Genomic DNA, 68,297 nt, shown 5'->3' on the forward strand with positions numbered 1-68,297 from the left:
ATTTATAATGCCCATTTAAAGCTGATAGCCCCCTCTGCTGGCCTCTCGCAATGACCTCAACCTCAAGAGCCTCTTACGCTCAGTGGGTTCCACTAGTGGTTTAACAAGCCCTTCCTCAGGGGGATCCCTGCTGCCGTTTTAAATACTGTCAATGTAAAGTCAAGAGGGAAATCTTTTTATAATTGAATACTTTGAAGGCAATATTGTCTGTCATATTATTCCTCATTAAGTTTCATGTTGATAGGATGAAATTATCAATGGAGCCTCACCTTAAACTGTGTGTAAATACAAGTGTTCAGAGCGACTAGATGTGCCATATTTGTCTGCTGTAGTTAGTGTTGGCGAGTATGGACGGTGGACCAGGCCAGGGTAGAGGTTAGTGTTGATTACTCACTTGCACCGCCCTCTTTTCATGGAGAGCACATCTGAAATTCCAACGTTGACATGTGAAATACAGACAGCAACTCCTATGGACTCACAGCAGTGCACAGGGTGCTGCTCCTCCCAGCCCTAAACATAGACCAGCTTCAGGAGCTACGCTACCACCCACCGGTTTTACTTTCACATGATCATTTTGGTTTATTACATAACATAACATTGTAATAACATAACATGTAGAGTGATTTAATCACTTAGGTTGTGTGGGGAAACCCATTGCTTAGAGAGAGTGGCGTTTACTGGTCACTGACGGTTTCTATACAGAGATATGTGATTTCATTTTTAAGTTTGTTGCTATGTATCCTAGTAAAATACAGAAATGTAGCTTTTCTTTTGTCCGAATGAGAGTAGAGTATTTGTTTTGAAGATCAAAGTTACAAACTAACATGCAGTTAGGCTTCAGGAAGATTTGTGTGTGATTGTATATATGTGTGTGTGTGTGTGTGTGTGTAAGAGAGTGAAGTGGCTGTGCGTATGTAGACAATATACAGTATGCATTTTGTAATAATCCCCTTCTCCAGCCCAGTCACAAGCCAAGTATGAAGTGCTACTGCCTGGTAGCACAAAGCACAATGTGAAGCTCATGTGACTGTATTAACCTTTCAGACCTAATCTCCTGCAGTCACGAATGAGAGAAAATGAGAGAGAGAGAGAGAGAGAGAGAGAGAGAGAGAGAGAGAGAGAGAGAGATCAGAAAATTGGAAGTTAAGAGAGATTCAAAAGAATGCAACAAAGTAAGCAGAGACGGGAAACAATTCAGATATGTTTTGTTTCCCCTCAAGTCTCAGTTTCTATCTATGGTTTGTTTTGAGACAGAGAACAGAGACTCTTGATATGCAAAAGTGCAGATTTGGCACTGAATTGTCAAGTAAATCGAATTGAAGCAGAGATCACTGTGCACCACCCCCCCTGGCTTCAAAAGCAACACAAAGACCACAGAGGATAACACTGACATGCTCTTATACAAACACTGACAGCAGACAACAAGTCTCTATTATTTCCGTATTTAGTTTTATAGCTCCGAGCAGACTGTCAGTGTTCCTCCTGAGGAGCCAGCTAGATGATGAATCTAGTGGGTCAAGGAGTCTCATTGGTTCCATGACACAGGTTTATAGTTTTGTCACGTTGGTCTTTTGGCATTTGGTCTTTGGTCAGGATCAGCTGATTTCATTGAAAGGCGAGCTACATTAAAGATTCCCAGAAGGGCCACTATTATTGGGCAGATCACAGGGCAACAATGTATGACCTAACAAAGGCATATTATTTTTCTCACAGGGGAGGGACAACAATGTAGGGCAGACATATGTCTGGACAGAATTGAGATCTTTACCTGGGGGGAGAAGATGAGAATTTCACATTTCAAATTGGTTTTCTTGCAACATTTAATTTCTTTGACACATTTGCTCCTTTTAAACTCGACCACTTAAGCTCAATCCTTATTCTTCACTGAGGCAGCCATCATTGAATAGAGCTAGGTTTGTTAAGTATAAATGGCTATATTCATGTTGCCGCAGTTGATGGTACAGCGCTTTTAGTGAGACAATAAATTATCGTAATCGAATTAAGTAGCTGAATATAAAGGGTAAAGATGGACGGTGCAACATTTATCACATTATGACTCGATTTCTCATTGACTTGGCTGTAGCAATATTTATTAGACATGTCTGATCAACTAGTATAATAAACTGGTTCAACAACCCAGATTTCTCTTTACTCAAGAGTTGTGCCCAATTTTAAATGTTGTTGTCTCTATATGTAACAGTTTTGACAAATGACACAGGACAAGACTGAACAGCCATGCTAACATGCTTTGAGCTAAATGTAACGTCTGCATGCTAACATGCTCATAAGAACAATGCCAACATGCTGATGTTTGGCAAGTAAAATGTTTACCACGTTCACCATCGTAGTTTAGTGTGTTAGCATGCTAACATTTGCTAATTAGCACTGAACACAAAGTAAAACTGAAGCTGATGGGAATGTTTTGCTGGTATTTGGTCATGAACCAAAGTGCTGGACAAATTAAATCAATCGAACACTGTAGTTGAGATATTACACTCAAAGCCATGAAAAGTCACCAAAACAATTAGGATTCATTGGCTGGGAATCATGAATGTCTGTACAAAATTCTATGGCAATCCATCCAAGATCAGATCAGTCTGGACAAATGTGGTGGACAGACAGACTGACAGACAGACTGACATTGCCTTCCCTAGAGCCACAAAGCTAGCGTGACCAAAAAAAAAAAAAGGTCCCTTATAACCTCCACTGGATGTACACAGCACTAAGTTTGCTTGGTCACTTCGGTCTTTCATTCCTGAATTTATAGCATGGATCTGGATTTCATCATATTTTCCAATGTTCGTGGACAACTTTGTGATTGCAAAACACAGATGCTCAATCTCATACCTGGCTGCATCCACAGAGAAAATTTAAACACTTCAGTCCAAGTGCTTGTTGTGTACGCTTGGGATGTCTCAAAGATGCTAACCTTGATATGAATATAAATAAACTGCGGCACAAAAACTCAACTGGGGATTTTTCATTGCCTCTAGCAATACACTGTGGTTGACACTGTACATTTTCAGATAGATCCCAATTAATGTAACACCTACATCCAATTTCCGTGTATTCCCACGCTAACCATGCCATTGTGAGACTGAACAGTTACACGCTAGACATCCATGTAACATAAACATCCTTTGTATTACATAACATGATAGACATGGATGTCTTTGTTAGATAACCTAACGGTTGGAAACCATGAGGCATCACCGTGCCGTTCTAATCCTAGCTATGCGCACAAGACTGCTGACATAGAAGGATAGTGTGTAGTGTCGTAGTAGAAAGAAATGCCATATAACATGATTAATAAAAACACCTCTAACACACATACAAGGGAAGCCATTTCACGTATTCTGTGTGAAACACCAACTCAAGAGAATACTACTTTTTGTCAGGTGCATGATATTATGAGCTTTTGCTTTCAGTATTTTTGTGCGACATTCAGGTCTACTTTCTCTAGCTCTATGTCAAGCCCTAATGGTAGCGTCACTCACGCCCCAAACTCACAGCCCACCTATAATTGCTCCTCCAGAGTTCATTGTGTGTGTGACATGCCGCCCAAGCTTCACCACAGCCCATGTAAGGGTCTCAAAAGTATTTAACACTGTAGTGCTACTTTACCAGCCCCCCCACCCAACTCCCATAGAGACACCTGGTGGTACAAAGACACCTCAGGGTGGCAATACTTAACATGGCGATGTTCGTTTTTTCACCCTCCCTCCTTTCCAGCGTCACCTGCTAACATTACCCTCCCTGCCTGGGCCCAATTTACTGTCCAACCATCCTGAGTCTACACACTCAGTGTATGTCTTGTGGTGGTGTGCACACTCACACTTGACATTTGAGAAAGACTGAAGGAACAAAAGGAAGTAAAGACTGTTTACCTTGGAGAGACTGGGATTGTTTTGGAGTACATTTTTTATGTTTTCTCTGACAACATGGAGTACTGCTTTTTGAAAGAATTCCTGGTGGTTTTGTTGATACAACACTGCACGTTTGAAGGTAGGGTGGCATTATGCAAATAGGTCTGATTATCTATGTGATGATATCTTTGTGTTTTGATGAAAAGAGTAACACCTGCACACTGACCTCAAATGTATTGGATAATTTCCAATAGAATAGTATCTATGTGATGTGTAAAACGATGCTCTTTCTGTCGTGTTTTGAATTAACAAAAAAATGAGTGAATAAATGCATGACTGAATGAAGGAACAAAGGAACAAATAAGAATGACATAAATGAATGAATGCATTAATGACATTATAAATCAATAAATGGTAAGTATACAGAATGTTGCTACATTTTTCATGGAGTGATTTGCAGTGATTATGGCGCCACATATGGCACTATAATCAAACTTGCCATAACCATAATCCTTGGACCTGTTCCTTGAGTGGTCAATATTCCTTCATCATCAGTATCAATATAATACACAACACCATTGATTATATATTCCAAGTTTGTCTAGTTTTTACAGCTGCTGCAAAACACCAACAAATATTTGATACTATCTCCTTAGGTCTGTCTACCTCCATCCAATCCTCCACAGTGGTCACCCTCCAAGATGCCCAGGCCTTACCCCAGGAACCAGAGCTACCCCCCGCAGAGGTTGTACCCGTGGTGGCCCCTCCTAGCCTGAAGGAGGTGCAGCAGGCTGTGCAGGAGGCCTCAGAGAAGGTGGAGGGTCGTGGGGCAGAGGAAGTGCTGAAGGAGCTGCTGGAGAGGGTGGTGGAGGCAGCTCTGGGGCAGGTGGAAGGAGGAGATGAAGCAAAAGCAGATGAGGCAGCAGAGCAGGAAACGGTTGAAGAGGATGCGCTGGGAGTTGAAAGAGGAGAGACTGAAAGTAACACAGAGGCAGAGGTGTTGGAGCAGGCAGTGGAGGAGGAGGTGAAGGGTGAAGACATGGGCGCCATGGGGGGAGATACTGGTGTCGGAGAGGAGCAGGAGGTAGCAGAGGTGGATGCATTTCAAGATGTAGCTGAAGAGGGAAAAGGAGTCGTCGTGGGGGAGGTTGAGACTGCAGCTGGATCTGTGGAGGAGAACACAGCAGGTGTAGAAACTGGAGGCAGAGAAGCAGAGAGAGTGGAGGTTATCGATGAGCCTCTAGACACTGAAGTCAGCCAGGAGGTTGTAGAGGAAACTGTAGAAGAGACAGGAGGGTATTTAGCAGCAGAGGAGGCAGGGGTGGAGGAGAACAAGGAGCAGGCTGTGTTGTCGGAAGAAGGAGCAGCTGAAACAGAGACACAGGAGGTAGAGGAAACTCCTGTTGTGGAGGTGGCAGTGGGTGGAGAGCAGGAGACTGCGGTAGAGTCTGACCCTAGCCTGGCGGTGGCTGATGTGGAGCAGATAGAGGATGTATGGGGAAAGGATAAAGCTCTGGAGGAAGAAACTCAGGTAGATGAAATTGAAGGTGAGGTGATGGTGCCGCCTTCTGATAATTACGAGATGGAGACAACACAAACTGTAGTAGGAGAGCCAGTAGAGGAGGAGGAGGAGGAGGAGGAGGAGGAGGAAGAGGTAAACATAGTGAAGAATGCTGAGGGACCAGAAGTAGAGGTTGAACAAGGCCATTTAGTGGTGGAGGGAGGAGCTGCTGAAGAGGTAGAAGCAGGGGGTACAAAGGTGGGGGAGGCAGAAGGAGGTGAAAGACATGGAGAGAGTGTAATCAAGGAGGAATCAGTGGCATTGGTAAATGAGGGGGGCGACCAACAAGCAGAAGAAGAGGAGCAGATTGCTTTGGAGACCTCACATGGCAGTGAAAAAGAGGATCAAGGTGAGAAATAAGAAAGAAAAAAGCTGAAATGACAGACAGTTTGTGCAATGGAATTGAAAGCTGGCACAAAGAAATCAGGCTTCAGTGTAGTGGTCTGAAACTGGCACAGAGCCCCAACAAACAGCATCTGAAACCTCAAGCTCCCAATGATTCCAAATCTTCTCATCCACTTACATCCTAGTTTATTAATGAGCGCCATACTTTAGCTGGCCCATTCACGTTATTTCCAGTATATCCTTATCTATAAACTATATGAAACGATGAATATGTGAAAACCTGTTCATAATTTGGGTCACAAAAATCTAAAACCTGCAGTGGTATTTATCTTTAAACATTAAGTTGCATTAGACTCAGCAGCTTTGGTTAAGCTTGCATTGTTTGCATCTTAACCTACTTTAAGAGAGGAAAGCTCTTAAATGAAGATTATAAGCCCCTTTAATACACTATACAATAATATTGGTTACCAGCCTATGTCCTGAAAGACTAAGGTAAACACATTCAACATTAGCTGATCTGGTGTGTTAGCTGTGCAGTTTGGTTGGGAAATGAGCAAGGATTTGAAAGATTTTCAACAAGCTTTTGGTAGAAAGCACATGAGAAAATGTTTACTCAGAATATCTTGACGTGAACATTAATCATTTATCAGTCGAAACTTCTAAAATTCTAAAAAGCCCAATCACTATTATGACACATGCAAAGACTGATATGCTAAATACACATTCTGCACCACAGAGATACTGCGATACTATGAGTTAAAATGCACACAAATCGTGACCCACCTGCTACTCTCAGCTGCAGCACATCTATGCATTATTCTACATTCCATAGGTCCACTCGACAAACCCTAAACCTTGGCCTCTTGGCTTCATTTTCATGTGTGTGTCACATACCAAACCTCTCTTCTAGAAGTGCTGGTGATCTCTGCATCAGGGCCCGAAGATAGCGCTGATGCCTCCATAGAGCAGAGCCCTGAGAACCAGGCTCCCACCCCAAGCCCATCCCTAGGTGAGGTAGAGACCGGGGAAAATACCCTTGGTGATGAGAAATCTAACTATGACAACGAGATCATCACCCCTACCGATGACCTTTTGCCACGTGACCCTGTTGTGGCCCAACCCACACTGGATAATTTTGTGAAGGATGTTCTAGCTGAACCCCCTCAGGCAGAAGGGGAAGAGCCAGGGGAGGCCAGGGAGCTGGTGGAAGATATAGCTGGAACCACAGGTAAAAATTATATATATAAAAATAGGATACTACAATATTATATTACAGTTGACTCCTTGGGGCCCATATGCACTCTTCTGGATTTGATCAAATGATTTCTTAATGTCTCATTAAAGAAAAGTTTGAGTGGAATTGAACTTTAAAAGAAAAATAATATATACCGTAGTTCTCAAGTGCAGTTTCAGAACTGCGTATCCGGCTATAAATGGCTTTGGGTATATACTACAGCAGATTTTCGTCAGCTTAAAACTTGGGTAAAATAAAAGAAGAGGAAAGCAGATCATCATCGTGAGTCTGCCAAGAAAATATGCAGATGGCCAAGTTGATTTTCCATTTGAATAAGCAGTGGAGCAGGCTAACTACATACTCTGACTGGTAGGGGAAGACCAGAAAGTTGGGACCATCCTGTCACAATATAGTATGCTATTTTCTGCCTCAGTAAAACGGATGAGAAGCATTTACTTCATACTCTTTCCATGCCCCTATGCATCACACGCATGCCTCTTTGAGTTAGTGTAATTTAAAAACAGCTGGACAGTAGATCATGTAAAAATGAAATGTGAGTAGAAAAAAAACAAAACTGTAACGTGATAGTGTACAATAGGTGGGATGTCAGAGTACAGTTTCCTTAATGTGTATCTTGTTTTTGATGGGTAAATTACGTCTCTCTCTCTCTCTCTCTCTCAATGTATCTGTTTAGAGACAAGCGAGCTGGGCCTGGAGGCATGGAAGATCGGGGCTATTTCAGCTGCGGTCTTCCTGGTTTTGGAGACCGTTGTTATCATTATCTATATTCTCAAATGTCGTAACAAAAACAGGTAGGTGGCACCGGTTTCTGTGAACTTTACAGGAATTTCCAGGAATATATATTTTAAAAAGTTTTCTTGGAACCCAAACTTTTCTGGTGGACTTCAAAGTACAGTCCAAATCAAATGTACTTTACTTAATACTATTCAACTTCTAGCCAATATTATTTCCTGTAGCCTGCCATCCATTGACATAATTTGGGAAGGAAGAGCTACATTATACATCCAACAGCCTGATACAAAAATAGATTTCCATTACAACTCTAATCTTACCATACTGTAGAATGATTTTTTCTTCTCTTTATGAATGGGAATCAAAATAATACTTAGTCTGCATCCACACTAGTACCCAACCATATCTCCCAGTGTTTCTTCTCTAATAGCCGAAATAAGCCATCTGATTGCTAGCTGTAGTACCAACAGCGCAATCACAGATGGGACTTAGAGCAGTGCTGGTACATGATTGCTTCTGATGTTGCCGAAGCTGCTGCTAACGTTTCCACACTGATAGGCGATGGCATGAGAAGACTGTGCTCAGTATTGGTTCAGTATTTCTCTCAGAAAGAGATAATGGTCTTTCATCAGTAATATGCTGTACTAGTTTTTCAATATTTTTCCATATGGCCCAATGCAACATGTAGTTAATTTGTAGACGGGAAACAGTCAGCAACAGCAGTAATACCTGAGATGTTGTGTGTTTGTTTGTGTATATGTGTGTGTGCAGTACCCTGGCCCTACAGCGGGCATGTGAGGAAGGGTGTGTTGAACCAGAGGCGGCGACAGGTGGCGACTGCAGTGACGACACACTTCCTGCGGGCAATGGGGACACTCAACAGTATGTTCACATAAAAACATCTATCTAACATCTACAGTGGTTACATAGATCATTTATAACCCATCTGTATGAATCTAAGGGGAGAAAAAACAAACAGGTCTTTTGGGCCACCACAAGCTGCCTTCAGTGCTCCTTCTTTGGAGCTCAACTGGAGTCATGAACGCCATTCTTCCAAAAGATTTTTCCTCATTTGCTGTTCTGATGGTGGTGGCATTGTCTTAACACATCAGTCTAAAATCTCTCATAGGTGTTGAGTTGGTTTGAGATCTGGCTGTACAGTGGCAAACCATTCAGTGACCCCTTGTGCATGGAAGAACTTTTTTGTTTCCATTTAGAGGTGCTGTATATAAGATTGTATAAAAATTTAAGGTCGATGTCAGACAAAACATCTGCATGCTGTTCTTCTAGCTCACAATAAATGTAATAAAGCACAGACAAGGCTCTTATTGTCAGCCTTCATTACAGATTGAACATAAGGACAAAGATCTCTAAAGACTGCTATGTTAGATTTATTGGGAGCTATAAATACAGCAACATGATCTCACTGAGCTCTGAGAGTACCTCTCTGCTAGTATCTTCACTTTCTCTCTCGCTCTCTCCCTACTAGAGTCTGATTTTCTGCTACCAACCAAACTGACTTCTACAGTCTCCTTGTCACTAACACTAGCCAGATGTCAGACTTGTCCATTGTCAGCCGACTAAATGTGGCGCACTGACCCGAAAACTTGTGGTTCATAGGAACCACCAGTTGTGTGCTTCTCAGCTGATTCCCTCCTGGCTGTTTTGTAAGCTATGCGCTCAGGAGGCTGCTCACTGGGTCACATGAGAGTGTGAGTCCCGTGAACCCAAAGCATTACTGGGTAATGCCACTATTTTTCCTAATCAGACTAGCAGGCTTGGATCAATAATAAGCCAAAGGGGTATGAATGTGTGTGTGTGTGTGTGGGAAGTGACCATGCAAAAACATGGGTCGAGGATGTGTGTAAAAAAAAAAGAAGAAGAGAAAAAACAAGACAGAGATTGAGACAGAAACAAAACTCATGTGCACACTTGAGTTTTGTGATCCTATGAGTGCATGACTGTTGCTTGTGCAAGTGAAAGTGTGCAAGACACAAAGAGAAATCTGAGTCGTGCCTAGCTCAGACAATAACAAAGCAACACTGAATTATTAAACAGTCGACAGAGTCATCTTGAAATGTGTCCTTGTTAAGAGACTTTATAGCAGCAGTGACAATCCAGTTGTCATTGGAAGAGGGAATCACTAAAAACACTCCCAAACAAACCAGAAGTCACTTTTAGAATACTATCTAAATGTCACATCTTTAGCAGCAGCATCATCTCAATGGCAAAAGGCATAAAGTGCTGCTCCTTGCACATGCAGGGATGCAAACAGCCGCGGTGCAATGCAAACAAATCCAGGGAATGTAGATGAACTGTGGAAGCCCTGAGAAAAGCCTTATGGAGATCATGTACACTTTAAAACCTACAATGTTTGTCTTTAGCTCTATGTTTTTCTAACAAGATATGCATTTTGATATCAAAGACATAAGTATTCACACACTCAGTATTTTACTTAGAATTATATTGAACATGGTAAACAGGATTTGCAAGGGCAAAATGATGGGTTTGAAATCACAAGGCATCTGACTTTGACTGCTCTACAATCCTGACGCAGACTAACTGAACCTGTACTCCACCAGCTGTTAAACAGGCCTTCCTTTATTTCCCCTTGGAAGGTGGTAATATTTCACACCATGCATCATGCACATAGCCACTTGGAAAGCAGGAAGGCAGTGTCTGCATGGGACCAAATGGGAATGGAAAGTACTGCCCATTAAGCAGGACTAATAATTGAAAATAAAGTTCATTTAACAGGAAAGTCTAAATATCCTAAAATAAGTTATTATACAAAAGGCTTTACATAACAAAACAGCCCCAACCCAACCCAGAAAACCAGGGACCCCGTGAGGTTAGGGGAAGGGTAACAGAACTATATTGTGTATTGTGCACCATGGCAGATTATAGCAGAGGAAGTAATGAATGACCACAATGCATTCTGGGTAACAGGCAGCCCTTCAGCAAACATGCGTTATACATCGGGAATGACACTTAAGATGGTGGTTTGGATACCCTTGAGGCTACATCAACTGAAGCACGTTAAAACGCACGCAGCACTTTTAGAAATTCTTTCATCCAGGACACCGTCACCTGCAATTAGTCAGTAATGTCAAGTGATCTATTTTTATCTGGGTGTGTCATTACCTCCCAGCGTATCTCCCTCCACCACAGTTTGTAAGAGTCTCCATCTGGCGTGGAAGTCATTAAATAAACAGACCTTGAAGTGAAAATATTCACATTTGCTCGCAGCACCATATTCAACAGCGGTTCATCAGCCATTATGAACACATCAAATAAAGTTGAATTTTACTGGTACCCTAAGTGTCCCATCAGAATGCCTTTGTTTTCATGTAAAGCAAAGCAGGTTTGATCTTCACTGTCGGTGATTATTCCTGCTATCAAAACAGTCCTGTCGCTTTCCCTTTCTGCAATTTATCCATTACAACTGTTCAATGGCTGCCAACTGTCCTCTCTACCAGGATAGCAGTGCTTGACCCATCTGATGTGGCTTCAACCCTGGCCCAAAACAAAGAGCAGCACGAAGAGGAGCATGCGATAGCCATGTCTGACCTCCCGCCCAGCTCCACAGAGGAGTCGGCCAACACTGGACCAGGACCAGACTCCTCACAAGACCTTAGGACTTCCATTCTCTAGGGGGGTCCAACTGTTTTTTTCTGTTCCTACTGTATCTAAATAAAACCCAAAAAGCCACTCTTCATCCCCGCACCCAATTTACCCAGACACCTGAATTACCCTAAATTCTTCAAACCCTAACCAACACAACACAGACTGCCTTGGATTGTAATAACTACTGTATATGTAACACATTTGTATTTGGTGTTTATGTCTGTCTGTGGGAACATGTGTGTGTAAATTGAAAGAAAGGGATACTGTAACACGTTTGGCACGTGTGAATGAAGTAGGAGTGTGCATTAACAGGTGAAGCACACTTGAGTGAATGAGTGAACAGGCAGAGCATGTTCTACCCGGAGCATGTATGCGAGTGTGTTTGTGTGTGTGAATGTGATAAAAATGTTCTGAATCTAGTTTGATGTCTGTGAGCTCTTTAGGCTAGAATGAAATTGTTAAGACATGTTTTGCATACTGACCACATCAGTCATGCTGTACAAAGCTGTTGAACACACTGTAAAAAGGAGCAGTGGGTATGAACAATTTCCCCGTTTTATCAGCAATTCAGTGCGATTTATTCACAAAGTGCTTTGGCGGTACCATAGAGTATCATGTCTGCATGGTCTCATTAAAATGTACAACACTAGCCTACAAGAAAAACAGTGATTTTTCATTATTGAGGTGAAGTTTAAAACTTGATTTGATTTTTAATCTGCATAACTCCTGACCTTTGTATCATCATTTGTGATTTGAGAAGAACCAAATTAAAATGATACTGTTGACTTGTGCTTTCGTTCTTGCCTCGCAGTATGGATTGTTCTGTAGTCACTCCGCAGGGCCCCGTTTGAAAATTTTGATAATTTGAGCACACAAATTAAGTAATTGCAGGGAACAAATGACTAATTTGTGCGCACAAATTATCAAGAATTTTTCCCCAGACACCTGACTGCCCGCACAGATAACAAACCATTACCAAGTTGTTACTTGGCTGAAAGTGACTAAATTTACACGAGTATGACTTAAGCATGAATGCTATCTCAGTCTTTTATTGTGCGAGTGACCACACAGACTGGCGTCATTTGTGTGACGATCACAAGGCATATGAATGAGTGTTTGAGAGAGCATTTGAACCCTCAAGTGTATGCATGTGTACTGTGTGTCTACTGTGTGTCTACTGTGTGTCTACTGTGTGTGTGCGTGTGTGCGCTTACACAAGCTCCACAAAAGGTCTGGTCATGCGCTCAATAGCTATTTAAGCCAGGAGAGGGGAATGGGCCGACTCTTGGGGGGCTACAGTTCTGCAGACAGAGTGGAGCAGCATGCACAGTCAGAGGTAGGTGAAGCACATTACACTGATGCTCTTACACATAATGAGCTGCAGAGTGCAATAAGTCTCACAACAGGGTGAATAATAGCGTCAGCACCGTTTACAAACTGAAAGTAGACATGAGACTAATGTACAATTCAGCTAATGGCAAATTTAAAGAAGGAAAATCAACTTTTCTATCAGATGAGAATATACAAAAGATTGCCACATAGCAGCCCATGTTGCACTGGCTGGGAATAGTGTTTGAGTTGTGCTTTCAATCATTCATAATATGCAGAATCTCTGAATCAGAATCTCACTTTTTTTCCATTTCCCCTTTTTTTTTTTTTTTTGTTAAATTGGTAACTTCTTGGATGGTTGTTAACACTGTTTTGTTGTAAAATAATTGCTCCCACCAAATTATTAGTCACTCCTTCATTCATTCCTAATCAACAAGCTTCAAAAGACAAGCAAATCTAACTCCAAAAAAAAAAAAAAGGTTGAAGAAATTCATCTCTTGCCGTCTATTGTTGAAAGCATTTCTGAACTTGTAAGAGTTGAAAGCTAATGGCTTTGTGAATTATGAATAATGACTCGCACTGCCTGCAGGGGCGTATAAGATGTGAAGTTTCTGAATAATGTTAAGACAATTGGCTTTAACAAGAGAACACAAGACGAGTGAGTTGTTCTTGAGCTTAATTGAAGTGTATGTCTGCAGTGTATTGAATGTTTTGTCTTCATCTTACCAAACGTGTGCTGGGATAGACTGCGGCCCCTTACAACCCTGAACATTAAGTGGTTTAGAGACGGATGGATGGATGTTAAACAATTCTCAACATGTAAAATGTGTCTACTTTCTCCTTGTGTTTCTGGAATTCCTACCCTACTTTATCCTAACTCACCTCATGTACCTAAAATACTCCCCCTTTTTTCACATTCCTTCTCTCTGCACTTTGGCAGCATGTGGAGAGTGGGTCTCCTGATGGTCACCCTGTGTGCCACCCTAACGCTGGCCCAGTTTCCCCGCGAGTGCGTCACCCCTGAGGGGCTGCGAAGCGGCCAGTGCTGCCCGTCTCCTACAGGGGCGGCAGGGGACGAGTGCGGATCCAGCACAGGAAGGGGGCAGTGTGTGGCCATCGTGGCGGACAACCGGCGCCACGGACCCCAGTACCCTTATGCTGGGCGTGATGACAGAGAGAGGTGGCCGCTGAGATTTTTCAACCGTACTTGCCAGTGTAATGGGAATTTTAGTGGCTACAACTGTGGCCGATGCCGACACGGGCTAACTGGACCAAACTGTGATCAGAGGATCTCTGTGGGTAAGAGAATGAATGCTGTCTAAACTCGGCTTTGGCAACCTAAAAATTCAGTGTGTTACTGTACCCTTTAAGATCTCAGTGGGCCTCAAAGACACAGGAAAAAAACATCAGTCAAGGGAATGAAGGCAGCATTTACTGTTAGGGAAAGGAAATGTCTGTTAATTTTTAATAACATTCTTCTTTCCTCCTCTCCCTTCGTTCCTCCTACACCTTAAAAACCTCTTATTCTCTCTCGTCCTGCCCTACTGTCTTCCTCCACCCCATTAACCTCGCTAGTAAGGAGGAATATCATGCAGATGAACACAGCTGAGAAGCAGGCATTTGTGAACGCCTTGGACCAAGCTAAGAGGACCGTCCATCCTGACCTGGTCATCTGTACACGACGGTACATACATAAGCACTCATATTACATTATTCCAATCATTCTGTATGGGCTTGATAATTATAGAAGTAACGCTAAAATTATTTAGCTGATTTAATGAAGTCATTTCAAAGGATTGCCCAAGGACCTGCAGGTTCAGTCTAGCCGAGTCTGGTAGTTCAAAGCTCAGTAATATAGCTATGGGTGAACCCATGCTGTGTTTTGAAAATTATCAGTAAAATCATACATTTTCTCATGGCAGCTTTCTGTTCAAGCTGCAGGTAGAAGAGAAAATTATCAGTTTAGAGAGTTCAGAGTAAAGGGATTTATAATCTTCTAAGTAACAGTACATAAATCTGTGAATAACCTCCTTCCAAGTCAGCTGAGGATTATAGTGGATTCATTTTTGAAGCAATGCTCAGCTGCAGGTAAAAGAACCCTTTTAACCTCCTAATAAAAAAATGTATTATTATTATTTTATTTCTTTATTAATGGCCGTGCTCAGGATCTTAGCTACAGGCCTCATATTTGCACCCCTAGGCAGTTACACACAGAAATGAAATGTAAACACAGTGTCTACCAATTTGTAGTTCTACCAAAAACATATACACATCAAATCAACAAACATGAGTTTGGAGACATTTGAAAAAACGAGACGATAAACAGGTTATCTGAGAGCAGTGTGCAGGAAAAAACACAAGGTGACATTTACCCTCATCTGTAGGTACCAGGAGGTGTTTGGGCCCGATGGCAACACCCCGCAGTTCGAGAACATCACCGTTTACAACTACTTTGTCTGGAGCCACTACTACTCTGTCAGTAAAACCTACCTCGGGCCGGGCCAGACCAGCTTTGGAGGCGTAGACTTCTCCCATGAGGGCCCAGGGTTTGTCACCTGGCACCGTTTTCATCTGCTGCAACTGGAGAGAGACATGCAGGTGAGTAGAGGGAAGGGATGGAGGGAGGGAGAAAGAAATAAGGGAGATAGTGAAAGGAAAAGGGGAAGCAGAGGAGGCGTTTCGGCTGATGGAGTAATGAAGGAAGTGAGAATGGGAGAAGGGATGATAAGAGGAGGAAGGAAAGAGTGTAGGGATTTGAAGAGACGGAGACAGAGCGGAAAACTATCCTGCAGGAGAAAGGGGGAGCAGGGAGGGAGGAGGACAAGCAGAGGTAAAAGAGAAATATACCAGAGTGGGAAATGGTAAGAAAATGAGGGGAATGGTGAGAAGAAAATGAGGGATTGAAAGTGCAAACTGAAGAAACCGCATCATTTCATGAAACAATAATATATACAGTATATAATAATAATTTTCCACATGCATGCATCTATTGATTCATCCATGAACACGCCTCCTTCCTTTATTCCATCTACTGTGTGCAGGACATGCTGGGCGACCCCACCTTCGCCCTGCCCTACTGGAACTTTGCCATCGGAGGCAGCGAGTGCGACATCTGCACCGACGACCTGCTGGGAGCCAGGAGCTCCTTCGACATGAGCTCCATCAGCCCCAACTCCGTGTTTTCACAGTGGAGGGTCATCTGTGAGGGTGTTGAGGATTATGACACTCTGGGCACCGTGTGCAACAGTAAGGACAGTCGCGGAAACACACACTATACCGCACTGTGCAACAGAGCGGCGTTGATATACAGCGTAGTCTCAGCTGCATCGGAGAAAAGAGGGCAAAGAGCTCGTAAAGAGAGCATGTAGAACATAAGCTGCTATAAATAATACCTCACAGCTGTTGTGCTGCATTCGATATTGCTCGCTATTACTACAGTTTTGTTTGAAACTACTTGACTTGTTAAACAACTTCTGAGTTGCTGTGTGCATCCAAAGTACTGTTTCTTAAAACACTGGATTTTGAAACATTTTTTTTTTTATTAATTTCTCTATAGCAGACATCAGAACACACAGTAGGTTTTCAAGTGCTAATTCCCAGTGGATCAAGCAGTTTATACTAGAATAAGGCAACTCTGTGTAACACTGTAATATGCTGGACTTTCTGTGATCAGATTTGCAGGGATTGGATCTCCTTCCACACTGGCACCAGATTACAACCCTAAATCACTGCTTTTGCTCCAGTTTTCAAATTCACACAATATTTCTTTTTCATCCGGTACTGTGAAATATTAGAAGAATGTCAATCCTCTTTTACTGTAGGGTACAAACACATCAATTGGGAGTCCTTTTTGAACAATTACATATACATAAGAAAAAAGACGAGGTACTTTGGTTACAGGTAGGACATGTGAGTGGCCAACGTGTGAGTGATCTGTCTCATTAATCCCCTTAGAGAGTCATGACAGGCCTGGTATTTCCTGCGTCAACAAGCAGCATCTCCTTAAATGGGTTAGGATGTGGGGGGTGTGTGGGGTGTGTGGGGGGTTGCCTCATTTGTGCATGTGCTTGCTGAAGACAGGAATCTAGCAGTCTTCGGGTTCCTTTGATCTGAGGGAATAATCTTCAAACAGACAGACAACGCAGTTATGTAGCCTTCTGTTTATGTGCTCGTGTGTGTTTGTGTATATGTGGGAGAGAAAGCCCAAAAAAAAAAAAAAAAAAGGGAGAAAGAATGAGATCATGCGTGCAGGAGGGAGGAAAAAAAACAAAAACTTCTGTTCTGTCACAGAGCTCCCACTCACTACTGTTGACTTTTAGTGAATAATTCAAAAAGAAAACTGCCATCCTGTCATGTTTAAGACTGATCAAACTAGTCTAGACTCCCACATAGGATTAGGAAGTAGTTAAATAATACAACACTTCTAATCAGCTTTCTTTCCATTTCTGTGGGGCCCAGTTATTGTTCAAGTTATCTTTTGTCTGAGTGTAGAGGTAATTACGTTTCACTTGAGTTAGGTAACATCTCTGACCTTGGGTTGTGTCCTCATCACACAGACACAGAGACCAGTCCCATCAGGAGGAACCCAGCGGGCAACGTGGCTCGGCCCATGGTGCAGAGGCTGCCGGAGCCCCAGGACGTGTTGGACTGTCTGCAGCTCAACGCCTTCGACACTCCACCTTATTACTCCACCTCCTCCGAGAGCTTCAGGAACACCATTGAAGGTGCGCAGTCTGGGGTCAGAATCAGAACCAAAGCAGCACTTAAGATTTAACATCCTCCCATCAACCAAAGGGGGACATTCAGGTTCAGTGGGATTCAGCTCAGACTACAGAGCTGCTGAAGCACTGTGTGACAGCACAGATACGAACACAAAGCCAGAAACACACAGACTCACATTAGACCCTCCGCCCACAGGCACATATGGTTAGCTCAATCACAGAATTTGTTGTTCCTAATTTTGGTAAATCTGAGCTTTCATTTAATGGCTTTGTTGTTGTGTATTTTCTAGGCTACAGCGCCCCCCAGGGGATGTACGACCCGGTGATCCGCAGCCTCCACAACTTGGCCCACCTCTTCCTCAATGGGACGGGCGGACAGACTCACCTCTCGCCCAACGATCCCATCTTCGTCCTGCTGCACACATTCACCGACGCAATCTTCGACGAGTGGCTCAGCAGGCACCAGCCAGGTACACACACGCACACACACACACACACACACACACAGGCTGAAATAGATGCAGAAGCAGAACCATAACTCACACAGGAGGATGAACGCATGGATAAACCCATTTGTCTCATCCTGTAGGTGAAGTAGTCTACCCTGAGGAGAATGCTCCTATTGGGCACAACCGAAGATTCAACATGGTTCCTTTTTGGCCTCCTGTCGCCAACGCTGAGATGTTCGTCTCTGCCCCAGAAAACCTGGGATACTCCTATGAAGTCCAGTGGCCAGGTGAGTCGTAGCAAATGCGCGCGCACACACACACACACACACACACACACACATCCACAAAAAAAAAACCATTGACCCCTGACAACCTTCCTTTCTTCCCCCGTAGTTCGTGCCTACACCCTGTCTGAGATCATCACCATAGCCATTGTGGCGGCGGTGCTGGTGGTGGCAGTGGTGGGCGGCGTCATCGCCTGCGCAGTGCGCGCCCGGTCCTACCGCTCAGCTGAGGCCCTGGAGCCACTGCTGGGAGAGACCTTCCGACGCTACTCAGAGGATGAGCGGAGATTGGACAAATCGCAGTCCGTTGTCTAAATCCATGCCTTTCTAGACAGGCCTTAACATTTTCATGCATTTGTTTTGCTTTTTTTATTCCCCTACTTCTTCTAATAAAGTTGAACTGGTTTTGAGCCCAGAGTCTGTGCGTCTGTGTGTCGGTGTATTTGCTATAAATTAGGTAGGGCTGGCAGAGTGTGGCAGTTCCTTTGTGCGGCTCAAACAGCAGGAGAGATCAGACTGCAGCCAACAGGTCAAGACTGTCCGGAGCAGCTCAGCTTATAATGAACGGGCAAATCGCTATTGGGAGACTTATACGCTATAGGGAACTATTTCTCCCCTATACGCAGACAAAGCGTGGCGTTTGTGTCCCTATTCCTTTTATTCTGCATTTAATCTAGGCCCATTACTGTGCGAATAATGTGCTGCGTGGTATGAACCGACCACAGTCTTCATACTAGCAGCCTTTTGCTGCAGGCACAAATTTGCTTGTCTGAAGCCTGAGGCTAACAAGCAAACCAAACCACTTAGATTTAATGTTGCTTCTCAACTATGAGTCAGATCAGGTCCATGCAAATGTCTCTGTCCTCATAACAGCACACACACCGCCCTCATGTGGACAGAACAAATTACTGCGACAGCAGGAGACGATTCAATTAACAAGTCATGTTCTTTTTCTCCCCACAATCACTGGCCATATATTGAACTGATATGTCATAAAGTAAGGCCAGAATATCGCGCTGGATGTACGGAATAACACGTCTTTGGTGTCAAGGCCACGATTGACAAGTCTACATGAATTTGTCTCAATTTGACCTTTTTATATGTTTATTCACCAAAGCCGATGCAAACTACAGCTGAAAGACAATAAAGGTATAAATACCTTTTCATCTGCAAGGAAAGTCCACGTTGAGCATTTGAATCCAAGTCTCGCAGAAATTGACACCACCTGCTCTGCGTAATGACGCACAACAGCAAGCGCGTGCCAGGTATTTATATTCCCATGATGCATTGGTGGAGGCTTCATCCAGGGCTGTAGCTACCACTGAAGGAGGTCTTTTTTCTAAATATGTATTTAAAGTTACATAGTGGTTTTCGAAAAGGCAGACACCATTATTATTATTTTTAGACTCAGTGTCTTAAATTTGACAGATTTTAGGGCAGAAAAAAAAAGAAAGGGTTAACCCTAACCAAATAGATTTATGGCCTCAGTATTTGTACAATCCTGACTATGGTCTTGCCCAAAGCATAGCTGGATGAAGGAATGGATAAAGGAGAGAAAAGTCATAGTAATCTGCATTGAAAAGAGTGAAATCATTTGATCGGCAGATTCTTAAAACAGAGTGGTTTTAAAAGTCATAAAATGAAGCGGCATGTCACGCAGTGCTTCTCTGCTATAACGGCATGACTCTGTCTAATTATTTCTTGCTTCAGGCTATGCCACTGGATAAAACGGCATGACATACGCATGCATGCTTCTCTGCACTAAATGTCCCAAACGTCCAGCTCATTTGCCTGTGACAACCTGGACTCAGTATTGACGTGGAACTGGTGGCATCACAGTTAATAACTATAATTTAACTACCGTGGACCTACAATCTGCACAGTGGCTACAGCAAATATCCCTGTTGGGTTATTTTTAGAGATAGATTTTTTTTAAGAGAAAGATTTTAAGACTCAGCACTGGACTGAATTACTCAGGACTGACATTTTTGCAGTGCAAGAATCTCATGGGAATGGATGGAGAAGAAGAAGAAGAGTTTTTTTTGGATCCTCCATCCAGTTGGCTGTTCTCTCTGTACCAGCAGGTTACACTGACAGCAAAAAGACATAATCCTGTGGATTTATTAATATGGATAGATGTGACAGTCACACACAGAGCAATCATTTGGCCACTGCTACCCTCCTGGGAGGGAGGATCATTAGTGCCTTTCATTTCAAGTGTGCTCTCCTGAAAGTCATCTTATTCTCAGCTGCAGAAAGCTGCATTACAGTTTTGCAGCCACAGTAGACAGGCCCCTGTATAGGTTTTAAAAGATGGTGGAAAAGGTCCCATTGCCAGTGGCCTGCTGGCATATTCCTCATAAATGTTTGAGGGAAAGGGAATTTGAGCCTGGTTGCGAAAACCAGCAGATCAGTTTTCTTGCTTAATGATAGAGAAGAAAGGGAGATGTCAATGCATTTGCCCTCTGCTACACCCACAAGAGCTGTATGGAAATCCATTGAAGTTCACATGATAAAAAATATAGCACTGAAAATATGTAGATTTGTTTTTAGGTGCCAAACAAATAGCAGATACAAGAATTTTATTTCTCACAAAAGAAGAACCATTATAATGTAGGAAACATCCTGGTTAAACACACAAAAAGCATTTCGCCATTCCTCCATCTTAAAACCCTCTTCATGCCAGCCTTTAGGCAGGGAAATCGTTCATCTGGAGAAGGATAAACCAGACTGCGATGGCTGGGCTTCAATAAAGCTTGCAATGTGAACAGATGGCTTTGATTAATGCGGAGGCTCCAGACAGGATCTCCCTAGATGCCTCCTTTTTCCTAAATGAGACATTTGTGTGCAAATGTATTGTTTGTCAAGTTGTCACCAGTAACTCCAGTCATTAAAATTAAAGTTCTGTGCATTTACAAAAAAATTATAAAAAAATAGCACAGGTTTGTGCGCCATTGGCGTTTCTCTGAATCAGGCTGAAAACACCTTTGTCCTTATACTAATTTCTTCAGCTTTCTCTACGAGGTTGTACTTCTCTAACTAATCCACCTCTCCTCTCCTCTCCTGTTGTCACTCTAATCCCCTCTCTGTGATTTAGTGCTGCCCTGTCATTCCATGATTTACTGTATGACACACACTTCATCCTGGCTCCTTGACTAAACCTGAGCGATCCTAAACATGCATTCACGTTTGACAAAAGAGCGAGGGAGAGACAAAGAGCATAACCACAGCAATAAAACATCTCCAAGGCAAAATTCAGTTCACTGGTTTGGAAATAGATGCAAAAATATGCAAAAAAAACAAAAAAAAAAACGTATCCTAAAAATGTATCTGCAGGCGCAGACGTCCTTGTTTAACAGTTCAGGAATCTCAGATTTTCCCAAGTACTTCTTTCCGGTCTGCATCTGTGAGCTTTGAAAGTCAAACAATGTGATATGCCCTGGCTTATCCCACTCAGTACTATTCCAGAGAGACACCACAAAGCATCAGATGAGAGGAACGATTTCTGTGCTGTCGTGGTCACTTATTAAAATATGACCATATTTAAGGTGAGTGCTTGTTGTACTTTCTATGCACAAGTTAGGGAGCAGAATAACAGAAGTGAACTATAAAACATTTTTGTGTACAAAACTCTAAGAAATGAACCTTTAATAAGATCGTTTAACAGTACATTCACTTATACAATGTTACATAATGCCAAACACACAGGTGTGTGTGTGTGTTGCAGCTCTGAGGACTAAAGACATTAATGAAAGAAAATAAATTACTGTGAAGAAAACATAAATACCACAGTATAAATAAATTCATATAAAACAGGTATGAGAAGGTTTCTAAATAAAGATTGCACATTACACTATAACAAAACTTATTTGAAGTCCTAAACAGCAAGTGAAGATTATGAAAACAGTAATAAATAATACATCAGTAGATAAATCAGTTACGCACACAGCTGATACTTAAAGTAACCGGTATTAGCAGCCGCTTTTAACAGATGTAACAAAATTCGTTTTTCTCTATTCTACCTGCCTGACATAAGGTGGTTATCATTGCTAATTATCAACATGTCAAGCAATACAATGATTATTCAAAAAAGCATTCGTGACACACTTTTAATTATTAGAATATGAGAATGAAGAATAAAAGTAAAACAGTCGTTCAAAGCAAATGTCCTACAACCTTATTGCCATACAAAAGATTGGCAGAAGCACTTGGCATGTTTTGGGTCTTAGGAGTTTATCACAGTAGTTAAATCTGAATGAGACAGTGGTAAATACACGTGACATTGTTTCTGGAGATGTTTTTTCTATTGCATTCATGTGCACGGTCGGCAGAGTCAGACGTTTGGGGATGACTATGGGATGACTATATTGTAAATACCTTGAACGGGATAACTAAGACACAATATATCATCATCAGCTGGGACACTGAGGTATTGGCTTATTTAATATCTGCTTTTGGTGGTTTCTATGAGCATCGCATTCATGGTCATTTTGAAAACATCCTGTTTGTATGAATACAGAAATATTCATGGTTGGGTTATTAGGATTCATACATAAACATAACACATTAGTTCATATAACACCGTCACAGGAACATGATTTTATATTGAGAATAATGTGTGCATGTAAACACACTCAGGCTGCAGTTAGAGGTAGCTTCTCCAAAGTAAATACAGATACATTTACGCTTAAAGTATCTACTCTGCTGATGATTCGAAACAAAACAATATCACAGTTCTACAGAAGGCAGCTACATTACATTATGGGCTACTTTGCAAAGACATAAAAGACAATTGGACGCAATGGGCCGTGCCTCAGGAGAGTACAGTCAGGACTACAGTTCCCTTGGTCTTCTTCAGGATGTCCACAGCTTCAGCGTGAGTCACACCCTCCATGCAGTGTCCATTCACAGCGATGATCTGATCTCCACGTTTCAGCCTGCCGTCCTCCACGGCCGCTCCCTGCAGAGTACAAGCACTAGCCCATCACCATGTGCAGATCAGAGATCACAAGCTGTTTACACCATTAAAACATTGACAGATGCAGACAAAAGACAACAAAAACTGAAAGGACATGTAACAACTATCGGTCCGACACTGGCCAAAATCACTGGATCGGATAGTAGAGATAATAATCTGATATGATCCATCAGCCTAAACTGTCATGTAAATGCTTAACTAAACTTTGAATGATGTGCCGTAAAGAAAGGTGTAACGAGTAACACCGGTGAGCAGCATGTGTCATGTGAACAGTAGCTGTCATCATGTCATCACTTTAAACTCAAGGAAGAAGAAAGCAAAATAGCAGAGTGCAATTTATGCAATGTGAGTGTTTCAAGGGATGGCAGCAGCGTTGGAAACTTGAACCTGATTAAACACATGTACTTTTACATACAATTCAACCCTAAAGGCTACATGCGAAAGAAACTTTAGAGCTTGCACTGTTTCGACCCTTAGATATACATATCATTTCAATGCAGCTTACTTGATTTCAGGTGAAATAGCCTGGAGTTTCAGTTGTGAGTGCCTTACGATGCCATGTGTACCGTACTGTTCATAGCTGAGTCATGTTGTGGGCTATATATTTCTTCCTTTTGGGGAGTAGAGTTGTTAGTTAGTTGTTTAAGAGAGGGAAAAAGACGGTATCGGATTGGTATTGGCAGACACTCAAGGTTGCAGTATCGGTGTCGGCCATGAAAAAGTGGTATCAAGCCACCTCTAGTTTTTATAAATTACAGCATATCTGTATTATTATTACTCACTCACAATCTGTTAAAAACCTTAATCCTTTTGCAGTTTATAATTCTGGCTTACTACCTTTGCCTTCTCGTCTCTTATACGAACACAGACACTCTGCCAGTATAACTGAGCTCCATGCTGTGCTGAGATTAGATTTCCAAATCCCAGGATCCCCATGAAAGATTTGTCCCCGGAGGACGCTCTCTCACCTTGTTGAAGACGGTTTTGATGTAGATCGGCAGGTCTCCGTGCGGGCTGCCGAAGCCTCCTACGATGCTGAAGCCCAGGCCCGAGGAGCCTCTCTCTAGAGTGATGGTCTTATACATGCGAGTACTGTGGGGATAGGATGCAAAACAATGTGGGTGTGTTGCTGGGCGTGCTAGTGTGCATGCTTTTGAGTGCTGTACTAGCTCCGCACTGAAATAGGCTGTGTGTTTGAGTGTGTGTGTGTGTCTTGTACAAGGAGTCTCTCATCAGACAATAGGTGAGAAGAGAGAGGTGAACGTCTGCTGTATGATTAAATGTGACGAATCCCAGAAGTATTGGGGTTGGGTTGCCTGCTTTGCACAAACTGTTGCAGCAGATTTAATAATGATGTACGGATGTCTCTTGAATGAAAATTGGTCTTTGGTGTTTCAAAGTTAAAAAACCTTTTTAAAAAATTCAAAAAGAAAAACAAATCACAAGAAACACTGCAGCTCATTCTGGCCCAATGCGTCTCACACAGTGGCTGCACTTCCTCATTATTGTCAAGGGAACTGGGGTCTGCCTGTGTCCTTATTCAGTGAATAAGCCAGGAGGGAACCAAAGTGAGATCATAAAGTACAACAGCAGGAGACTGTCAGGAAAATGATTCTTACCGGGGGTTGTTGTGAAGGCAGGGCAGGCTGCTGGGCTGGCCTGGTGACCGAGCATGCACATCATTGTGGTCCTTTGTGCTGCGCCCACCAGATCCTGCTGCCACCTAGACACACACACACACACACACACACAAAGTATTGTTATAAAAGAACGTGTCAATACAAAGATAGACAAACATATTTCCAAAGCTCTTAATGAACTTAGTCATGACCTAGTTGGACAATAGTCTGATATCCTACTGCTGTAATAACATTGCCGTGCCCGTCCTCATGTTAATTCACTGGGAGTAATAAAGATATAAAATCTTTTGATGTTTTGTTTTTACACACAATGTACTTGTCAAGAGCAACTGACATCAAGTTCCTTACAAATACCTCTTTTGATCTCTTACAACAAAAAAAACAAATTTCCAGAGGCTCATCAACATGAAGACAAACAGCGTCAGACACACTATTGTCTTAAAATGACAGTGTAAGTGTTCAAATGCAAAATAGTGATGATGAAGGGACGACTGAAGCTATAAACGATCTCATTTTTATTCCTTGTTAAAGACTTGATGTTTGAGTTGTTTTTATGTGAAATGATGTCTTGGTGAGTTTTATAAAAGTAATAATGTTCTAGAGGAAGCAGGTTAATGTGCATTGCTGCCTTTCACCGAACTAAAACTTGCTGATGTTAGATCGACTGCCGCATGTCTTGCTGTGACATTACCTGCAGACTGATGGCTTTGGTGGCGTTCTTCAGCAGGGCTCCAGCTTGGACATTAGTCATTCCCTCAGTGGACACATCATTGATACTGAGGATCCTGTCTCCTGTCTGATTGACACACACACATACACACACACACACACACACACACATACACACAAACAAACGTGTACTTCTATATTTGCAGGATGTTTTATTGACTTACAGAGAATTACCTGGAGACATAACCTTACTTTAACCAACACAGATACAAAACTGATCCCAACCATTACCCTTTTTCCTTTTTAGGAATTTATAAAGCACTTATTTCTTTTTTGTGGCTTTTAGTAGGCTACGTTTCCTAATCTACAAGTGGGGTAGCCTCTATATAAACACTGTATTTCTTTCTTTCATTTCTGTACTTTACATTTTTTGTTTTGCACAGTATGTCTGTGGTGTTATTTAAGATGCAGTATTTCTATGTAAATCCTAATAGATCAAGTGGGCTCACTTATTCTATTGCAACCCCTAAGTATAACCTCTGGTGTGCCACTTTCAAACCCTGACAAAGACAGCGTTGTTGAAACGTCTTTATTCTAATAAATATGCATCAGAGTGTGCAGCTTCTCCTTTACTTTAATTTAATGCAGTTATAATCAAATCTTAACCCTAAAATCAAGTCAGAACAATGTTAGTCCTCACAAGGTTAACCATTCATTCTGACTGACTTTTTGTCCTCAGACAGGAGGTGAGTTGTGATGACAATAACAGATATCTGTCCCCACAATGTGATGAATACACAATACACACACACACACACACACACACACACACACACACACAGGCACATAGGCACTCCCCACCTGTAATTGCTGTGTTTTGGCAGCCAGTCCATCGGTATCCATGGTAGCAATAAAAAGAGGTACGTTGCCATGGGGACTGCCCACTCCTCCTGCAACACTGATGCCCAGGGAGTCACATGGACCCTGTGGTGATAACACACATGTTAACCGACATTAACTGACATGTTAGACAATACCAGTGAATCACATGGCAGATTCTGCACATGACATAAACACCTCATGTCATGTAAGCTTATCTCTAATTTGAAGTTCGTCATTTGAGATAAAACAACAAAAGCTCTATGCTCTAACTTTCTGAAAATATACATCAAAATATCAAAATAAATACGGATTATCATTTCAATGCTTTTTTTTATGTCTTACCTTTTGTATTATTACTTTTCTGATGTTGGGGTAGTCTTGAAATGCTGTGGGATAGGAGAGAGATATATGTTTGCATAATCAGCTTGAAGAGGTTAACAGCATTCTTTCAACTCAAAGTAAATTGCTGAACATCCAACACACAAGTATATATATATATATATTTGCTTTCAGACAACACTCCTGAACATGAGGGCCACTCACGGTAGCTCCCTGTTTTGTTATCTGTCTCCCTCTGGTGGCCGAGGGAAGCATCACATCCACTTGAGGGGGTCAAGGTGGAACAGTCAGAGTCTTCGCTCTGGATAAAACATAACTTAAAGTACTCCTAGGTTCACAAAGTACTATTGTTAAACAAGTGCAAAGGAGTAATAGTTGCACTACAGACAACATTACAATGATTGAGGTGATTTAAGAAAGTCTGGATGCTCAATTCAACAAAAAAATGTCAATTTAAAACCTGATATCATCATACAATTTTTACATTTTCTGTCATGGATTAGACAGCAAACGAGAGACAGTTTACCTGGCTCCGCTGTGAGTACTGCAGCCCGGCTTTAAAACGAGCCACCTCCAGGTGGACCGCTCCACTGCAACTCTGAGAGCAAATGCAACGCATCTCACATAAGATGACGAATCCATAAAAAAATGTATAACTAATGATTAGATTGTAGACTTGTGTGTGTGAATGTGAATGTGTCAGACCTGTAAAAGCTTCTGTGCATGTTCCTGTGATGCTGCACGGACATCCTCCCCATTGATTGACAGAATCTGGTCACCTAGCAACAACCTGCCATCTGAATCCGCTACGCCTCCTCTGACGATATCCGACACAAAGATGCCCGTGTCATTACTGTTGGAGGAAAACAGAGGTCAGAAACGGTGTCTGTTCCACGCTTAGAATGAATTATGTGACCTGTAAGCCTGCTGTTTTGCATAACGTCACACTTGATTTTGCAAATACATGAAGCTGCATGAAAATTGGCACCTAAACTCTTTAGAAATAACGTGTCCCGTGTCTTCCCTGCAGTGTGGCCCTGTGGCCCGACTCTCTAACCTGTATGATGATTATTGGGCACTGTAAGTGAGTGTGATTTCATTATGTGTCTATCACCTCTTATTTACAGTAATCGCTGTTGCTACAGAGTCCCTGACCTCTAACGGGGTGAAGGCCTCACAGTAAAGTATTGTCGTTATCAAAGACATTCATTCATTATTATTATTACAATTATATTATACACAAGACTTTAGAATTGTTTTTCTCTCTGAAATGGGTCAAATAATAAAAGCGCAGGAATAGCATTACTTTTTCAAAAATAAATGAAAACACTTTATTTAATTTATAAAAGCAAATGATACCATCTGATCCTACATCAAAAAGAAAAATAAATTGTAAATATGAAAAATTCTCTTCTTCTATTTTGGACTTTGTTTGACGTATCAAGTGAGGGGAGATACACCAGGCTTCAAAGTCTTTTTGATATTTTGAAATGACAGAAATTAGTTTCACATTAGGAGGGCCACTGTAGTTAAGTTAAACTCACACATCCAGTCACAAAATGTGGTTTAGGTTGGGATGGACCACAGTAAACCTTGGCTAGATTTTGCATTAGGTGTACATAGAAATTGCATTGTAGGCCACCCGATTAGCCTTAAAACAACTGACAAGTGTTCAAGTGTAAAGCGTTCTTTTTCACTGAACCATCAACATGAACCCTTCTCTCCCTTACGTCTAATTGTTTTTCCACATTCTAGCAACAATTGCATCCTGGAAAAAGGCAAATTTCAACTAACTAACAAAAGTGGATTCTGGTTAAATCTGAGGTAACAAATACATTTGCTTAATCACTTGCTTTTTTAATATAGTGGCATGATTCAGCAAATGCAATGACCTACTTTACTTCTCATCTTCACAAGGTGCAGGAGTTGAAAGGTGCTGAATTTGCACTCAAATTCAAAACACAATGCTGCTTGTTGACATCATCATCAACCTCTTCCATTGTTTGGAGCTTCCTCATTTGTAATAATGAATATACCTCTTCCCCACAGTGGTGAACCCCAGCCCCTCTCCAGGACGAGGCCTTAGCTCCAGGCTGAAGACGTCCCACAGGTCCTCCTCCTTGTAGGCCTCCTGGTGCCTGAAGACGCACAGGTGAACCCGCTGGGTGGTGAGCCGCAGCACGCCAATGGCCTCATCGTGAGTTGCCTGTCGCAGGTCGATACCATTTACCTTTAGGAAGTGAGAGAGATGAGATTACATGACGGGGTTTGGAGAGTTGGGGAGTAACTGTATTTGTATATCACAAACAGCAGATGGATTTTACAACAACTAATGACAAGGAGTACTTAATCATGATTATTGCCTATATTTAGGGCCATAGCATCAATCTACATGCATGTTATTGTTTTGAACCATCCATGATTTGCTGCTTCCTGTTGCTCTGAGTGAGTGTGCACGGATGCACTGTTGCTTTCATCGTCATTTCAGCATCGTTTCGTCTTATGTTACCACTTCATTGGTTTCAGAACATCTTGACAATAATCAAAATGAGCTGCCTGGCTAACACTGCCAGTTGACTATTGTGTGTTGCCCTTATAAATAAAGAAATGAGAAATGAAACAACATTTACAATATCTTTATAAAATAATTAAAAGTTGGAGATACATGGCATTCACTGGTCAGTGATGACCACCAAACTCAAACACTAAAGTTTTATTTTGGTCACGTGCCCACAAAAATAGTTCTCTGTTGCTGGGTTTGGAAAAAAAGCATGAAAACAACAGAGAGCATTACAATCAGAGGTGCATTATATTTATCTAATCACACAGATTTGGATAAACACGAAAAACTGTGAGCGATTCAGTCAAATGAATACATAATGGTGGGTTTGTGTGCTCCCATAATACCTCTAATATCTGGTCCCCAGCCTGCAGCCTTCCATCTCTCTGTGCTGCTCCTCCATCATTTACTTCATGGACTATTACTGCCCCCTGGTGGAGAAATCAGAAAACACTCTTCATATCACAAAGAATCCAATCCAGCTCAGTTTAATCCAAACGCTTTGCACTTCAACATCAAAATGTAACTACTTTTTCCCACTTTTTCACTGACAATGTCTGTGCAGATACATTGTATTGTGAAAAAACATACACAAACCCATGTTGCTTAATTTGGCGCTGTAATTCTTGAATATTTCAAAAATAAATAAATTGATTTCATCTTATTTCCAGGTATTATTTGCAATGCTTTTCAAGAACAAAGATAACAAATGTCCCTTTACCTAATAGCACTAAAGGAAATGTTGATGACAAATATCAATTGGCTGCTCTCACCAGCAGAGTGTCATATCCTCCTACGATGCTGAGGCCCAGGCCCACGTTTCCTTTACAAATCTCTATGGTGGTTTCCTTGCCAGCCATAACTGGGCAGCTCAGGGGTTCAGAAGTTGTGGGAGCTGATCCTAGCCAATCAGACCGCCCCGTGGGAGAGGTCTGCACGGTATTGACGGATGAAGAGCAGGAGGAGGAGGAGGAGGAGGAGGAAGAGGAGACAGGGAGGGTTAGGGAGGAAGCAGGAGAGAGAGAGCAGGGATAGGAAAGAGCTGTTGGGGGAGGTAGAGAAGAGGAGGAGGAGAGACTCTTGGAGCGGCTGATGGAGAGCTTGACAGTGACCTGGTGTTTGAGAATCAAACTGGACACCTGAATACAGAGAAGACAGGTGAGTCATAAATCATTAAATCAGCTTGACCTTGAAGTGCATATTGTGTGTGTGTGTGTGTGTTTGTACCTTGTCCACAGACAGTCCTGCCACAGGTTCATCACCCACTGCTACGATTCTGTCTCCAACCTTTATCCTGCCATCCTGCACACAGACAGAAACATGAATAAAAAATGGACGATGAGCAAAATGTACGGAAGTGTATGTAACAGAAGGATGCAGGGGAAGTGAGACTAAAAATCAAACACACCCTCTGGACAAATATCTGAATAACTGTTGCCTGGGGCCCTACATGAAAGCTTATTAGAACATGACGACATCACTTTAAAACATGGCAACCATCATCTCCAGGTTAATCTGGTTTAGATATTACCAGAAATACCAAGAGACTGGAGCCTTCGCATCACAGTTTACAGCTGCATATATTGTACGGATTATTGATCGCCAAAGTTACAGTCAAGCTAAGGAGGCTCGATAGATGCAAAAATCTGATGAAATCAGGTGTGTGCCAAAATAATTGCGAAGTAATGATTAGGATGATGTCTACTGTCATGACAGATGAAAGATCAGTATTACAAAAAACCCCAAACAATACTATATAGAGTATATAGAGAATAATATTTGAGTTAAAAAAGGGCAGATTATTTCCAAACTTTCGCAGTGGTGGAAGTACATTTAATCAACTACTTGTACTTCACTTGAGTATTCCCATTTTATGCTACTTTACTTCTACTCAACTATATTTCAGAGGCAAACATTGTGCTTTCTACTCCACTACATTTTTTCGACAGATATAGTAATTTTGAAGCTCAAGATTTTACAGATAAAACACACGACCATCTTATAAAATATGATGCATTGTTGTAGATGAAACTATCCAATCACAGATAAGTAGTTGTAGATAAGTACAAGTAGTTTCAATTGGCTCCACTTTAACTGGCTAAAACATTTAAAGCTGCTTACATCTTAATGCATCCGTAATAATAACAATCTGACAGGAGCCACTCTATTGCCTTCAAGTACATTTTAATACTTTAGAACTTCTACTAATGTCTGCATATTTATAATAAACGAACAAGTGATGATTTATACACATTACAGGTAAGAGAGGAACAAGTGACACCAAAGTGGTTGAGGTACAGTAATAGTGTGTAGGCTACGCGAAGGAAGTGAATTTCTTTAAAGAAAACACTTTCACGTAATTGATGAAGGTGCTGATGATGATTATGATGATGCTACTGATGATGTCGCACCTTACTGGCAGTGCCGTGCTGGATCAGGGACCTGACCACCACTCCTTCCTTGGACTCCTCCTCCGCCAGGCAGAGGCCAAGACCTACGTGATCCTGGAGGGAATCGAAAGAAAAGAACTCTAACTTCGAACCAAGAGTTAGTGAAGCTAATAGCAGTGTCGTACATAAATTCTGTATTTGCCATCATATTTATAATGACGTGGGAAGGTCATTAGATTTTCTCTAGTATCGAGGCTGTTTTTGCTACCATGCAGAAGGTTGCGTGAGATGTTAGATACCGTATGTGCAGCTGGAGGCCTGACAATGGTTAATGCCAAGACTTACTGAAGGTACCTGAGGTAGGATGATGTGCTGGATGTCTCTGGATAATCCTCCGCGCTCTGCAGAGTCTGTCTGGGAGTCAACTGCGTCCTCGCACTCTGTTCTGGTTCCCGGAGTCATTTGACCCAGAGCTGCTTTATTCCTTGTAAAACAAAACCAAACCTGGTGTTATACCTGAGCTGGTCATCAGCACCTATATCCTGTTTTGTAGAAGTTTGGTAGAAATGTAACGTAAATGCCACCACAAAAATCACTCTGCATGTTACCTGATGAGGATTATCTTGACTTTAGACGGAGCGTTATTGATGATGGTGGAGGCGTTTTGGTGACTGCGGCCGTACAAGATCTGACCGTTGATCTAGAAGAAAAATCACGTCATGCAATAAGTCCTCACTCGTTTTTTTCCTTCATCCCATCCATCTCCACGTTAACCTTTCTGCCGTCTTCTTCTCACTCCCCTCCCCCTCGCAGCCGTTAGCCGCTCCTCTACCTCGATTTTCCTCACCATCTCTATTACACGGTTGCTCATTGCAAGAATCCAGTCCAGCACCAACCATCCTTCAAATGGTAATTTGTCTGACAAATCTACTGTGCAGGTACTCAACACTCTCCACTCATCCATGCCTCCTACCCACAACCCACTGCTCTCTTTTTTGCTGCTCTCAATTTTGACTCTGATATTTGTCTCTCTCTAGGACTCCAACCCTTCTTGGCCCCTAAAAAAACCCTCCCATCTGTTAATTTCAAACTCTCCTAACTGATTGTCCATGACTGTCCTCCTTACCTCCAGTATCTCATCTCCAACCCATATCCTCCCATCTAAACCAGCAGGTCCTCGAGGGTCTATATCAGCCACATGGACACTCATGCGGGCCCTGGAACCATCCTTATTCCCTGTGAGGCTAATTCCCAGGCCGTGAGCCGCAGGATCCTTCTCCAGCTCAATCATGTGGAGCTTCCCAGACAGGCTGCCATACCGCTGAAGCATCTTTTCTAAGAGAGACAGAGTTAACAAACAGGAGGCTGTTAGGAGGAGGATGTGATGGGTAAGCCAACAAAAAAGTGTGGAATGCTACATGTAATGACTGACACTTCATGTGGAGAGGAAGCATTACACCCTAGAGGAGCTGGTGTGTGAGTGTGTGTTGCTACAATTTGTCTGGAAGGGATGATGTCAGTCATGTTGAGGGAAGGGTGAGGAATGTCTGTGTTTCTGTATAATGCACCTATACACTATGACTGTATGTGGCTTGTGTGTGCATGACTGTGCCAAGAGAAGAGGTGTGTGTGCGTGCATATACTGTATCATATAACATCTATTATGTTATATATGTGTGTGGTTTTCTGAGTGCTTGGTAATTTATCTATGTGTGGCATGGCTATAACCGTGTACATCTACTTGTCCATATGCGCACAAATATTTTCGTGACTCAGAGTTACACGTGTACATAAGCATGGTCACATATACTCCCCTAAAGAGACCCTATGGAGTTTTTGACCACTAGTAGCGCTATGGATCAATATTTTTATGAGTGGGTCCCTATTTTGTTTGTTTGCGCATGTTACACATTCCTGCAAACAGTTTTGCACTGTTTCACTGATCTACAGGAGGCAGGAACGTGCCAACAAACATAACAATACGCCAACAAAGGCAGTGAAGAAGAAGACTGTTAGCTAGCAAACATGGATGTAAACAATGCAGGTTTCACACGTTAAAATATGTTTTATGAGGAAAGAAATGTATTCAACACATTTGTTCGAACTCAAAGATAGCCACAATACATTCTGATGAGCACAACACTGAATGTAAACAGAAACTTTGTTTGTTCACAAGAAAGGTCACTTAATACTGCATGAGCGAACCGAACAATTGATAAAACTATTTTTGCGCCAAAGAAGAGACTGAAAGTCTCAGTTCTCAACTGAAAAACTAAAATCCATTCACACAAATTAAAGTTGGTCTCCCAGGACATACTGAACAGAAAAACAAGTTTTAGGGTTTTGTATTCTTGGCTCATCATGCATTCTCATTAAAGTCTGAGCCTGGCCAGCCGGCTTCACATGAGAGTGGCATGAAAATAATTTGCTCAAATGGCTCACGGTGGCTTTCAAGTAATGGACCTTTGAATGATGTTCGGAATTGTGATAATTCAAAGAGTCATTTCTGAGTGTGTGAGAGACTTATGGCATTTTTGTTGGAGTGTTACAGCTTTTTCTTTAGTAATGGATGCGTACAGCTCAAAGTCTCTCTGGACCAGAGGGTGTCATGTGACCTGCACTGTGTGAAGGTGGCCACCACACTAAAATCACCACACAGCTCCTGTACCCGGGGGCTTTGGAGGATCCCTGTGTATGTCTGTGAGACGTCTTTATGATGCAGACTTACTCCTGCCAGTGTCCTTCTCGTCTTCGGCTGCCGCTGTGATTGGTGTTGTGGCAGTTATGGGGCTTCTCTGATCCATTCTATCTGATGTCGGCGAAGGTACCTTGGGAGAGGTTTTGCATTATTGAACGGGCAGAGTTGGAGATGCCTCAGGGGTCCTTCAGGCATGAGTTGGACTACCCCTGAGGCTTGTTCAATGTGCTTGATGTAGCAGTGGGAAAAACTGACGAATGGGATGAATTAATGAACACAGTTTTAATGTCAGCTAAAAATAACATGAAAGATGACCAGAATCATGCATTATTTTGTTACCAACTTACAAGTGTATGGAAAAATAACTTCAAAAGAATGCACTGTCTATTTAGAGTGTTACGCATCTCCACCAAAGAGAAAAACAAAGGCTTTAAACAAACAAGGTAGTTGCAAGGGACTTTGAACTACAAGGGTTCTATCTACAAATATGCACGTTAATTAAGTTTTTGGAAGTTGGCTTAGCGCAAATGCTAATGCAAGGCTGCTTTTAAGATGCTGCATACCCATGATAACCCCCACACACACACACACACACACACGCACACACACACACAACAATATACCAACCTTAAAGGGGGTGGGAGTGAAGGGGTTCGTAGGGGAGAGACTAAGAAACAGACCACTGAGAGTCTCTGCTTCCTACGATCATGAGGGGAAACACAGATATAGTCCTATACGCATCACCACCGAAACAGCAATCTACCTCTCAAAAAAAACCTTTAAAGCTTCTTCATTCTTTGTGGAATACCATGTAGGTGTTAATGACTCATCACTATATAAATAATATAGTGTATACATAACATTCTCTATACACTACAGGCATATGCAGCCAAACATGACGTGACTGTGTGGGAACAGAAACTGAGAAAAATGATTTCACAGCTCGTCATCTATTCCAATGAAACCTTAAGTAGCGGTCACGACCTTCAAAAAACAAAAAAGTAGCTGCTGCTCTTTGACTTTGTAGGGCAGGTATACAATATATATTTCAGTGCATCTCATTTTCTATACTATACTATCATGTAAATGTAAATGTTACACCACGTTTATCTCTTTGAAATAGAAAACCGCAGTATGAAGCTCAAAGTATCTAGTAGAGCAGTGTTACCTTGCTGCTGTGTGAGTTGGACTGTGGTGTTGGAGTTAGTCTCTCATGGTTGGTAAGCATAGGAGACTGTGGGCGAGACACAAGATGCAGAGTAGGCAGATGAATATCTATACGACAGATGCTTCAAATGGTGCATCCAGTATGTTTTGTTATATGATACTAGATAGGTTTTCAGTCAAAGTTACTTTTGTTCAATATGCTTTGTGTCCAGAGGACATCACGTTGTAATGCTACAAACTCCCACACACAACACTGCTGAAACTTCTGATGGAGTTGTCCAGCAGAATATACACTGCACCTTCTCCTTACATTTGCTGAGTATTGAACATCAGTGTGAAAGAATCAGGAGACTCAAGTGCTACGCAATGTAATGTATGCATACCTGAATATACATTGCACAGTGCACTCTAAGCCAGTAGGAATGTGTTTGTTGGTTTTTTGGCTGTTTTCTCAGATGAAGTACCTGAGATCTTTGTTGTCCGGACTGGACCAGGAAGACCACAGAGTCTCCAGCCCTGCGGATGGCCTCCACCGCCTGCTCATGGCTGGCATCTCTTAGGTCCACACCACACACCTTGGCCAAGTCAACACACACACACACACAGTAGATATTGGACAAAAACATTTTTTTCTCCCCTTTTTTAACTGATACCTGTCATGACATGGCTAATGGGAGTGCAATATGGTCCCACAATCCCACTCCCACATTTTTTTGCATTTCATTGTGCAATCCTATTGTATTACTGCACACGCAACCCCACACAATACAGTGTGTGAACACATGCTCAAACACACACACACACACACAATCCCATTTTACCCATGTTTCAGTCTCTCTGACACTCACAGCCTCTCATACATTATATACAGGTACAAACAAACAATTCTTGTAATAAGTGTGTCTCCTCTTCTGTCTCTGCAATACATATACAGTCAGGCACAAACACACACACACACACACATACCTCTAGTATCCTGTCTCCAGTCCGGAGGGTGCCATTATGTGCTGCCGGACTGTCGGGACTGATGTGCTTGATGAAGACTCCCCTCATCATCTCTCCACTGCTCAGTCTCCGGCCCATGCCTCTGCCTCCCATTATGCTGATGCCCAGGGACTGGCCTGGTGCTCGAGTCAGCCTCACACTGGAGCACAAAGCAGGATACAAGGAACATCCACACATATTGTAGAGCTGAAAATTCTTCTTACAGTGCGGGTACAGTGATGAATGTATGTCTTCTGTATGCCTGATGAGGACCTACTTGGTTTGAAAAATGACTGCAAAAATGCACAAGAAGGAGAATTAATCCAGTGGGTGTGCTTTTTTTTTTTTCTTTCGGTCTCCCTCTATCTGCTGCTTATGGCTGCGGATAGAGTTTCAGAGATTAAGTCAAAACAATAGAATATTATACCTGCCAGGGAGAGACACACAAAAGCTGGTCTTTGCACGCAGTGCAGCTTATGTGATTTATCCAAGCAGGATGCAGTCATAAATGCGATAAATACAGGTTGTGAAAGTAGTCGCTTTCTCAGGGCCTAAGAAATATGAGCGTGTTGAGCCTGCACTGTGCTGCTCTACCCCTCCTGTGAACATAACCTGAGCACACTAGGATTTTACTAAGCCTTCTCTGGCAGAGCGAGGATAAAGGACATCACGGGCAGAGGTTTGAAAAAATCGAAAATCCGAATAAAATCTCATGAAAAAAAAAATGACACTGTTACTTACATCACTGATTCACTAACCTTCTGGGTTGATCCCAAGACACTGCGGTATTAGAATGAAGCTCCTCTTCTCCCTCCTCTTTACCGTCCACGTTTATCTCCACCTCCAGCTTTGGTACTTTCCCATCTACACTGCTGTTGTCCTTTTTCTCCTCCACAATCTCTCCATCTTCTTTTCCTTCCTCTTTCTTCTTGTGAGGGAGAGATTTTGGAATCTGCCAACTGATGGTGAGAAAACAACCATAAATAACATTGAATCCATGTGTGACGTTAAATTGAAAACCTGATGATTATGTACAGCAGTTTTATCATTTACCTCAACAGTTAACTCTCTGGACATAAAAGAGTTTTAATCAGAACAAATTCAGTTCATTCAGTTAATAATACTGTACAGCAACTGATCAAATAGTATTTTGTGTAAAGCTGCTACAATCTCAATTGATAATCATGTTAATTGATTAATTGTTTAACTCAATTAACAAGCAAAAACTGCCAAAAATCCTTTCATTCCAGCATCTCAGATTGTGAGGATTTGCTGCTGTTTTCACTGCAAATTCAATGTATTTGGGTGTTAGACTGTTAGACTGTCGAAAAAAACATTTGAAGACATCACTTGGAGGTCTGTAAAATTGTGAGAAGCACAATTTATTGACATTTTATATAAAAAATAATCTATAGATGAATCCTTAGTGAAAACAATCATTAGTTGCTGCCTTCCCTCTGTGAAGTAAATAGCATTCGACTAGATCCCACTTGCAGAATTGCTATGGATAACAAGGTTCTTGGCGTACTTTGTTATTTTTTCAAGTCCTGCCATACTGTGACACATGGCCAATGGTGACTTATATTGAGAAGATACACTGCTTCAGGTGTGAATAGCCCTGAAAATACACATTTTCTGCCAGCGAGGTCACAGCAAGGTAGTGTCTTTAGTGTGTGTGTGTATATATGTGAGTGTTAACACATATAGAGTATATATGGTATCTCTATATATACACTGTATGTGTGTGTGTGGAAGAAAGAGGTAGAGCAGGAGAGAATTTTTCATGAATATATTTAACGGTGGAGGGCTGTAATAAGCCCATGGAGGTGAGTGATAGTGGTGCTATCTGCGCAGCAGGAGTCTATAGCCAGTTAAGTTACAGAAGAGGGCAGAACAAATGGTTCCACCAGGGCTGAAGAACAGCGGCCAGGAGAGGGGGATAGGACCAAGGCAAGGAGGAGGGAGAAAATGAGGTAAAGAGGAAAAAGACCAGAGCAAGATGACAGAGAGAAAGAGAGAGAGAGAGAGAGAGAGAGAGAGAGAGAGAGAGAGATGGGAGACGGACGTAGACACAAAGAGTCAAGAGAGAAGTCTAGCAGAGAGGGAGACAAAGACAATGTATTGGAAGATAAGAGTGAAGAAAAGGCTGCAGAGAGAAATGGGGGTGAGTGAGGGTGGAGAAAGGCAGAGGCATGAAGATGGAGCGAAAGCAGGGACAGACAGAAGCGAAACAATTCATTTTCGCTGACAGTCAGCACTGAGATCCATAAGCGAACAGCTAAATATAACTCAAGAGATTCAACATTCAGAGAAGCTTTTGCCTTTACCACAGAGAAGAATGAAGAAGAGAAAATACGGACTGGAAGAGACTCACCATGAGCTGGTTACTAAAACACATTGTTTCCTCATGGTTAATTAAAGTGTCAGATAATAACTCAGACCATTAGTATGACTTTAGCTGCTGGGTAACTGAAATGTGTGATGTGTTACTGTAATAAAACCCGGGCTGCTATAAAAATCAAAAGCCCGAGGTTAACATATTAAAGGAGCTCACATCAGGCAGAATGCAACTTCGTCTGAATTCTCTACAGAAAACATATCAACACGTAATAAAGCCGGAGCCTTGAAGTCTAATAAACGTCGAGACAGGTTTATCTTGCACTCTGGGGCCAGAGTAGGGATTAGGTGACCATAAATAACAAGCTGAGATCTCTGGATCTTACATTACCTTGAGTCGGGGGCCGGGGTGATTGTAGCAAGCATGGCTGGACCTCTGAATGGAGTTTTGAATGAAGCAGAGGCTCTGACTACGGCTGGATCTGGAGCTGCAGCTTTGAATTTGACTGAGGCAGAGGGTTTGACGGTGGATGAAGCTGGAGTTGGAGGTGCAGCTCTGGCTGGACCGGGGGATCTGGCCAGGGCCGAGGCAGGTTCTGGAGAAGGGGTTGGTGGGGTGGGTGAGGAAGAGGCGCTGTCTACCGCGATGGATGCCAGAGGGGGTAAACAAAGACGGGTACGGTACTCATCCACCTGATGGGCTGGGACATAGGTTATGCTGAAGGTAGGGGGATGTGAGAAAAGAGGTGTGGGGGGCAGGATGAAAAGATTTGAAATATTAATATAACTGAAGTTTTCCCATCACTCAGCTGCACATTTATTTAACTTTCAGCACCAAACAATGACTAATACGATGACAAAGAACAAGATGAATGGCATGGCACTTAGCGAATGGTTTCTATACAGCACAGATGGATCATTACCTCTGCCAGTGAAGGAGAGAATAAAGGAATGTTATGGTTTAAGTTAATAGACATTTTGTAATGTCTTTTATTCGCTTTCTAATCGAGAGCTAGATGAGAAGATTGATACCACTCTCGTGTCTATACTGTAAATATGAAGCTACAGCCAGCAGCCGAGTAGCATAGCTTAGCATAAAGACTTGGACACAGCTAGCATGCTCTGTCCAAAGTTACAAAAATCTGCCTACCAGCACCTCTAAAGCTCACTTATTAACACATTATATCTTGTTGTTTAATCTGTGCAAAAAAACTGGCAAGATGTGGTTTGTGTGTGGTGACTTCCTGGAGTCTAGAGGATGAGCTTTTGTGAGAGTGGTATCGATCTTCTCAACTAACTCTCTGCAAGAAAGCAAATAACTGTATTTCTCAAAATGTCAAAGCTTTAATACCTATCTGTTTGTTACTTAATATCTAAAAAAAAAGAAGAAACGGGCTGAGGTTAACTTCAGTTAGTCAATGAGGCAGTTTGGTTTTGGTGACAATCTGGATTTCATATTTACATCACTAGACTAGATTAGTGCCACTCCATCAACACTGCTTGTACGGCAGCAAAACATGTGACAAAATGTATATTTTAATGTCACTAAAAGATGCATCTCTGATTCAAGACAGCTCTAAGAAACATAACATTTAGGATAAAAAAATGTGTTTTGCATAAGCCCGGATCTATCTAAGCTATAGCCTAATCTGTGTCATTTAATTTAAGTGTCAAGGACATCATTAAAGCCCCCCCCTCCCTACCCCCACTTCCATTGTGTGTGACGCTACCAGTACACATGCTGTTTGAATCTGCTGAAAGAGCCAATTTCTCTGTTCCACTCTTGGTGGCAGATTGAATATGGAGGTCTTCTACGCTAAGCTGTTGTGACTGAGCCATGTGGACAGCCTGTCTTGTCTCAACAGAGGCAGTTTTGATAGTGACAAGCCCTCACCCTTCTACGTCTTATTCTGATGCTGCCAAAGCAACTCATCTGCCTCCACTCTCTGCTAGTTTGTCTGCAGTGCTGTCAGGAGGAGGCAGTGTGAGCATGAGTGTGCTGGTGAGTGTTTTTTCTTTTTGTGTGTGTGCATGTGTGTGTGTGTGTGTGTTCATCAGTGTGTGTATTGTGTGTGCATCTATGAGAGGCTCTTTAAAATGCTTTTTTATTCAGAAGCGCACTGTTCAAGGTGAGATGAGTGATGAATTATTCAGAGATATTTCCCATCGCAGGAAAAAGGTGTTTTTGGAGGTTAGACCATTGAAAGGCTTTGTATGTGTGTGTGTTGGTGTGTGTGTATGTGTGTTGCCTGTAAAAGCAAGAGGGAGAGGGAGAAAGAGACAGAGGTTGAGAGAGAGTGAGTGGGTGTTTTGCAGGGCAGCAGGGTGGTGGAGGTGGGGCACATCTCCAATCAGCCAAACAAGCATTGTCAATGTGGAGCCATAACTGCTGATGTTAGAGCAAGTAATAATTTACCCAATTTCCCCTCAGGCAATCTTTAAAATTTCATCATCTAATTTAATTTAACATGACTGCAGCGCCTCAGTCAACTACTACTGCAGTGTCAAAAACAAGGTGGTAATGGAGATCCAAAGTGCGACAAGATCATTTAAACGTGATGATGCAGTGAAAGTCATGTTCATGACTGCGGAGAGCACATATTTATATTTATGATGTACATATACTCACTCATTCGAGACACACAGACTGTCAAGATCTGCATGGGTAGATCTAGAAAACGTGAGCAGTATTCAATTACTGTTTTTTTTTCAGTGGTTGATTCTCTGCATTCCCAAAGGACCTTTTTACATTCTCTCTAAACCAAAAACTCCAGCTTTCTCGTTTTTAAAGCAAAGATGTGTTTAGACTATGACATGAGGGAAAGTATATATGGATGAAATATAAATAACTGCGCTAAATAACTGACTGGATTCTGTTTTAAATGTGCCACCCACACATCCTACTTTAATGCTGGGCCAAATGCACAGCCTTTTTTGTTAAATTGTGGCCACTTGAGCCCATTTTCAGCCCAAATTTCTTACCACCCCAGAATTTAGAAACAATGAGGATACCATGTTATGTGTTACATCTTAGCCACATACTATCAGCTACATTATGATCTACACTATTAATGTTTGCAAGGTAGCAACAGCCATTGAAAGGCACAGCACTGTGGTGACAGGTCGCATTTGAGTGATGTGCAGTTGTGTACGCTTTCAACAAAGGGAGCTCAAAAAAATCTTTTTTAAATATGTCACAAATTTCAATGTATCAATATCTAGTGAACCAATGCATTTGGCATTTTGGGCCAGGGGAATGCAGTACACCTGTGGCACAATCAGAAATGCATTGTTATCGGAGGATCACTCTAAAATTGGGTGTGTAGCAGGTGGGAATCATCATGTCAAATCAAATCTGTTCTTCTACTTGTTTCTGAAAGCAGTTCACTTCCTGTGATGGCTCCTATTATTAATTTTATCTCACCTGTTAGGGTTGGAGAGTTATAAATTTAGCATTCGTCACGGTGATCTCATGTAAATTCAAAATAGCTCTGCCTAACTTGAGCAGATGTCTAATTAGCCAGAATAAGTGAAAACACCTGTCTGGGTGTGCAGGGTCTTCAAGCCACAGGCCTTTTTCACAGGAGACACTTTGACGTGTCACGGTAGGAAAAGCACAGGTGTAAATAAAGAGATTAATGATGACTGAATTTCATTCAGGTGCTTTGTTTTCAGGGTCCTGTCACACTGTCATCACCTACGTTAATGCTATTAGTAACACCTGTGCTTTTACTACCATGACAAGTCAGAATGTCTGCTGTGAAAAAGGTCTAGTAACATCGCTGCATACAGTAGAAACTGCCCACAATAACTCTGTTAAGTTTTTGCTAAAAAACAAAACAAGAAAAACAAAATAAAATCTGTACTGCAACTGTCAAAATTAGCACTTAGCCAGCACTTAATCAGCACATTAACACTTCTTGCTGTGGCTGTACGTGATGATGTCATGCGAGGTGTCAGAGCCACTGGTCTTTCTCTGCAACAATTAAGAAATGTGAAGATTAAAGCAGCACTCGAGCCATTGTAAAGAGGATGACACACACAGTGTCGCACATCCAGCCATCCAGGGCTTTTTGATACAGATTGAGAATTATCGAGAACAGGTGGTCCAGAGGGAGTGGACAAAACTTTAAAATGCTCGTAAGAGCTTTCATAGAGTTGTGTGAGCTACATCATGATGTAACAGTAAGGATCACCTGTTCTTTTTTCAGCCCTGAACAAAGCTCTCTACATATTGTAATGCGGTCGGACAGTGACTGGCTCCTCACCTCATCTCAGGCCCTATGACAGAGTGTCTGCGAAGCATGGCCCTGGCCCTGGCGTTGGTCAGGTTGGAGGTAGGTTCTCCGTTGAAGGCCAAGATGGCGTCACCAACCCCCAGCCTGCCATCCTGGCTAACAGACCCCCCCTGGACCACGCTGCGCACCAGCATGCCTGAGCCGTCCTTGATAGCACTCACCGACATCCCTGCCAACATGCACACACACATACACAAACACACACGAGCACACATGAGCACAAGTGAGTGGAGGGTTGGCTAAGGCAGCTTTGAATGCATGCCAAACAGACAGTCGCCCAAACAAACACCTGACAGTGGCATAATCAGCATAATCAAGACAGACACTAGGTAGATTAGCACACAAACATGGCTACACATGCTTGACATTTACACAGCACCATCCTTCACAGTCACACTTGCACAAAATGCACAAACACAATCACCCACACAGGCCACAGGGCACAGGTGACTAGAGGGGGAACACATGCCAGTCGCACAAACACCTGACTTTGGCATTATCAAATTGGACGCTAGGCGGATTACACAAGCACTTAATTAATGCAAACAGGCAGAAGCAGGTAAATCAGGCATCACACACACATGCGCCCACACCTCAAGCACACACACATACACACTGCAGACAGGGAAGGCCACAGCAAATTAGGAAGTCTAGTCTATGGCGCTTACATTCTACATTGCGATCTAATGGAGGACTATGCACATCCACAACACTATGGTTGTACATAATTTGAAGTTGGTCAAAGAAATGACTTTGTGCTTATTTTGGATCAAATAAATAGTTTATTGTTTTTTGGTATTACATTCAAATTACAATACAATCATAGTGCCTGGAATACAATCGACTGGAGACCCAGCTACTGACGCTGACAAAACAAACAGAAGACACACATTTTCGAAGACATGAGAGGAAGTCTGAAGTAATAGGTGTTGAAATACTATAACACAGCATCAAAATACAATTTTCTACTACAAACTCTGCTGCAAAAAAACGTTTAACAATAATTATGGTAAATTCCCACATGAAAATTTCCATATCAAAATCTATTTGTTTTGACCTCAACAAAACTTCTTTAGGGTACCAGAAACGTACAGTAAGTGCATTAGGTTCACACCTTTCAAAAATAAGCAAAGACTTCTTAACAGGCTGCTTATATTCATGTTTTTAGACGAGCAAGGCAAGAAAAAAAGACCACATTTTAGTCCATCAAACCTTTCCCTTTGACAAACTGCTCCATACAGCCCTTGTGGTACAAACCAACCATACACTGTACGTACTGAACATGTTAACATGTCTCGTCTCCAAAATTGGGCATAAAGTCATAGTTACACAATGGCTAGAACTGTACATGGCACCTAATAAAAGGAAGCAATGTAAAGTAGTACAAATAAATATTGTACTACAATACTATTGCTCATAAATATCCCCAGTATTCAGGCTTTACAAATACAGACCATAACTCTGCCCAAGCTGAAGCTTTTGCTTCAAATTCAAATGTATTTCATTTAACACAGAACATCTGTAAACCCTCCAGGAAAACCATACTACATTAAATGTCTCAGCAAGAAGACCTACAATATTTTAAACAGATGAAAACCAAATAATGCAGTGACACACAGACTGTAGGTTATGACCTTGATTTTCTCTACCTAAGAACATTTACATAACTTTAAACTTTTCGCACAAACACAAGTAGTGCGGTGCCTTATTAGAACACGTTTCCAGCATACAAATGAGTTTGTTCCCTCATGCTTTGCATAGTGCCCTTAGATGAAAGTGCAGGGGCGCCTTACACCCTGTTGTTACCTATCTGTCATGTTTGAACCGCCAAACACTGGACTTGCTCTTGGAGCAGTAAAGACAACGCATCAACACTGGGGTATAAAAAAGAAATATATCTAGATCAACATTCAAATTTAAATATACTCAGTTGCTCACTCAGTTTTAATTTTACTTTTTAATATTATTTCACATTACTTTGACCACCATACTAACCTCTCGGACAAACACACACACACACACACACACACACACACACAATAATCATCTCCTCTCTCAGATATGAGGAGCACATCACTTCACCACTCCTCTTCAGGGCAGTCGTCATCACCACCGCCTATTAGCGTCATTATCGCCATGCCAGCGACGTACACACACCAAGACACCATCACCATGAGAAAGACGGAGAACATACCAAGGCTACGGTTGCCCCGGACAACAGTGATTGTCCTCTCAAAGCTGGTGCGGGGGGGCAGAGGTGGCGCTTGCTGCCTATCGTCCTCTTCCATGATGCTGAAACGGTGACGCAACTGGTTTTCCTATGAAAGAGACAGCAGGGGGCATGAGTGAGTAAGAGCACGAAGGTGGGGCGACAAATACATAAAACTAAAGTACGAGTCTACAGCAATGCTTAGTGGTGCTTTGAGATACACGTGATACAACATATGTGTGCTAACATGCTTACAATGACGATGCTAGCAAGCTGATGTTTAGCCGGTATGTCGTTTACCATGTTTGCCATTAGTTTAGCATGCTAACATGCTAAATAGCAGGAAATGTAAAATACAGCTGAGGTTGTAGCACTAGAGGAAAAGTCAGAGGATCACCACAGTCATTAAAATCCTCTAGAGAGCTTGAATATCTGTAGAAAATGTCAATAGCTGTCAAGATATTCAGTCTGAACCACAATTGTCAACCTCATGGTGGCGCTAGAGGCAGTTAATTGGATATATGTTGCGATATTTCAGTCTGGATCAAAGTGGTGGACCAACTGACAGACTGACCGACCAACCGACTGACAGACAGACATCGCCATCCCTATAGCCATGTTGCGAGCATGGCTAAAATGTCAAGAGTGGTGTTTGGTGAACAAATAAATAAGGCTGTATAGGAGCAGCAATAATGGTGGACAATTACACAAGGTGTAACATAGGCTATGGTGCACATTACATGGAGCAAATCTTACAACTTCTAGAAAAGTAATCCAAATAGTAAAGATAATGAAAAGCCCCAAAAGTCCTAAACTGCAATCATCACAAGCAATGAGATTTCTGGTGTGACACAAAAATGATTTCAAACAACTATTAACTCTCCAAGGTGAAGGCCTTTGGAGTAAGTCTGAGATGTAAAACATTCCGAAAGGTAGACTTCTTTGGTCCCACCGGGCACCTCCTAAAGAAAAAGGGCAACGAGGAGATCGTCTTTGAACCTTCACAGAAAGAAGTTCTGAAGCTTCCTTTGCAACAAGCCTGTCTTTGATGGAAACACACTGACACTTGCTGCTCTGAGTCTCTTTGTGCGTGTGTGTGTGTGTGTGTGTGTATGTGTGGGAGACATTGAGGCAGTACTGTATGTCCTTGTGCTAGACCAAGTGCCAATGTCGTGCAAGCAGTAAGCACTTTTCATTGAGAGGCAATTGTTGGTAATTATGCAAAAGAGAGTACAAAAGGCTACCTCAATAGGATTGAGTTGAGGCCACAATGGAGGAACAAGTCTTTGACACTGAGCACTTTCTCTAAACCTGACCCAGTGATACCGATACAGAGAGAGCAGACACTGTCATAGTAATCTCCTTCAGAGCAGCTAAAATGGCTACCCACAGAATCTCGGGTTTGTATGAGCAATGCTTCCTGTGTGATGGACTGCAAGACTCAAACTGCTGCAGTGTTACTGTAACTGTCACTGTCCTGCTGAGTTTAAAGCATCAAGCATGAATCATTTACAAGGGCCCTGTTAGATGATTGGGCATGATTATACTGGGCATGATCACATGGAAGCAAACAGGCTAACGAAATAACACATTTTAAACTTGTGAATTCTATTTATTTCAGATCTATTTTCTGTACACAGTGTACACAGCTACCACAGCAACTGCTGCTATATGGACAAATGGACAAACTGAACTATTTGTCGAGCCAAATATAAGAGGCAAACAAACAGCCCTTTGCTCTCCAGTGGGCCAAAGTTCTTTTTCTAACCACAAAAGCTAAAAAGTGAGCAGAAAGTATGTACAAAGAACAGTTTAGCAATATAAATAAATGACTGATGTTCATTTTGTGCTGTATGACATACCGTTGTAGTGTAACGCGGCTGGATGACGCTGTTGTCCTCAGAGTTACAAGTGTTGGTGTTGGTGTCAGCCTCAGCTAGCAGGCTGACCTGAGTGTGGCTGTCAGTGTCATCGCAGGAAGCCCGCACGCTCCTCTCTGAGATGGGCGTTAAGCCGCCACACAGTTCCAGCTGGGAATACAGAACACAAAGAAGAAATGAAGTGCTCAAAAGTTAGTAAATTCACATGGAAGCAAACAGGCTAACGAAGGTGACTGTAAATTAGACACCCTCTTCTCCTCTCCCCTGCTCTCTCCATCTGTAGTGTGGTCGAGCATTGTGTTCATCTCTCAGCTGCATTAAATATTCAGACGGTCTGTAACTGGATTCTCTGTTCCTTGTTACTAAGCCACAGTCCACAACAAAAAGAAATAATGTACTCTCAAGGAAAACATACATTTAGGTAATTGTCTTGCATACCTGTGGAAATAAATATATATATATTTTTTAATGATTTTTTTTAAATCTAAAATAGAATTTCATGAAATCATGAAGAAAAAATAAAATAATTTATGGGTACATATGCTGGAGCCCATGATAATCAATATGTTTCAGAACAAATTTCCCAGATGTGCGTAGGATTGCGTGATATGATGATATATACTGTATGACAATATAAATGTGTCTATCGTCAGAGACTTTGACGATTTTATCCACATTGCTCTCTTCTAGTTGTGCAGATTATAGTATTTTGGGTAAAGATTCCATGCAACAAAAATTACCGGCAGTGGTTTGGCAACTCCAATGTGGACAGGGCCATAGCCGGTGGACTTCAAGACATGCACGGCATAATCCAGGCTGGAGCCTTCCAAGTCAGTTTCATTAACGAACATGAGTCGGTCACCAGGTAGCAGGCGACCATCTTGATCTGCTACACCTCCAGGCACCAAGGACCGGATTACCAGCACTGTTTTAGTGGCGTCTTCCGGATCCTAGAGTTAGACATAAGGATGGAGAAGATGGTTTATTAAAGATATACTTGGATGTTTTGAGATGAGGTAAACATTGTGAATTAAAATGAAAGATTAACGCATGTAAACTGTAGTGGGAAAATACAACACATCCCTTCTAACACCCTTAAAAGTCTAAACAACAGAATCAAATGACCAGTCTATAACTACTACTATGTCTTTACACTGACTTTTTGCTCAAGATTGGACGTGTTTTTAATCTAAACTTTAAAACAGCAACCAACACTTTCCAGTCTCAAAGGTTTAGCACACAAATATACAGAATACAAGAAATCCACATGCTTCTCTGTTTTCTTCGTGTTCACCCTATCCAACCAGACACTGATATTCTTAGACTGCAGCCTATTCTGGTCTGTTCTATTTGTAGAAAGGCTCAGGGGCATGTCTCTGACCTGGTAGTCCAGGATACTGAAGCCCAGTCCCGACTCGCCTTTCTCCAGCTCGACCACCTGAGCATCTCTCTCCCACATGGCCAGAGGAGGTGACATGGGGGGCACACCACGCTTGGTGATGTCCTCAGCCGTAGGGCAGGGAATGACACAGCCCTGGTCCAACTGGGACAAGGAGAGAGGAGAGACAGGACACAGGAAATGAGATTGAGTGTCATTTCAAATGCAGAGGATGTGTAACAATTCTAATGTGGTTCATTCATTTTTTTAAGGGAATCGAGTTAAACACTAATGCTTTCATTGATCCTTTCATCAAGGTGTGCCTTCACCTTGTCATTGAACTCAGCCAGCAGCTCTTTCAGGGTGAGACGGACATCTTCATCATCATCTTCCTCATCACTGTCGGGAATCGCAGGGGGTACAATGCGAGAACACACCAGGCAAACGTGCATCGGCAGCTCCTTCAGGATATTGACAACCTCCTTATGTGTCTCTCCAATGAGCGGGATCCCATTCACCTGCCAGGAATAATATACATACAGTATTTCTAAAATAGATATTCCTATGGTCAGTGATCGGCTGAGTCATGCTTTGAGCTTTTGAAAAGTACCTGATGATTTAGGTAATTATTGTACATTTGTGTCCGTCTGTAACTCTGATTCTATGACTGTGTGGATATGAGTGTTCATGACTAAATATGCAAGACAGACCTAAAATGTGATATTTTAGTCATTCAGTTTTGGGTATCGAGGAGCAATTAGTGGCCGCAGTACATCAAGCCACAAAAAGAATAATTAAGTAACTAAACCGAGTGAGGCTCATTTAAAAACAGAGATGAACAATGGCTTTGCCTTGCTGATGTCGTCTGAAGGAGATCAAAGGGCTGAGCAGCGACACAGACGTTTATCTGTACACTCACGAAGGACACCAGCTAGTTTGCAGTTTTCTGTATTGCAAGCACAGCTACTGTACATGTCCAAGAGTTCATCAGACTGCTCATCATGATGAGTGATACGTGTGGGTGTGTGAACTTGCCCAGTGGAGGGGGAGGAGAGCACGCTCTTCCCTTATAGTACGAGCACAAATGCACAGAGGCACACATACCCACCCACCTTCTTATGACTGTTTTTGCTGCCTTAAGGGAAAAAGATGCATACTGTACTTGAGATTGTGTGGTGTTTACCCAAAAGCACTGAACTACACTGTGTTTTTTAAGGTTTAAGTAAAGAATTCCAGTTTTAACCACTTTAAAGAACAGGCTATCGTTGCTAAACCGTGAACTACAGATAATCCATGAGGGAGCCTTTTTATTAGTCATCCACGTATGATGTGGCAAAATAATCAGTCCCACACAGATCATGTCTTATTCCATGTTATATGATCTCATATCTTTATCAGATGACTAAAGGGTGAGTTGCAGAGCAAGAAGCTGAAAGAATCAGTATCAGTCGGTTACCTCCAATATCTGGTCTCCAGTGAAGACCTTGCCGCTTTGGCCAATGGGCCCCTCAGGTAAGACGGAGCACAGGTAGTGATGTCCCGCCCGAGCCTCCAGACTGATGCCAAGACCACTTGTCTCACTGAAACGCTCCAGATGACATACCTAAAAAGAGAGATGTGAAGTTGAGTGTGGAGGGTAAATGTGGGCATCGCGCTGTGAAGTAAGTGGGGTTTTTAATTCTTTAAATGGGTAATTACATGTTATGTACAGGGTAAAATTAAATGAAAAAGCATTTAGATATGTTTGATACTAATATTTTTATATTTAATGCTTATCTTCGTACAGTAACTTCATATCGCGGTCCGACGGCATGCTGCCACCTCTTCCTCAGGTCTTCCTCCTCAGCCTGCGACAGTTTCACACCTGTAAAATGTGCACACACACCCTTGTGTCACAAACACACACAGAGACAAACTCACATCCCCATTCACATTGTTCCTAGCCGTAGATGATCCAATCAATAAAGAATAGGCTATATGAAAACATCACCTCGGCTGTTTTATAGAGAGAAGACAACATAATTCTCCTTGTGGCAAAGCAGGATGTCAACCACAACCACTCAGACAGGCACACACGCACACACACGCCCACACTACAGGCACACATGCATATTCACACCCACCATCTTGTGATTTCTTGGCAAACTAATGTTTTCTCGTTCATCTATTAAAGCCTCACAGCAATCAGGGCTTATTTGGCTGTGCTCTCTAATCAAGCCCCAAAATCCTCGTCTAAATAAAGCCATATATGCAGGCGGGGCAAGAGACAAATCATCTGGAATGAGCTGAATGAGTTGGATAAACACATGACTGCACAACACTATAAATAGACTCCCATCAAAGAGCATGCTTCACTGCCACATTGCTGTTCCCTGAGCCTAATCAGCATATCAGACTAAGTCCCATGATCCAGTTCCAGACTGCAGTGCAGTATGGGAAGGGGAGCTCACCGTTTCTGGAATCATGTCGGGGTCGTCTGTTGGCGTATGCTGCTCGCCGGGAGATTTCACGTAGAGAACAGATTCCTGGGAGATGGGGAAAATGTGTTTGAGCATACATGCAGGGATCCAAACACACATGCACTCAAACACACTTGAGCTAGAAAAAAAGATAATGTGTACAAATTTCCAGCAGGCATTTGGGAGATGACAACATGCAGGAGGTTACAAAGTTACAAAGTTCGGCCCAAAGAAGCACCTAAATATGTTTCAGTTCTAGTTTGAATAGATTAGATTAGATAGATTTGATTGTGCAAATGCTTATCAGATCAGTTAATTCCCTCATGATTTAGGTGGCACCTGTAGATGATTACTTGCATAATTATTTACATACTGTCAAATCATATCACGTTCTCCATTTGCTCAGTTACTTCAAAACGAATTCCCTTATGATACCACTGAGCCAATATGTCCCCCTCCCTCAGCACAAAGCACCTGTCTCTTGAATCTTGTTGAGGCCCACTCTGTAGGGATTGCCCTCGTGAAAGCTGTGGGAGTGTCGGAGGGGCTGCAGGGGAGGGACTGGGGGCAGGATGTGACTCAGACGGACAGCCTTCCTCAGCAACCTCAGCCTGACCAGGGGACCTGTCCTCCTCAGCACCTCCATGGCACGCTGCTCGCTGCAGCCCTGCAGGCTCACCCCATCCACCTGAGGGAGGGGACAGGGGATATGGGAGTAGGGAGCAGGGAAGAGAGCCAGGATGAAAGCACAGGTATGATGGAGACAGAAGCAACATTTTTGTGGATGGAGTGGATGGTATGGAGGTACGTGCTATTGAATGGGAAATCAATAGTAATCAAGTGCAAGATGGAAAGCATAGGTAAAAACAAGAGATGATGAAGAGATGAATGGGAGTAAAAGTAAAACTAGAAGAATTCCCCCTCATCAGCTAAAAAAGACCCTAATTGGTGTGTATAGAACTACTAGAAGTTGCAAACTGTGCAGATTTCGAGATGCTGAAATCGTTAAGATTCAGTGGAGAATATATTTGAGAAAACAAGGGATTTGTCGTCAGAGAGCACAATATAAAAAAAGGCCATCTGTTGTGTGTTTAGTGGAACTCACAGACAGGATGATGTCTCCAATGTGGATGCGCCCGTCTTGATCAACAGTGCTGCCTTTCATTATGCTCTTCACTATCACACCAGCGCTGTACACTGAGGAATGCAAGACAAATTACAGCAAAACTTAGCATTGATTGTGCAAATGTAGCTCCAAATTCAACAATCAATAATGCTTACATTGAGGAGGTATTATTCATAAAAGTTTGTTTCCATCATCTTGGCTTGAGATAATGATATTTAGCGCATTTCCACAAAGTTAAATCTTGGTAGATATTATTACCTGAGTTTAGGTCACCTATGTAGCTGGAAATGGTGAATCCCAGGCCCCGACTGTTCTTAGTGAACTGAACACTGAACTCATAGTCGTCATTCAAGTCGTTGAGCTGGAAAGAAGCACAGACAGAAAACTCGTAAGCATATCTTTTGTTTAGAGAATGCTGTATTACACATTCAATGTCTCTGATTAGCCACTTATTTTACATAAAAAGTTTGCATTTGACTTTAATTATGTGCTCACACACACACACACACACACACACACACACACACACACACACACACCTTGTCGTCCAAGCTGTCCTGGCTGAGGACAGGAGAGGAAAGGTGGTTGTCCTTGGTAATGTCCCTGGCGATGAGCAGTTTCACCTTGGTACCAGCATTTCGCAGTACCTAGACCAGTTGGTCATTTGTGAATGGATCAAAAGTGATAGCATGTGACAATTAATAAATAAATAGCATAAAATTAAATATCTGTTAATAGACAGTTGCCTCGGACAGAAAGTATGTCATAGAGTAGATTAGTCCTATTTGGGAGTGTCTCAACAGTCCCGGATGGTTCCATAGAAAACTCAGAGAAGCAGCTGTTTGAAAACACTTCTGATGAAGCATAAATCTCACCATCTCAATCTGTGCTGCTTGTCCTTGTTTTCTAGTGCTACGGCTTCTTCACCTCATTTTTGGTGCACCAAGTGGCAATGGGCTCACTACTGCCCCCTGAAGCTGGCAAGAACCACAGTTGCAGTGGGTGATTTTCCACCAACGGCCACAAGGGGCAAACAATGAGCCCATTCCACACTCAACAACTAACTTCAACAAGCGACACAAAGCTGAGATGTATGCTTTATCGCAGCCTCCGTTAAACCCACCTCCGTTAAAGAGCTTCGCTGAGCCTGAACAGTGGATACACACAGTGACTGGGTCAGACTAAGTCAGACTTTGCTGTCATTTAACCACCAATTACATAAAACATTATCATTACAGACAATGACAAAAGCACTTTAAGTCATCTACTACTACTTTTGTACATTTTTACAAACGATACCTCACCTGTGCCACCTGCTCGCTGTTCATGCCCGCCAGATCTGTATCTCCGATGCGCAGGATTTGATCTCCGCCACGCAGGCGCTTATCCTATGGAGACCCATTACAACAAAAACGTTTAGTGTGAACTGCTCTTTGTTAAAATTTCAAATACACTCCACAGATTCTGCTAAACACAATTCACTTAAATACAATATTTTTTTCATTTCAAGATTTTAGTCATTAATAGGAAAGGAAAAGACTGAGATTTTCGGAACTATTCCTTTAACTGGCTATTTAAGGTTTGGCTATGTGATTGATTGGCAGGTGGCTTTACCTGTCCGGCAGCTCCACCAGGAAGGATGGTCTTGACCATGACTCCTGTGCTCCGCCCTCCTATGATGCCAAAACCAAGCCCTTTCCCATCATTGATCAGCTCAATCATCTCCACATGACGCCTCTAACATGGCAGAGGTTAGAAGAAGAGCGAGCGAGACGGAAAAGGGGAGAGAGAAAGAGAGAGAGAGAGAGAGAGAAAATCTATTGTATTTATAGTGGTATAAAAAAGTGAAACAGCATCATCAATCAAGTTTATTTGTCTCGTGTAATCATATAAGGTACAATCACAGTGAAATGTTACAAGGTGACGTGCTAAATGTGTTTGACTCCCTTGTTCATCTACATCCACAGACACACATTTACCAGCTCTACAGTATCACCTCACATGGAAGCTTACTGTACCTCATGAGCAATAGCAGACAGGTTTCTCCCCATCGACATGGTGCGGGAGATTCGAGGGGGAGTGCAGTACTAAAAAATAAATGTCATTTGTAAAACAAAAGCAAACCTGAAATGACATCCGAGTTAGCTGAGCAGCCACTTACGATCAGCTGAAACCCTCAGACGATGTAATATCCAACTGTGCTAGGGTTTTATAATGTAATGTAATATTCTCAAATGTAAAATGTGACATTTGGAATGGTGGTGTGTTACATTTTACAGTTTAAAAGAAAAGAATATATTTGGTTCATGGATGGAGTGCTTCAAGAATAAATTGCTCCCTATTACTAACGTCTTTCTGAATGATCTCTCATTTACGATGGGTATTTTACGTACCTGTGATTCAGTGTGAATGCAGTTGTCTGGGTACATGTCTGAGAAGGACAGATCCTGCGAGCCCAGAGAAGACATGCTGCCGTCCCTGTGGACGGATCTGGCAGTGCTGGGCCTTCGGTTCTCCATGGCCCATGTGTAGGAGTCACTGTGGCTCAGCGCCTTCAGGCTCAGTGAAATGCCCTGGCAGGGGCCACAGTTCATGGACACAGATTTGGAAATGCCCTTCCCCTGGTAGGACTGAGAGAGCAATAAGGGGAGGATAGATAGGACACATGGAGAGAGATGAGAAGAAGAGGATACAAGTGTAAAAATGGAGGGGGTGCGAGTAAAAGAGATGGATTGAGTGGGATAGAGAGAGAATGGATGAACGAGAGAAGAATTGAGGGATGCAAGGGAAGGGAGAAAGAAAGATAGGGAGGGAAATGGATGAAGGAGATAAAGAGGTGGGGAGAGGGATTGATACAGAGGTGGAGACATTAATTGAAGAGAGGAATAGCATGAGGGTGAGAGAGTGATGGAGGGAAATAGAAAGGATAAAGAAATTGAGAAAGGAAGCCATTGTGAGACAATGAAGAAAGATGTGGGAGAGCGGGGAGGGAGGGTAAGTGTGTGTTAGCCAAAAGAAAAAAAAGTACAGAAAGATAAGTTTAAAATGGAGCACAGAGGGAAAATATAGGAGAGCAGGAACACAAGGATCTGAGATAAATGCTTCTGTTCAATATCACATAACCACAAAACTGTTCTCCTTTTGTCTTTTAGGTTTTCTGTTTCAACGTTTAAAGGGCAGTTTCAGAAGACGCTAGTTTCTGATCTGTATGCTATTCATTTCTAACAACTTTCACACCTGTTGAAAAACACTAATAAGCAACTTCAACTTCCTTGGATTTGCAGTTGTATTCTAAATATAAAAACCTGTAACTTTCATAAGAAACAAGAACTTGAACTAGTAAAAACTGCGCCAATGTGTGTCCTGATAAAAATCCAGAAACCTTTGACATAATCCAGTGCCATGTTTCCTGGAATGCACGGATGCTAAACGGCTACAGGCTCACACCACACAAAGCTAATGTAATAATGCTTATGTGTGTGTGTGGATCTGTAGCGCTTATAGGATTAGCCTATTACAGTACACCACAACAGACAATTACAAAGCCAGGATGATTACTGCTGACGAATAAGTTAAATACCTTGATGATGTCATAAATGTCAAACATTACAATATGTACACACATATATATATATATATATATACACCGCACATGTGTGTGGGCTAAGATAAAGCAGATGTGTGTGAATAAACATTGCTTGGTGACATATATCAGCCACCACACACACGCAGCTCAAAACTTATGGCAATGTTAGAGATGACTTCTGAAAACTCCTCGACGTGATATAAAGCCACTCCCCCTCGCTCTCTCCCTCTCTCTCTCTCTCTCTTTCTCAGGGCTTTAGTGGTAAGCTTAGGTAAGCTGATTACTCATCCAGTTTGGTTCCTGCATTCAGTATTTTGGGAATGATTCCGGCTCCTTCCCCACCATTTAATATACACCAAACACCCACGCACTCATGCTCGAGCTGTACCTTCGCCGGGGGCCTCCGCTGAGCCTGCTGTAAGCTGAGTATATGATGGAACAGGGGGCTCTGCAGGACAGTCTTCAGCAGGGAGAGTTTCTCCTGTGTGGGGGCCTCTCCTCTCTCCTTCAGTTTGGCTTGCAGTCTCCCCACAGCCTCCAAGGCACACTGAGTATCTGCAGAGAAATTGTATGTCATTTGTGTCATTCAGAGACCGGATTTCTCCCCGTTTTGGCTTTTGCGTTAAGATTCCACAAGTTGCAGCAGCTGCTGTGTGACCCTGACACAAACCCAGACCTCTGATAATGAGCTATGAGATGTGTCAGTACTTAATGGGGATCGGTAGGCAAATAAAGGAGTTTTCTCAAGCCTTGCAAGATGGCTTTGTTAAAATTAAACATCTGTCTTTAGAATCCAGAATGACATCCTCTGTCAGAACTGATCCGCAGTGTGAAAAGTAAAAAAAAAAAACGACTGGATTTTGGAGGTTCGAGTGGACAGGAACTGTGTTTGTCTGAATATGAATATATGAATATATCTGAAGCATGGCTGATGGAGTGTGAGTTCTTTCATCTCCAAAGTTTTTCAAATGCTGTCACATTCCTCTCTCTCTCCAAATTCCTGGCAAAGTTAACAAGTTTCAAACTGCAAGTTTTGGGTTCACTTGTGCCCAAAAACCTAAGCAAAAAAAAAAGTTAAAAAAAACTTTATCAGGAAACATTAAGACAGTACTAAAGGGAGGATGTGCTATCCATTCTGCAACACTAAAAGGCAAAGGCTTAAACTGAAATGTTGTGTCAGGTCATATTGCCCTTGTTTATTTAGTGGAGCAGCAGCTAATGAGCACAAGCCACAATTGCAGTAATTGTATGTGGCAGAAGGTTAAGACCCTGTAAACTCTTCACCACAAAGTTTTGACTACCGACCAGACTGTGAGTCCTGTGCCACCTGCACGTGTAACTATTCCCTCCTGTCTGGCAGTAGCAGCCATGCCTGACACCTTAATTGTAAGCCTCTGATGATGGCTGCGGTGGGGGAGTCTTACTGAGGATACAGGAGCATGTTTGGCTCTAAACAGCATAGCGCTCTACATCTGCGGGTACACCGAATACACTTACCCATGATCTCCATCGCAGCCTGACAGATTGTTCAGATGAATTGTTTCTTCCTGACTTTTCCGTCTCAGTTACATGTCATTCTTTCCTGTTTGGCACCTGCAACGCGAATAACAACAAAACACAAAAGTTTTCTGCTTTGACTTGACCTTGTGCAGATTTACTGTTTGCATTTTTGTGACAGAGTATTTGTGGAAGTTGACAGTATATGTGAGGATTAAAATTGCCAAGGTGAGGCTTCTCCTCGAAGCTATCTCCACTGTTGATACATTTTTTTTTAAATGATGGCAGACACACTTTTATTCTGCTCATGTGCAAAGGAATAATTACGAGTTTACATCTGTTCTGCGGCATGTATCATTTTACCTCTACATCCTCTCTTCCAAGGCCTGTGCCACGCTTGTTTGCAAGCGCCTTGCTTGTGCACTAATGCTCTTTAGCAGGATTTAAATCTTCTCCAAAAGGCTTTATCAGCCAGTGATGGTAATTAACAGCGACACATGGCCTCCCGACCATTCTGACTTGAGGGGAAGCCTGTATAGCATCAAAGCATGATACCAATGACATGATTTGATTTGCAAAACGATGGGCTGGAAATGACAACGTCTCATCTGAAATCCAATTAGGGGCCACTGATAGGCACGAGGGGTATCGCAGTACTTATATATGCCCTTCACGGCGGCCTAATGAAATCTATATCTTATACCTGTTGATATTAAAGCGATACTGACTGCTTCAGAATAAAAAAAAAAAAAAATCATTGCACATGAATGATTTACATTAATTAGACAGGCCCATTAGCTACTAATTTGATCATCTACAAGCCAGTCTGTTAATTTCTTTAAAAATGACCGGGCCACATTAGACCCATTACTGTGACGAACAGACGGCGGACACCGTGGATCAGTTCGCAATCGCTTGTTGCAGAAAGCCTCATCTCACCTCCATTGCAGCGCCGGTGGGCTATCAACAGGTCCCCACTGAGCTCCAAGCGCAGCGCATCCACCACCTCCACCAGTCCGCGGGGTAAATTCACCAGTACCGAATACCGAGGATGACACTTTCCTGACGGGACAAGTCATCACAGCTTATTGAGAGTCGGCGAGCTATCAAGAAGCAAGGCTGTGCGCTTTATTTTCCAGCATTGTGTCCGCGGCTCGTGAGCGCTGCGTGCAGTGCGCATGTCACCCTCTGATCTTCAGGCACAGAGGGCTCATCCCCTGTGAACGACAGCTAGCCTGCAGTAATCCTCTAATGCATTTCGCCGGGACGCACAAATAGGCTAGATGGGCCAGATATTACGGCTGAAGTCAAAACCTCGTAAAACGCAGGCTAGACCTACCTGGAGCTGGGAAAGCAGGTTGCCGTGGAAGGATAGTGCACACTTTTATTACTTTGTTTATTATTTATTATTATAGGCTGCGACCTGGGATGAAATACAGCCGTTTTCAATTAAGAGGCACATTTTCATGTTTAGACCTAATTTTGACTGGCTTTCTTTTTTTTTTAATTACATTTCCATTGCTGCTATGTATTTGTCATTTCCTCGATGTTAGCTTTGCCCAGTGTAGACCCCAACCTGGCAAACCCACTGGTCCACACTTAATTGGCTGGCTCTCTAAATCCCAAAACTGGTGTCCGGGGACCATAACGAGTCATGCAGTGGGTTCCGGGAGGTCGCGAGTATATCCTGAATGAGAACCGAGATTTCACTTTTATTCCTCTTTATTTAGCTGAGGATGTGACAATGAATGGAACTGTACCAATTGTGCATATTGCAGTTTTCACCCAAAGGCACAATTATGCAGTCTTACACTAAGTCATGTCTAACAACAATAACACAAAAAAAAAAAAAAAACACTTATCCAGTGGGGGTCTACTTGTCTATGTAAACCGTCCTTGAGAAGATTGGGGGCCCCTGTGTTCTTTCACACGGCAGGTGGAGCCCTAGGTCCAGAGATTTAGGAGCCAGATCCAGTTCCATGTTTTCCACCAGACACCCCACTCCATCTCTCCCTCTTTCTCTCTCTGCATCCCCCAGGCAGGAATCATCACCCCCCCCCCCCCCCCCCCCCCCCCCCCCCTCTCTCTCTCTCCTCCCCAGCTATCCACCCACCCACCCTCGGCTCCCCGCCCGCCTGCAACGTAACGCTCTTCTCGCCGGGCTGCGCTCGATCAACCGAGCATCCACCGCGCCTCCAAATTGGTTTGTCATTTCTGACCCCCCTCTCTTTCTCTCTGTGTGTGTGTGTGTGTGCGTGTGTGTGTGTGTGTTGACCACGGTCCTCTGCTCCGCTGAGCTCTGCGTCTGTGGACTTCGGCAGAAGTCAGTAAGAACATAAAGGCAGCCGAGAAAGATAAAGAGAGAGAGAGAACGGGAGGGAGGGAGGAAGGGATACAGACAGACGGATAGAGAGAGAGAGAGAGAGAGAGAGAGAGATACGCCTCTGTCCTCCTCCAGCACTTCACTGGACTTAGTGCGTTTGGACGGACGCGGTACCTCCTCCTGTGTGAGCGCTGATCGGGATACTAAGCACGCAGCCGCTGGTTTATTACACCCTCAGCTTTATCTCTAACACCTCTTTCGGTAAGATTTGCCCACGTCGGTTTTTTTTTTTGTTTTTTGTTTTTTTTTTTTTCTTGCGGCAGCAAGAATTAACCACAGACCCGGAGTCAAGGCGCCAAATCAGTGAAATTATTTATCGACTGGGAAGATACATATTTCTATCCGAGATCTACGCTGTGGGGACTGTATGAGAGAGCGCAGAAAAGGTTATTCCTGACTCCTCTGCGCGCTGGATGTGTAGGCTACATATGCGCCTATATCGCTGCGACTGGTGATACGGTAAGGATCCGCTCTTTTATTCCTTCACGAAACCTCTCGGCTACATGTCAACCCGTGTCTGTCACTGACCTGCTCTGAAAGCTATACGGCAGCGCTGACTTTGACTCTCACGGATGCCCATGGGAATGTGGCCTGCGATTATTTGCACTCAAGGGGCGCGGAACGTGGCCCTAATGGACGAGGGGTTAAAATGTAATGTATGGTCCCGTATTTGCACAGATGACGGTCCAGCGACTTGTGGCTGGATGGGCGTCGCTCGGATGTGAGACGCCGCTAAAGGCGAAGTAATAAGCAATGGTGCCTCTCCGGCAAATAATCAATGCAATCACATTATCCCATGACTGCCTCTCCAAGGTGTACACATAATTATTATTCTGGAGCCGCATGTATCTGCCTCACTGCAGGGCGCAATGACAGGTCTCATGCTTCGGCATGATGGATGGCGGATAGACTAAGTGTTCACCTCCTCAGGTTTTTTTCACCCCCTATTTTATGTGGCTGTCATTTGAGTATATCGGAATGCAGTCAGTATATTTGGGGCTGTGTTGCTTTGTCAGCCGCAGTCTAAAATCCAGAGTAAATCCAGCTACTCTGTAGGAAAAAGGAGTATCCAGCAGGCCAGTGCACCCCAGGATACGTCAATCATGCGGATTCATGAGTGAAAGCTATGGCTCTTATTTACAGGAGAGAGACGTCAGGGGTTTGCAGATGACCTTGATGTGCTACTGAAAACTACTGAAGGTTGCACAGTTCTTCGATCTTGCCCTAAACTGGAAAGAGCACCCTGCTTCAAATTTGTGTGACCGTAGATGTGCAGTGTACTGTAATCAGCAGGCTCCCCTTTAAAAACAAAACCAATATCCACAGAGTGTAATCCGTTAGTGCCTCCACACTGATGATGAACTATATGGTTCATCATAAGTGGTCAGTCTGGAATGATTGCAGATATTCGGCAATCAAAGAGTCCCTCGATCATTTGTTTTTCTGTGTCTGCTTGGGTGGCCTGGCCCTTTTGAATCACTGCTCTCCACTTGCAAATGTGCAGCAGCAAACTCTGTGTAGAGCTCTGTGCTCAGTGTGATATGATGTGGATGTGGATGTAGGCTCCATAGGTTGGAGTGGTTGACAATATGTAGACACATCTGTCAGTGCTGCAGCTAAGACAAGTGTCTTCAAGGAATCCACCGAGCAGGTGGGGAAATGGTCAGTGTAGGCAGTTATCTTTATGTTTATGTTGGAGAATTTTTACATAGATTTGCTTGGCTGCCATTTTGGTAGCATCTGTTAAAGCGCAATCCTGTCTCCAAGGCGATTATTATATTTGTGGATGAGATGAATATCACTAAATCATCTGTCATCAGTGCACCTGCTTGTGTCTATGTGATCCTTACAGTTCCTTGGTTGCATTTGTGTGCCCAGTTGAATATTTGTTTTGGATGTTTGAGTATTTTGTCGTCCAAATCCTGCAGTTGTTGGTTGTAGGTATCTGACAAGTTGTTCATCTGTTTTTAATAGTGGAGAAATGTAGCCTCAACAGTATTTGTGTTTTCCTGTCCAAACCTACACCAGCTCCACTGGATGGTTTTGGTTTACTTTTCTGACAGGCTCGGATAGCCTCTCCAGAGAGCCACAGGATGTTTGTCAGACATCACACCATGAATGCAAGGTGTGTCAAAGAGCATCTTGGGTCACGTTAAGTGATGACACCCACACAGCACTGATGATGTTGAAGCACCTGAAGCTGTATAATTTGCAACTGCAGCAATCAAGCATTCTGCTGACAGTAGGTCTGTCTGTCCTCCTTTAATTAGGTCACTGATTCATTTGACTTGTTATGATGCACAAGAAAAAACAGAGCTCCTTGTTGGGAAAACAGGGTGCAAATTACGATGGTTGTGCTAATTCAGATTGTTCTGCTTGATTGACCGAGCGCTGACTTTCTTTGTTTGGAGCTGTTAATGTAACGCAATATTTGTTTAAGATTTGGATGGCTCCAAAAACAGAATCCAACCCTGTAATGGAAGCAGCCTGTGATTTAAGTAAGGGTTCATATGTTAAACATCTTGTGTGAACATCGAAACCTTGAGATAATGAAAATAAACCTTGGCAGACAACATGATCCATTGCAGACAGACAATAACAGACACATATACACACTCGGATATTAAGACAAGCAGGCATATAATCAGTTTCGTAACAAGTGTAACTGCTTGTTACTGAAGTCTCTATTTCCATCGTCAAGGGTTATTAGGGAGTCTAACTTCAACACTTGTGCAATTAATTCTGTTTAGTGGGCACATAGAACCTAAGGGCTGATTCCCCCTGAACCATTTTAACAAGCGTTTCCTAAAGAATTTGCAGTTCCTGGGATCCAGTCCTCTATTTAGTTAATTTATGCATAGCAAGGTAAAGGTTTGTGTCAGAGAGCCTTGTAGATAAACAGAAGGTGGTGTTTATTGTGCTCGCATGAGACAACCAACCTTCCCGCATAAATAAATTGTCACTCTTGTGGCTTAAGCTGCGAGGAAAAACCAAAACAAATCTTAATACTGCAATAATAATATTAAGTTTCAATGAAAGGAGAGCTGTTGAATTTCACTGCACTGTTTCCTAATGCGATGATGATTCACATTCCTAGTCTCAACTCCACTTTGTGTGCTGAGTTTAACCTAATTCAAAAGCCCTCTCCTGCGCTAGACGACATCTCTCTCCCGTATTGAAATAATGAGGCCAGATCCTTGCCCGTCTTCCTCATCCACCTAAAGCACTCGGTCATGTGTTAACACATCCTTCCTCCTACCCTTTCCTTCCCTCAAAGAATAACCCCGGCTCTCTGCGTTTTCCACCATCGACTGGAGCTATCAGCTCAGTTCACCTCCCTTAATGTGTGAAACTCGCCTCCGATATCATTCAACCCTATTAGAGGTTCAGACCATGCGAGAGGACTACACCGTTACTTTGCTACCTGATTAGATATATGCTTAGGAGAGGGGAAAACCAGCAGCAGACGACTGGCTGTCAGATCTCAGGGCCTTCACTGACTCATTGCTCCTATGGCCTCGACTAGAATAGCCCTTTAGAGATAGATGTCTTTCTCTGCCTAAATATGGAACTGTTGAAGGCTTTCTGCTCAAACCACCACAGCCTATTATCTGTCTGTATTTTGGGGCCGATTGGAGGAAATGTACACTGTTGGCCCGACTGCTTGTGCCGTCTGTGAAGTGGGCTGTTTGTGTGTATCGCTGAAAGTGATACATGTTGTAATCCTGCTCAGTGGTTATTGCATTGTTTAGCGGTACACTGTAATCATGCTATTAAACAACACAAGCAGCGCTGTAATACTAAATCAGCAGTGGCTCTGAATCAATGATTCTAAAATGTGCGTCAAAAAAGAAAGATGGTCCAGAGATGGTTCACTGCAACCCGCTGGATAAAATCCACTGATTAGAGCTGAAACAGATAGTTGATTAAGTTGATTAATTGATTAGTGGATTATTTAAATTAAGTACTTCTTGAAGACTTTCAAACATTACCTAGTCCTAGCTTCTAAATTCTGAAAGTTTTTGCTTATTTGATGGTGATGGTGAATAGAATATATTTGGGTTTTGGAGTGTTAGTTGGACAACACATAACACTGATGTAACCTTGGGCTTTAGGAAACTGTTATGGTCATTTTCTCCATTTTCTGCTAATAGTAATAATGATAATAATAATATATTTTTATTATGAAGCACTCCTGAAAAAAACCCAGCGACAAGTAGCAAAAGCAAAGATGTTGAACAAGAGGAAAAGTCCTTGAACCTCCTCAAAGGTTTGATTGCATCTTGTTTTTAATCAGTTTTGCAACAGCCAAATTAAACAAGCCTAAGGACCTCAGGTTGTGATCCATCTCACACAGGATAAAAAAATACTGAGAAATCAATCAGTGCAAATTAATTCTGAAATTACCCCACAGCCATTTATTAGGATATTAAAATTGTGGCAATGTGATGATGTCTTTGGCTCTTCCCTACTTGGTATTTCTTGCTACCTTCACACCATAAACCATCCTGAAGAGAACAAATATTGAATATTATGAATTGTCCACTGTAACGCTAAACACACGCTGATGGCTTGTACTTCACCATCTTGTAGCCTTTCCTTTGGAGTGATCAATCTGAGAGGCTTAGGCGGGTAAAATCAATGTCACATCTCACAGTAATGCTTTTTTAAAGACAGACTTTTATTTGTTTGGCTTTGACCAGTTGACCAGTCTCAGTCTTTAATTTGTTTCTTAGGCAGCCCTGAATTTATTTCATGTCCAGCTTTATGTCATGGACTTTTATTTATTGTGGCTTTATTGGTTGCAAAACACCCTGTAATACTGTTTTGAGGAGGGCTGTATAACGTGAAGATGAAGGCTATTATTGTGTCATTCTGAAGTGGAGTGAAGAGGCTGTGAAAAGGTACATTTATGTCACTTTTTAATACAATTATTCTAGGTAACAATATGAGAAAGGTGGTTGTATGTAACACTATTGATCTTTTAAACAGTTCATCTTAACCTGTCTACCTAGTTTTGACTTAAACCATGCTGTGCACGGTTTACAATAACCCTGTAAATGTTGCAACTCACAGTCTGAGCCGTGAAATAGAATGAAAAGTCTTAACGTTTGTGTTTATGTCTACAGCCCGACTCCGATTTGTTCTGCAAATGGCCTTTACTATCAGCGCTCGATTTGTCTCTGAACTACATGTTTAAGCAGCTGCTTTCTGTGTTAGCCAGTGTATCCACAGCCCATTGTTCTTTTAAAACCTCTCACTCACTCTGTAGTTGTTATCCCTCTTTCACAAAGAAAAAACACTTGTTCTTCCAGTCAACACATCTCCTGTCCACACTTCTCCTCTGTGCCCTTCACCTCTCTGCGCCCCCCTCAAAGCTGTCACCACTCAATAGGAACACACACACACACACACGTGCATGCATGCATGCATTTCTTCCCACAGATGCTCTAAACACACATCAATGCGGTACACATCAATTACCACCACTCTCTCATACACACACAGGTTTGCACTTGTATGCTAACACACATGTATATGCTCACACCCCCACATAGACATTGCCTGCAGCTGTATTTTTAGTGACACACAGTGCAATTAGGGAGCTGAATGGAGAATCAGTGTACAAGGCCAGAGTGATTGTAAGAAGCTCACTCAAAGGTCTGCCGATTATTTTGGTCTCAGCAGGAAATCATTTACAATAGCACTCACCCCCCCACCCTTCCCAGTTCAGTCCATTTAAACAGTGTGTTGCTGTGTGTGTGCTCGTGCATATGCAAGTTTTAAGTCAGTCACCACAGTATTGATGGGGAAATTCTTTGCTGTGTTGTTTGTGCGGTTGACTATAGCGTGCTATGGAGGCCTCGCTTGTTTAGAGAATGGGGTGCTTGGAAATGAGTCATACACAATGTGATGCAACACAGCGGAGCAGATTTGAATTATGGGGCAATGAACAATGAGGTCATCATGGGGCTGGGGGCATAAATCTCCCAGTGCCGTGGTATAACACAGCATTTCTTATCAATGGAGGAAACTACAGCAGGATTTGAAAGTGCACTATTGTTGAAGCGACTGATTCAGCGTTGCAAATAAAGGCCTGGGTTGGTTGACTTCAGTGACTGAGACAATGGAAGGGGTATTCTGGTTTGATTGCATTGACAGTGTTTTATGAGTACCGTTTACTTCCACTAAAAGCTACATTTTGTCACTCCTTTTGAAGGATCACTTTAAAATGTGCCAGATTCTGTGCAGATTGTTAAGTTGTTGCAATGTTTCCTTTCCCCAAGCTTTGCAAGTGTTTGCACGCCTCTTATATCCACCACACTGCATCCAATGATATTTTCCATATCTTTTCCCTCTTCAGCAGATTGTCCACAATCAGCGTCTGCTGTAATACCATCATCCCCAGGCCCCTCTTAAATTTCCTGCTTACTGGGCTTTTACTTTAACTGCATTACATACATCTTCCACTCCCTGTTCATCTGGTTCCTTTCAGCATAAACCAGGCTGAAAGATCTAACTCAAAGCGCTTTGATGCGACTGGTCGTTTGATGGTAAATTAAAAAAAAAAATATTGTCATTTATTGTGCCTGTTCAGTGGCACAGCTGTGATCTTGATTGATATCGAATGGCGTTTTCATTCCAAGTCTTTGAGAGTGAGAATATGTGCCAGGGAGTATTGATCTGGAGCTTAGTTGATGGTGCAGTGTGATAGGCTGAGGGAGGGCGAGGATGACTAGATGGTCATGCTTGATGGAACAAAGATATTAACAGACATGGTAGTGATCAATGGCTTGATAATGTATGTTTACATCATTTGCACTGTTTTGAGTTTTTCCCTCATGTTATCGAGCTGGCTACTCTCAAGTGTAAATATAGCACCTAACTCTGCCTAAGGTTAAATTCCCTTTGATTGGCTGGTGAATAATTCTGTGTGAGAACGCTTCTCGAATCTGCGAGGTTACTTTTGGCACATTCGCAACGTGTGACTCTAAAAAAAGCTGTGTGGTTTAGTTTCTGCCGAGGACATTACAACTCATTTGAGATTACGGCACCATGCCTCTTTGGCATGTATCAGCACCCGTCAATTTGTCCCCGACGTATCTTTCACATTTTGCAATAAAACCATTTTACCACCTCTGTGTTTTGCAAGGGAGCCCGATAATGTCACACCAAGACGGATGAGTACCACTCTGGCCTGTGGGCCTATAGCAATAACTTACATGGACCACATGTCTGTTTTCTAACCATGTAAGGAATTGTATGCCTGTTTTCGGCATTGTCGTGTGTCTCTTTGTCTTTATGTGTGTGTGTGTGTGTGTGTGTGTGTGTGTGTGTGTCCACTAACGTATCGAAACATCTCATTGTCCGGGGTTGAGTACAGTTGATTACAGTTCAACAATCGCCGGACAAATCAACCAGTTTCTCATTTCATAATACCGCCCTTCCTCATTCTCTCTCTCTCTTTCTCTTTCTTTCTCAAAGATTTATGTGGGGCATATATACAAGAGTATTTAATTTTACGCCTGGGCAGACCATACACACTATAGCTCCATATTCTTCATGCTTATATCGGATCTGTCGAAGCCCACGAGGAGAATTGTGGTTTTAACAAGAACATATAGGGGACTCCACCCTTTAATGGAAGGCATCACATTGCTTTATTTGGAAGCGTCATAAATCTCCACCAACAGGGATCAACACAATTTCTGGTGTGTTATATTGCAATCTGTTGTTTGTAGCATAATTACATAGGGTAATACATGAACAACCACCATGAAAGCATACTGTAGAGTCATCCTAATTACATATGGCAGGCTCATGAGTAATGGGGGTGACATGGGACATCAATACAACCGCTACCTCTCATAATAGAAAACACCATTGTTTTACTGTGAGAAAATGGTCTGCATCTATCATGTGAAATCTATTGTCTTTTTTCAGGAAGACATTGAGCCCAGAGACTTAAAAAAAACCTCTTCCTTCTCTTCATCACGTCCATCTATTGTTCAGTCACGCTAAGCCACTCGCCGTCCAATACCTTCACGTCCAGCGCCACTCCCTAGCTCTTACAGTAGAGAAAGCTCGAAGCGTTTTGCCATTTTCCCATCTAAATCTCTCTGTCTGGTGTCCTTGTCTTTGTTCTTCTGCTGGTGGCTCTCAGAGGAGTCCTCTCACCTTCATCTGACCAAAATCTTGCTTCTATCTCCTCTTATGAACTCAAATGCTGTTAAATCTTAACCCTGCTCTCAAAAAATGGTAGCCAGCTACTATGGTTACTGAAAAAATGTACTGTAGTTGGGAAGACCTGAAATTATGCCATTGGCCCATGCAGATGCAGCTGATTCATTGGAAATGGAGCTATCAATATACACATGATTCAAATGTTGACATGGTTAGCTAAGTTCGTCGACAGCAGCAGCAACAAAAAAATACATACATATTAAAGAAAGAGCTGTGTCCTGCTTAGTTCCACCTCAATTTTATCACCAGAAGACAAGAACGTTGATATGAGATGCTGACCTTGGTTAAGGTTAGGGAAAGATTATGTGATGGATAAAAGAATGGCAAAAAACAGTTGTGAACACATGTCTGTGGTGAGAAATTAACTATGGGCTCCTGCATTAAAAATGGATGTGCTACACGCCCATCGCCACCCCAACCTTAA

The 68,297-nt window shown here is 42.4% G+C and overlaps 2 protein-coding genes across 2 annotated transcripts; one reads left to right on the forward strand and one right to left on the reverse strand.

Moving 5' to 3' along the window:
• Positions 1-12,708: 12,708 nt before the first annotated feature.
• tyrp1b (tyrosinase-related protein 1b) lies at positions 12,709-18,484 on the forward strand. Its single transcript, XM_070915635.1, has 9 exons — positions 12,709-12,722; positions 13,656-14,014; positions 14,291-14,399; positions 15,100-15,313; positions 15,757-15,961; positions 17,272-17,439; positions 17,727-17,906; positions 18,026-18,172; positions 18,279-18,484. The coding sequence occupies exons 1-9, from the start codon at positions 12,709-12,711 to the stop codon at positions 18,482-18,484; spliced, it is 1,602 nt and encodes a 533-aa protein (XP_070771736.1).
• A 4,498-nt stretch (positions 18,485-22,982) lies between these two features.
• On the reverse strand, positions 22,983-57,259 carry LOC139292018 (multiple PDZ domain protein). Its single transcript, XM_070914136.1, has 42 exons — positions 57,247-57,259; positions 56,138-56,304; positions 54,557-54,784; positions 54,182-54,250; positions 53,778-53,900; positions 53,468-53,551; positions 52,703-52,810; positions 52,422-52,524; positions 52,143-52,234; positions 51,512-51,725; positions 51,029-51,103; positions 50,363-50,442; positions 50,035-50,181; positions 48,908-49,096; positions 48,582-48,743; positions 47,941-48,150; positions 47,183-47,350; positions 45,306-45,429; positions 43,082-43,280; positions 39,205-39,531; positions 37,235-37,435; positions 36,459-36,636; positions 35,957-36,067; positions 35,494-35,559; positions 34,953-35,024; positions 34,356-34,455; positions 32,754-32,962; positions 32,236-32,327; positions 31,982-32,111; positions 30,465-30,539; positions 30,011-30,376; positions 29,585-29,668; positions 28,714-28,907; positions 27,383-27,530; positions 27,204-27,275; positions 26,882-27,005; positions 26,681-26,715; positions 26,318-26,440; positions 25,459-25,583; positions 25,255-25,295; positions 24,116-24,285; positions 22,983-23,129 (listed from the first exon to the last, which is right to left on the reverse strand). Exons 1-42 carry the CDS (start codon positions 57,257-57,259, stop codon positions 22,983-22,985), a joined length of 5,745 nt encoding a protein of 1,914 aa, XP_070770237.1.
• Between the last annotated feature and the right edge of the window lie 11,038 nt (positions 57,260-68,297).

The sequence above is a fragment of the Enoplosus armatus genome, chromosome 2 (assembly GCF_043641665.1).
Source record: "Enoplosus armatus isolate fEnoArm2 chromosome 2, fEnoArm2.hap1, whole genome shotgun sequence".
NCBI lineage: Eukaryota > Metazoa > Chordata > Actinopteri > Centrarchiformes > Enoplosidae > Enoplosus > Enoplosus armatus.

What these genes read in the sequence shown, in the direction of transcription:
- tyrp1b (XM_070915635.1), top strand. An exon ending in AACTGGAGAGAGACATGCAG is followed by an intron (nt 15,314 to 15,756) that starts GTGAGTAGAGGG and finishes TACTGTGTGCAG; the next exon opens with GACATGCTGGGCGACCCCAC. An exon ending in CTTCAGGAACACCATTGAAG is followed by an intron (nt 17,440 to 17,726) that starts GTGCGCAGTCTG and finishes TGTATTTTCTAG; the next exon opens with GCTACAGCGCCCCCCAGGGG.
- LOC139292018 (XM_070914136.1), bottom strand. An exon ending in TCAGTATCCTGGACTACCAG is followed by an intron (nt 48,151 to 48,581) that starts GTCAGAGACATG and finishes GTCTAACTCTAG; the next exon opens with GATCCGGAAGACGCCACTAA. An exon ending in ATGCACAGAAGCTTTTACAG is followed by an intron (nt 27,276 to 27,382) that starts GTCTGACACATT and finishes ATTTGCTCTCAG; the next exon opens with AGTTGCAGTGGAGCGGTCCA.